Below are 72,089 nucleotides of genomic sequence, written 5' to 3'. Positions count from 1 at the left end.
CCCAATTGCTGAGTAGCCTGACCCCAGTCATTATCTGAGTAGGGTGATACTGGTAAACCTGACCAGTCAATCTGAGTAGCGTGATACTGGTATACCCCAGTCATGAGAGGGTGACACTGGTATCACCCCAGTCATTATCTGAGTAGGGTGATACTGGTAATCCTGACCCCAGTCATTATCTGAGAGGATACTGGTATCCCTGACCCCAGTCATTATCTGAGTAAGGGTGATACTGGGGCATTATCTGAGAATACTGGTATGTCAGTCATTATCTGAGAAGGGTGAGGCCTTGTCCTGGTGTCATTATCTGAGTAACACTGGTATCGTGTTGACCCTGACCCCACATTATCTGAGAGTGAACTGGTATCGTCCTGACCCCAGTGATTGTCTGAGAGTGTGATACTGGTATCTCCTGAAGTGATTGTCTGAGAGGGTGATGACCCCAGTCATTATCTGAGAGAAGGGTATCCCTGACCCCAGTCATTGTCTGAAGTGAACTGGTATCGACCCCAGTGATTGTCTGAGTAGGGGTGATACTGGTAAGAGGTGACCAGTCATTATCTGAGAGGGTGATACATCACCCCAGTCATTATCTGACTAGGAGGGTATCATCCTGACCCCAGAAGGGTGATACTGGTACGTCCTGACCCCCTGAGTAGGGTGATAAGGTATTGTCCTGTCATTATCTGGTAGTGTGATACTGGTATCAAAGTCATTATCTGAGTAGTGTGATACTCACCCCAGTGAGTCTGAGTAGGGTGATACTGGTATTGTCCTGAGGTGTCAGATCTGAAGGTGTGACCCCGTCAATCTGAGGTGTTAGGCTGGTAATCCTGACTCCAGTCATTATCTGAGTAGTGTGATACTGGTATTGTCCTGACCCCAGTGATTGTCTGAGTAGGGTGATACTGGTATGTCCTGACCCCAGTCATTATCTGAGTAGTGTGATACTGGTATCAGACTGACCCCAGTCATTATCTGAGTAGGGTGATACTGGTATCTCCGGTGACCCCAGTGATTGTCTGAGTAGTGTGATACTGGTAACTCCTGACCCCAGTGATTGTCTGGTAGTGTGATACTGGTAAGAGATTGTCTGAGTAGGGTGATACTGGTATCATCCTGACCCCAGTGATTATCTGAGTAGGGTGATACTGGTATCGTCCTGACCCCAGTGATTGTCTGAGTAGTGTGATACTGGTAACGTCCTGACCCCAGTCATTATCTGAGTAGGGTGATACTGGTATCGTCCTGACCCCAGTCATTATCTGAGTAGGGTGATACTGGTATCGTCCTGACCCCAGTGATTGTCTGAGTAGGGTGATACTGGTATCGTCCTGACCCCAGTCATTATCTGAGTAGGGTGATACTGGTATCGTCCTGACCCCAGTGATTGTCTGAGTAGGGTGATACTGGTATTGTCCTGACCCCAGTGATTGTCTGAGTAGGGTGATACTGGTATTGTCCTGACCCCAGTCATTATCTGAGTAGGGTGATACTGGTATTGTCCTGACCCCAGTCATTATCTGAGTAGGGTGATACTGGTATCGTCCTGACCCCAGTCATTATCTGAGTAGGGTGATACTGGTATCGTCCTGACCCCAGTCATTATCTGAGTAGGGTGATACTGGTATCGTCCTGACCCCAGTCATTATCTGAGTAGGGTGATACTGGTATCGTCCTGACCCCAGTCATTATCTGAGTAGGGTGATACTGGTATCGTCCTGACCCCAGTCATTATCTGAGTAGGGTGATACTGGTATCGTCCTGACCCCAGTCATTATCTGAGTAGGGTGATACTGGTATCATCCTGACCCCAGTCATTGTCTGAGTAGGGTGATACTGGTATCGTCCTGACCCCAGTCATTATCTGAGTAGGGTGATACTGGTATCGTCCTGACCCCAGTCATTGTCTGAGTAGTGTGATACTGGTATCGTCCTGACCCCAGTGATTGTCTGAGTAGGGTGATACTGGTATCGTCCTGACCCCAGTCATTATCTGAGTAGGGTGATACTGGTATCGTCCTGACCCCAGTCATTATCTGAGTTATACTGGTATCGGACCCCAGTCATTATCTGAGTAGGGTGATACTGGTATCAACCCCAGTCATATTGTCATTTGTCTGTTTAAACATGATACTGGTATCAAATCCCAGTTTCTGGCCTGACATCCGGAGTCTTATCTACAATATGGTGTCCCAGACCAATTATCTGAGTAGGGTGATACTGGTATCGTCCTGACAGTCATTGGTTTAACTTAACATGAACTAACACTATCTTCCCCATGCAGGAGAAGTCCAATAGTTTCTGGCCTGACATGGAGAGGCTTCCTGGTGTCCCGGACCAATACCATGACAACCACACAGCTAAGCCAATAGGAGTTCTGGACCAATACCATGACAACCACACAGCTAAGCCAATAGGAGTTCTGGACCAATACCATGACAACCACACAGCTAAGCCAATAGGAGTTCTGGACCAATACCATGACAACCACACAGCTAAGCCAATAGGAGTTCTGGACCAATACCATGACAACCACACAGCTAAGCCAATAGGAGTCCTGGACCAATACCATGACAACCACACAGCTAAGCCAATAGGAGTCCTGGACCAATACCATGACAACCGCACAGCTAAGTCAATAGGAGAGGAATGCCAAACTCCATCAACTCTACAGATACACATGAGAACTCACACTGTAGAGAACCAGTCGAAACCACAGTGCCCTCTCTGCGGGGCAGAGTTCTCTCAGAAAGGCCTTCTGGATGATCACCTGATGATCGCCCACTCCCATGAGAAACCAGAGAAGCCTTACCCCTGTCCAGACTGTGGGAAGAGATTCTCCAGCAAGAGTTACATCAAGATCCACCGGAAGATCCACAGTGGGAAGATCTCTTACCACTGCGCCCAGTGTGATAAGACCTTCCTGTCAGCGGAGGGGCTCAAGAAGCACGAGAGCGCTCACCGAGGAGACGTGCCCTGCGTGGGCAAGTGTTTCAAACAACAATCCCAGCTGACCTGTCACTTCAAGATCCACACCGGAGAGAGGAGCCATCTCTGCTTCCTGTGTGGGAAGAGTTTCGCCAGAGAGTTTGACCTCCGGGTGCATCTCAGAGTCCACTCTGGAGAGAAGCCCTACCAGTGCCACGAGTGTGGCAAGAGCTACAGGTACAGAGCAGGCATCCGGTCACACATGCAGCAGATGCACCCTGGGAAGCCTATAGTGGAACCAACCCCACCCATCCCCACAGGCCTCGCTACGGCAGTGGAGGAAGTGGTCCTCCTACATCCCTCATCAGAAAGGTATGTGCTTTGGTTTGCTGTGAGCTGATGCTGTCGCTTTCAGGTTTTGTTTTGGGGGGTTCACTTTAAAATCTAGAAGTTTATGGAATTGGTTTGGGTTAATGGTTAGAATGGATAGGGGTTAGGTTAAAGTTAGGCATAGATTTATAGGGAGTTTTAGGGAGTCCTTTCTAGGGAGTTTTTCCTAGCCACCGTGCTTCTACACCTGCATTGCTTGCTGTTTGGGGTTTTAGGCTGGGTTTCTGTACAGCACTTTGAGATATCAGCTGATGTACGAAGGGCTATATAAATAAATTTGATTTGATTTAGCCAACCGCCACTCAAAATCTCCACTTCCTGTTTGACAAGGAACAGAAAGGCGGCCGAGGTTGGACGTTGCCCTGGGAAACCCCACAACAAACATTCTGTTACTACTGACTGTTAACCAAGAATGACTTGTGTTTTCATTGGAGGATCCTGGTGACCAATCCAGCCCCAAAGCCCAGGGTCCTGATCATGGCAGCAAGGCGTCAGTCAAACACCTCGGTTGAAGGCCAGAGCTGAAGAAGAGGAGTGAACGTTGATGGTTCGGGTAATTCTGAAGAAGACGACGCCAGTTGGAAACCCGCTCTTCGTCTTGGTAAGTGGAGGTAGAATGTCAACAGAACATCAACTATAGACTGTTCATTTGGCTGTGTTTTAAAATGGCTCCCAGTCAACAGAACATCAACTATAGCCTGTTCATTTGGCTGTGTTTTAAAATGGCTCCCAGTCAACAGAACATCAACTATAGCCTGTTCATTTGGCTGTGTTTTAAAATGGCTCCCAGTCAACAGAACATCAACTATAGACTGTTCATTTGGCTGTGTTTTAAAATGGCTCCCAGTCAACAGAACATCAACTATAGCCTGTTCATTTGGCTGTGTTTTAAAATGGCTCCCAGTCAACAGAACATCAACTATAGCCTGTTCATTTGGCTGTGTTTTAAAATGGCTCCCAGTCAACAGAACATCAACTATAGCCTGTTCATTTGGCTGTGTTTTAAAATGGCTCCCAGTCAACAGAACATCAACTATAGCCTGTTCATTTGGCTGTGTTTTAAAATGGCTCCCAGTCAACAGAACATCAACTATAGCCTGTTCATTTGGCTGTGTTTTAAAATGGCTCCCAGTCAACAGAACATCAACTATAGACTGTTCATTTGGCTGTGTTTTAAAATGGCTCCCAGTCAACAGAACATCAACTATAGCCTGTTCATTTGGCTGTGTTTTAAAATGGCTCCCAGTCAACAGAACATCAACTATAGCCTGTTCATTTGGCTGTGTTTTAAAATGGCTCCCAGTCAACAGAACATCAACTATAGACTGTTCATTTGGCTGTGTTTTAAAATGGCTCCCAGTCAACAGAACATCAACTATAGCCTGTTAATTTGGCTGTGTTTTAAAATGGCTCCCAGTCAACAGAACATCAACTATAGCCTGTTCATTTGGCTGTGTTTTAAAATGGCTCCCAGTCAACAGAACATCAACTATAGCCTGTTCATTTGGCTGTGTTTTAAAATGGCTCCCAGTCAACAGAACATCAACTATAGCCTGTTAATTTGGCTGTGTTTTAAAATGGCTCCCAGTCAACAGAACATCAACTATAGCCTGTTCATTTGGCTGTGTTTTAAAATGGCTCCCAGTCAACAGAACATCAACTATAGCCTGTTCATTTGGCTGTGTTTTAAAATGGCTCCCAGTCAACAGAACATCAACTATAGCCTGTTAATTTGGCTGTGTTTTAAAATGGCTCCCAGTCAACAGAACATCAACTATAGCCTGTTCATTTGGCTGTGTTTTAAATGGCTCCCAGTCAACAGAACATCAACTATAGCCTGTTCATTTGGATGTGTTTTAAAATGGCTCCCAGTCAACAGAACATCAACTATAGCCTATTCATTTGGCTGTGTTTTTAAAATGGCTCCCAGTCAACAGAACATCAACTATAGACTGTTCATTTGGCTGTGTTTTAAAATGGCTCCCAGTCAACAGAACATCAACTATAGCCTGTTCATTTGGCTGTGTTTTAAAATGGCTCCCAGTCAACAGAACATCAACTATAGACTGTTACTTTGGCTGCGTTATAAATTGCATCCTGTCCCCTATATAGGGCTCTGTTCAAAAGGTAGTGCCCTAAATAGGGAATATAGCGTGCCATTTGGGGCGACGGACAATGCATTTGACCTTTAAACCCATTCTCTTTGGTCACACAGCCAAGACCGGTGGCGGTGGTCCCTCTGCATCAGGACCACAGAGAAAACACCGGAAGAAACAACCGGTCAAACGGAAGACCAGCGTCCAAGAAGGCAACCAGAAGCGACCGAAAGCCAAGAGGTTTAACAACCGTCGCTGCTTTAAATGTGGAGAGGGATTCCCCCGGGAATACGAGCTGCTGCTACACCTGCAGACACATCTGGATTACAACTGCTACGTGTGCGGAACGCCGTTCGACAACCAAGAGCTGCTGCGGAGACATCAGGAGGAGCACGCCGGTTAACCCAAGAAATCAAACAGATTTTATTTAACCCACTGGGTTAATCAAATGTTATTTGTCACATACACATGGTTAGCAGATGTTAATGGTCACATACACATGGTTAGCAGATGTTAATGGTCACATACACATGGTTAGCAGATGTTAATGCGAGTGTAGCGAAATGCTTGTGCTTCTAGTTCCGACAATGCAGTAATAACCAACAAGTAATCTAACCTAACAATTCCAAAACTACTACCTTATAGACACAAGTGTAAGGGGATATGTACATAAAGATATATGAGTGAGTGATGGTACAGAGCGGCATAGGCAAGATACAGTAGATGGTAAGAGAGCCTGTGATGGAGATGCACAACGGCTTACAACGACTGAAGCACTAGCCTTTCTGACGGGCTACTAGTGAATTCACTGTGAGTAGGTTGTGCCTAGGCACCCTATTCCCTACGTAGTGCACACTAGGGGCCCATAGGCTCTTGTCAAAGGTAGTGCACCCTGGGGCGGCAGGGTAGCCTAGTGGTTAGAGCATTGGACTAGTAACCGAAAGGTTGCAAGTTCAAATCCCCGAGCTGACAAGATACAAATCTGTCGTTCTGCCCCTGAACAGGCAGTTAACCCACTGTTCCTAGACCAGTTAACCCACTGTTCCTAGACCAGTTAACCCACTGTTCCTAGACCAGTTAACCCACTGTTCCTAGACCAGTTAACCCACTGTTCCTAGACCAGTTAACCCACTGTTCCTAGACCAGTTAACCCACTGTTCCTAGACCAGTTAACCCACTGTTCCTAGACCAGTTAACCCACTGTTCCTAGACAAGTTAACCCACTGTTCCTAGACCAGTTAACCCACTGTTCCTAGACCAGTTAACCCACTGTTCCTAGACCAGTTAACCCACTGTTCCTAGACCAGTTAACCCACTGTTCCTAGACCAGTTAACCCACTGTTCCTAGACCAGTTAACCCACCTAGACCAGTGTTCCTAGGCCAGTTAACCCACTGTTCCTAGACCAGTTAACCCACTGTTCCTAGACCAGTTAACCCACTGTTCCTAGACCAGTTAACCCACTGTTCCTAGACCAGTTAACCCACTGTTCCTAGACCAGTTAACCCACTGTTCCTAGACCAGTTAACCCACTGTTCCTAGACCCCACTGTTCCTAACCAGTTAACCCACTGTTCCTAGACCAGTTAACCCACTGTTCCTAGACCAGTTAACCCACTGTTCCTAGACCAGTTAACCCACTGTTCCTAGACCAGTTAACCCACTGTTCCTAGACCAGTTAAAGTTAACCCACTGTTCCTAGACCAGTTAACCCACTGTTCCTAGACCAGTTAACCCACTGTTCCTAGACCAGTTAAAATAAGACTGTTCCTAGACCAGTTAACCCACTGTTCCTAGACCAGTTAACCCACTGTTCCTAGACCAGTTAACCCACTGTTCCTAGACCAGTGTTCCTGTTAACCCAGTTCCTAGGAGAACCCACTGTTCCTAGACCAGTTAACCCACTGTTCCTAGACCAGTTAACCCACTGTTCTAGTTAACCCAGTTCCTAACCCCACTGTTCCTAGGCCAGTTAACCCACTGTTCCTAGACCAGTTAACCCACTGTTCCTAGACCAGTTAACCCACTGTTCCTAGACCAGTTAACCCACTGTTCCTAGACCAGTTAACCCACTGTTCCTAGACCAGTTAACCCACTGTTCCTAGACCAGTTAGGTGTTCCTATACCAGTTAGTTCCTAGACCAGTTAACCCACTGTTCCTAGACCAGTTAACCCACTGTTCCTAGGCCAGTTAACCCATAACCCACTGTTCCTAGGGTTAACCCACTGTTCCTAGACCAGTTAACCCACTGTTCCTAGACCAGTTAACCCACTGTTCCTAGGAGTTAACCCACTGTTCTCACCAGTTAACCCACTGTTCCTAGACCAGTTAACCCACTGTTCCTAGGCCAGTTAACCCACTGTTCCTAGACCAGTTAACCCGTTCCAAGTTAACTGTTCCTAGAGTTAACCCACTGTTCCTAGACCAGTTAACCCAATCCTACACCGTTAACCCACTGTTCTGCTGTTAACCCTGTTCGGAAAGGGTTAACCCAGACCAGTTAACCTGAAAACCCACTGTTCATGAAGACCAGTTAACCCACTGTTCTGATGTTGTGGTCCCACGTTCAGTGTCTTCCTAGAAAGGAAATAAAGGTTTTAAAAAAATAGGGAATAGGGTACCGTTCAGAGGACTGGGTGTGTTCCTGGTGAGGCTTGAAGTTGCACGTGAGAATCTTTTTCCCTGTGCATTTTGTTGTGTTACAATGTTGTGGGATGTCTTCAGAAATTCACACCCCTTGACTTTTTAATTTTGTTGTGTTACAAAGGTGGAATTGAATTTTTTTATTTTTTTATGGTTAATGATCTACACAAAATACTCTAGTCAAAGTGGGAGAACAATTCAAAGTGTATTTCATAACTTCACCCTGCTCAAAGGGATATTCAGTGTCTGCTTTTTGATGTTTACCCATCAACCAATAGGGGCCCTTCTTTGCGAGGCATTGGAAAACCTCCCTGGTCTTTGTGGTTGAATCTGTGTGGTTGAAATTCACAGCTCGACTGAGGGACGTTACAGATAATTGTATGTGTGAGGAACAGAGATGAGGTAGTCCTTCAAAAATCATGATAAACACTATTATTAACACAGAATGAGGCCATGCAAATTCTTTATTATGTGACTTGTTAAGCCCTTGTTTACTCCTGAACTCATTTAGTCGTAACAAAGGGGCTGAACACTTCACTGACTCAAAACATTTCACCTTTTCATTTTTTATAAATTAAAAAAAAAGGCACTGTCCTGAAATAAGAACTTTGAAGGCACTGTAACAACACATGAAAGGCACTTAATCTGTAAGAACGTCATTACTCTGACACTGTCATGGGGTGTTGTGTGTCGGCCAGTCACACAACATCTCACGTGTACTCCATTTTAAATTCAGGCAGTAACACAACAACATGTGGGAAAAGTCGAGGGGGGTGTGAATACTTCCTGAAGGCACTCTACTGAAGGCTCTGTACTGAAATACAGCTAAACGTTGATATTTTCTCAGTATCTTTTGGGAGGTTTATGTATGCTGTTGTAAAAGTAGCTGGGTGCCAGTCTGTTTGTGCTGACATGCCAACTCCCTCATTGTCACATCCAAACAATGACAGCAGTGGAGTACAGATAGATCTGGAACAAAGGCTACGAACAGCTTATTGGTCTGAAGGACTTGACTTAACACTGGCTGCATGTCCCAAATGGCACCCTATTTTAGACCAGGTCCTACCCTATTCCCTACAGTGCACTACATTAGACCAGGTCCTATGGTACCCTGTTCCCTACATAGTGCACTACATTAGACCAGGTCCTATGGTACCCTGTTCCCTACATAGTGCACTACATTAGACCAGGTCCTATGGTACCCTGTTCCCTACATAGTGCACTACATTAGACCAGGTCCTATAGTACCCTGTTCCCTACATAGTGCACTACTGTTTTAGAGCTCTAAGGGCCCTGTTCAAAGGTAGTGCACTATATAGGGCAGGGCTCTCCAACTCTGTTCCGGGAGATACCCTCCTGTAGGTTTTAACTCCTGTTCCCGGAGAGATACCCTCCTGTAGGTTTTAATGCCTGTTTCTGGGTCAAAGAAACTCTCTGGAAAACCCTAAACTCTCCTGTATGTTTTAACTCCAACCCTGGAGCAAAAACCTACAGGAGGGTATCTCTCCAGGAACAGGGTTGGATTTAAAACCTACAGGAGGGTTTCTCTCCAGGAACAGGGTTGGAGTTAAAACCTACAGGAGGGTTTCTCTCCAGGAACAGGGTTGGAGAGCCCTGATATAGGGAATAGGGGTCCGTTTTGGGGCCACAACCTAAATGTCAACCTTTTATCGTCCCTGCAGACGGGAACCCCAGTTTGTTGTCTGCTGGTGGGTTAGGTCCCTCTACATCAAGAGGTCCTGAACACCACCAGGAGAATCACACCGTCGCCGCATCAGCAGCTCAGGAGAACTTCAACTGTCCAGATCTACCGCCAGCGCAGAAACACATGACGTCTCAGGACAGCGGAGAGAAGGCCTCTTTCTTCTGCTCGCTGTGTGGGGAGCAGTTCTCTGAGAAGGCACAGTTGGAAGAACACCGATTGGCTCACAACAACAAGAAGCCTTTCCCCTGCCCCGACTGTGGCAAGAGGTTCCGCAGTAATTACTACGTTAAGATCCACATGCGAATGCACACCGGGGAGAGGCCTTACCAATGCACCGAGTGTGGGAAGGGCTTCATCACAGAAGAAGGGCTGAAGAAGCACGAGAGCGCTCACCGGGGAGAGAGACCTCACCTTTGCCCCGAGTGCGGAAAGAGATTCAAGCAACAGTCCCAACTTACATGTCACTTCCGTATGCACACCGGACAGAAGAGCCACCTCTGCTCCGTCTGTGGGAAGAGTTACTTCAGAGAATTTGACCTCAAGGTTCACCTCAGAGTCCACACGGGAGAGAAGCCCCATCAGTGTGAGGAGTGCGGGAAGAGTTTCTACTATCTACAGGGGCTCCGGCAGCACCAGAGGACCCACGCTCCCAAGCCCATCGGACCGACCCGCCAGCTAGGCAGGCCTAAGCAGTCGTCCAGCGCGGACATACCGAACCAATCACCCAGGACGGGAAGGCCCAGGCCAGCTCCTAGAGTAGAGACCTATGCCTCTACCCAGAGTGGAGAGACCCATGCCTCTAGGCCTACCTAGAGTTGAGAGTGATCTGGAGAGACCCATACCTCTAGGCCTACCTAGAGTTGAGAGTGATCTGGAGAGACCCATAACTCTAGGCCTACCTAGAGTTGAGAGTGATCTGGAGAGACCTCACTGGCAGTACTGGCACCTTTAAATGGGAAATCTTCCATTTTCAACGCCGATACAATTATTGGAGGACCAAAACAAGTCGATACCGATTAATCGGACGATTTTTATATATATGAGTGTGGTAATATTTGTAATAATGACAATTACAACAATGCTGAATGAACACTTATTTTAACTTAATATAATACAGAAATAAAATCAATTTATTCTCAAATAAATAATGAAACATGTTCAATTTGGTTTAAATAATGCAAAACCACAGTGTTGGAGAAGAAAGTAAAAGTGCAATATGTGCCATGTAAGAAAGCGAACGTTTAAGTTCCTTGCTCAGAACATCAGAACATATGAAAGCTGGTGGTTCAACATTCCCAGTTAAGAAGTTTTAGGTTGTAGTTATCCTAGGAATTACGACGCCTCGACTATTTCCCTCTCTACCATTTTGTATTTCATAGACCTTTGACTATTGGATGTTCTAATAGGCACTTTAGTATTGCCAGCCTAATCTCAGGAGTTGATAGGCTTGAAGTCATAAACAGCGCTGTGGTTCAAGCATTGCTAAGAGCTGCTGGTAAACGCAGTAAAGTTTGAATTAATTCCTACGAGCCTGCTGCCTCCTACCACCGCTCAGTCAGACTGCTCTATCAAATATCAAATCATAGACTTAATTATAATATAATAAACACAGAAATACGAGCCTTTGGTCATTAATATGGTCAAAACCGGAAACTATCATTTAGAAAACAAAATGTTTATTCTTTCAGTGAAATACGAAACCGTTTCGTATTTTATCGAACGGGTGGCATCCCTACGTCTAAATATTGCTGTTACATTATTGCACTACCTTCAATGTTATGTCATAATTATGTATAATTCTGACAAATTAGTTGGCAACGAGCCAGGCGACTCAAACTGTTGCATATACCCTGACTCTGTGTGCAATGAATTCAAGAGAAGTGACACAATATCCCAAGTTAATATTGCCTGCTAACATTAATTTATTTTAACTAAATATGAAGGTTTAAAAATATATACTTCTGTGTATTGATTTTATTAAAGGCATTGATGTTTATGGTTGGGTACATTCGTGCAATGATTGTGCTTTTGTTAAATCATCCCATGTTTGGCGAAGTAGGCTGTGATTCGTTGATAAATTAACAGGCACGGCATTGATTATATGCAACGCAGGACAAGCTAGTTAACCTAGTAATATCCTCAACCGTGTGTAGTTAACTAGTGATTACATGAAGATTGATTGTTTTTTATAATATAAGTTTAATGCTAGCTAGCACCTTACCTTGGCTCCTTGCAGCACTCGCGTAACAGGTGGTCAGCCTGCCACTCAGTCTCCTCATGGAATTTAATGTAATCATGGCCATAATCGGCCTCCAAAAATGCTGATTATCGATTTGTTATGAAAACTTGAAATCGGCCCTAATTAACCGGCCGACCTCCAGTTTGAACTGCAGACTGCTCCTTTAACCAGCGCTACGTTGCTGACAACATTTAAGGCCAGTTTGAACTGCAGACTGCTCCTTTAACCAGCGCTACGTTGCTGACAACATTTAAGGCCAGTTTGAACTGCAGACTGCTCCTTTAACCAGCGCTACGTTGCTGACAACATTTAAGGCCAGTTTGAACTGCAGACTGCTCCTTTAACCAGCGCTACGTTGCTGACAACATTTAAGGCCAGTTTGAACTGCAGATTGCTCCTTTAACCAGCGCTACGTTGCTGACAACATTTAAGGCCAGTTTGAACTGCAGACTGCTCCTTTAACCAGCGCTACGTTGCTGACAACATTTAAGGCCAGTTTGAACTGCAGACTGCTCCTTTAACCCCCGCTACGTTGCTGACAACATTTAAGGCCAGTTTGAACTGCAGACTGCTCCTTTAACCAGCGCTACGTTGCTGACAACATTTAAGGCCAGTTTGAACTGCAGACTGCTCCTTTAACCAGCGCTACGTTGCTGACAACATTTAAGGCCAGTTTGAACTGCAGACTGCTCCTTTAACCAGCGCTACGTTGCTGACAACATTTAAGGCCAGTTTCCCGGACACCGATTTAAGACTAGTTCTGCATTTAAATAGCATGTTCAATAGGGAAACCGATTGTTGCTCCATGGGGCTTTGTATCATGTGTCTCAGAGTAGGAGTGCTGATCTAGGATCAGGTCCCCCTGTCCATGTAACTGTATTTATTGGGATCTAAAAAGGGGGAAGTTGACCATCAATCAGCACTCCTACTTTAAGATGCTTCATCCATACAGCCTTTAGACCAGGCTTAATCTATGTCTGCTTCATAGACAGCCTTTAGACCAGGCTTAATCTATGTCTGCTTCATAGACAGCCTTTAGACCAGGCTTAATCTATGTCTGCTTCATAGACAGCCTTTAGACTAGGCTTAATCTATGTCTGCTTCATAGACAGCCTTTAGACTAGGCTTAATCTATGTCTGCTTCATAGACAGCCTTTAGACTAGGGTTAATCTATATCTGCTTCATGGACAGCCTTTAGACTAGGCTTAATCCATATCTGCTTCATACAGACGGCCTTTGGACTAGGCTTAATCTATATCTGCTTCATACAGACAGCCTTTGGACTAGGCTTAATCTATATCTGCTTCATACAGATGGCCTTTAGACTAGGCTTAATGTATATCATCTTCATATAGACGGCCTTTGGACTAGGCTTAATCTATATCCGGGAAACCAGACAGATATATGATCTCTGTGGTTAATCTATACCTGGGAAACCAGACAGATATATGATCTCTGTGGTTAATCTATACCTGGGAAACCAGACAGATATATGATCTCTGTGGTTAATCTATACCTGGGAAACCAGACAGATATATTATCTGTGGTTAATCTATATCTGGGAAACCAGACAGATAGGTTAATCTAAATTGTATTTGGCACACGAAACCAGACAGATATATTATCTCTGTGGTGAATCTATATCTGGGAAACCAGACAGATATATACAACAGATCTCTGTGCTGAATCTGAATACTTTTGATCTCACAGTGAAAAGTAGTGGGAATCTCATGTGCTTGCTAGCATCAAATCAAATTGTGAAATGCTCCGAATACAACAGGATCTCACAGTGAAATGCTGATGGATCTGAATCTCACAGTGAAATGCTGAATACAACAGGATCTCACAGTGAAATGCTGAATACAATACAGGATCTCACAGTGAAATGCTGAATACAACAGGATCTCACAGTGAAATGCTGAATACAACAGCTCACAGTGAAATGCTGAATACAACAGGATCTCACAGTGAAATGCTGAATACAACAGGATCTCACAGTGAAATGCTGAATACAACAGGATCTCACAGTGAAATGCTGAATACAACAGGATCTCACAGTGAAATGCTGAATACAACAGGATCTCACAGTGAAATGCTGAATACAACTGAATAGGATCTCACAGTGAAATGCTGAATACAACAGGATCTCACAGTGAAATGCTGAATACAACAGGATCTCACAGTGAAATGCTGAATACAACAGGATCTCACAGTGAAATGCTGAATACAACAGGATCTCACAGTGAAATGCTGAATACAACAGGATCTCACAGTGAAATGCTGAATACAACAGGATCTCACAGTGAAATGCTGAATACAACAGGATCTCACAGTGAAATGCTGACTGATAAGCCCTTAATCAACAATGAAGTTAAGAAAATACTCTCACAGTGAAAAAAAAAAAGCTGAAATAACAAATAATCTCACAGTGAAATAACAATGAATACAACAGGATCTCACAGTGAAATGCTGAATACAACAGGATCTCACAGTGAAATGCTGAATACAACAGGATCTCACAGTGAAATGCTGAATACAACAGGATCTCACAGTGAAATGCTGAATACAAGGATCTCCAGTGAAATGCTGAATACAACAGATCAAGTGAAGGCTGAATACAAAGGATCTCACAGTGAAATGCTGAAGGCTAAAGGAGGTACCAGTTAAAATAACAGAGTCAATGTGGAGGCTATATACAGGGGCTACCAGTACAGAGTCAATGTGGAGGCTATATACAGGGGCTACCAGTACAGAGTCAATGTGGAGGCTATATACAGGAGGTACCAGGCTACAGAGGTACCTCAATGTGGAGGCTATATACAGGGAGTCAATGCTGGAGGCTATATACAGGATACAGAGTCAATGTGGAGGCTATATACAGGGGGCTACCAGGAGGTACAGTACAGAGTCAATGTGGAGGCTATATACAGTGGGTTACTTAATGTACAGAGGGGGTTACCAGTCAGAGTCAATGTGGAGGCTATGCACAGGGGTTACCAGTACAGAGGGGGAGGCTACCAGGGGGTTACCAGTACAGAGTCAATGTGGAGGCTATATACAGGGGTTACCAGTACAGAGTCAATGTGGAGGGGTATATACAGGGAGGTATACAGGGGTTATTTATGTGTTCCTCTTCTCCAATCCCCACCACAGTTACGACAGAGGGATGCTAACTACACGCTGTTTGCCTTGAGAGTTTCATTTGTAGAGGGTCCGCACATCAAAACCAAAAACATGACCGAAATGATTTGTATGCTCTTCTCTTAATTCTGACTGAGGAGGGCCAAACACCGAGGTTCAGGCTGTGATGTCATCATCAGTGGGAGGCCACATAGAGGAGCACTGGTCCTTTACGTTCAGGTTCTGGGAGCGGGTGATGACATCATCAGTGGGAGGCCACATAGAGGAGCACTGGTCCTTTACGTTCAGGTTCTGGGAGCGGGTGATGTCATCATCAGTGGGAGGCCACATAGAGGAGCACTGGTCCTTTACGTTCAGGTTCTGGGAGGCTGTGATGTCATCATCAGTGGGAGGCCACATAGAGGAGCACTGGTCCTTTACGTTCAGGTTCTGGGAGCTGGTGATGTCATCATCAGTGGGAGGCCACAAAGAGGAGCACTGGTCCTTTACGTTCAGGTTCTGGGAGGCCACATAGAGGAGCACTGGTCCTTTACGTTCAGGTTCCGGGAGGCTGTGATGTCATCATCAGTGGGAGGCCACATAGAGGAGCACTGGTCCTTTACGTTCAGGTTCTGGGAGGCTGTGATGTCATCATCAGTGGGAGGCCACATAGAGGAGCACTGGTCCTTTACGTTCACGTTCTGGGAGGCCACATAGAGGAGCACTGGTCCTTTACGTTCAGGTTCTGGGAGGCCACATAGAGGAGCACTGGTCCTTTACGTTCAGGTTCTGGGAGGCCACATAGAGGAGCACTGGTCCTTTACGTTCAGGTTCTGGGAGGCCACATAGAGGAGCACTGGTCCTTTACGTTCAGGTTCTGGGAGGCTGTGATGTCATCATCAGTGGGAGGCCACATAGAGGAGCACTGGTCCTTTACGTTCAGGTTCTGGGAGGCCACATAGAGGAGCACTGGTCCTTTACGTTCAGGTTCTGGGAGGCCACATAGAGGAGCACTGGTCCTTTACATTCAGGTTCTGGGAGGCCACATAGAGGAGCACTGGTCCTTTACGTTCAGGTTCTGGGAGGCCACATAGAGGAGCAGCCCGCTTCCATGACTAATGCAATCACTTCCCACCTGGCTCATGCCGGGGAGGCAGCCCGCTTCCACGACTAATGCAATCACTTCCCACCTGGCTCATGCCGGGGAGGCAGCCCGCTTCCACGACTAATGCAATCACTTCCCACCTGGCTCATGCCGGGGAGGCAGCCCGCTTCCACGACTAATGCAATCACTTCCCACCTGGTTCAAACTCCTCCCACCGGTGTAACCCGGGCCAGATAAACAAACCCCCTCGGTGACAAGAGGTTGCCATGGGGACCTCCCGTGTTGTGCAGCGGTCTAAAGGCACAGCATCGCAATGCTAGAGGTGTCACTAAATTAATAAAATAAGTTTCCATGTGGGGAATCGTAGGTGGTGGTCATTATATTGATGTCTTGTTTTGACTGATGTCATGTTTATGCTAATATGGCAAAAATTCACGAGCAAGCTAACCAACAACCATAACGATGTATGTGAGACAAGTGCTCATTGTGCAAAAGTATTTGTTTTCAATAAACATTTGGAGATTAAATATATAGTATACATGTTGTCAACAGTCTAATGCTAAGTACAAGTGCTAGTCGAAACTATGAAATGTTCGACTTGCTAACTTGTAGTTATACACCTGTTGTATTCAACGAATCAGCAAGTCGGAAATGTCCTCCTTGTTTCTGACGAGCACGTGAACACAGCATCAGCCAACTCTGTTTCCCCATAGTTGCGCATGCGTCGGTTTTGTTGCTAAACAACCAACCCATCTATGCCTCTTAAGGGGAAGTAATCAGATAACATTACTGAGTTCGGGTAATCCTACTGAGTACCATTTTGGACCGGTAACAGATTACATTTAGAAAGTAACTTACACAACCCTGTTTATATCATAATGTGCTGTATGTACACTACTGTACTGGATGGAGACAAAGTCCCATTCATATTGTTGCTGTTTGAACTCCAGAACAGATGGTGGCGCTAACGCGGATCGTCTGAGGAATCTAACCCGGAAGAAGAAACATACTAACGTTGATATTTAGGTAGCGGGGTTATTTTGCAAGTGTGTGAAAATGTGTCCGATATCATTTGATACGGTTTAATGTAGATTTTGATATTGCCAAACATGGACTATAAACGTGGAACCAACGATGTTACCAACCACAATTCCATATCGTTTTGTTATCGGGTCTAGGAAAGTAAGTTAGCTTGTTAGCTAAAGCCTAGCTTACTGACTCGCTAATTTAGCTAGTTTTCAAATAGTTCTTCATAGAAAGCAATCCGCTATCGAGCTAATGTGAACTCGTGGTTAACGGTCAGTGGAATGAAAACGGCGATGTCAGAATAATCTGCTATAATTCAGTGCGCTAACTACATAATTCATAGGAAGCTATAGAAGAATTCATGATGGATGAGGTGAGACAGATGGAGGACTAGTACCATTGAGGACGTTCACCATTTTGAAGTAATCAACTGGGTGGGACTTCCGGTGGGTTAAGGAAGGATCTCATAATTCCATCCAGGTCATCAGGAGGGATCAGCCAATGAATTATATTTGTGAGAAAACGTTCCAAAACTGCAGGTGATAGTCAATTGCCAACCTTGGCTTTGTGCCTGTTTAAATAACACCCTCCAGGTGGCAGTACGCACCCTTTCAGTTTGTTTACCAACTCATAGAAGGAGTAGAAGAAGAAAATGTACTACTTCAAAATGGAGATAGCCTCAATGGCGCTGCCCATGCGCTCAGAGATGCCATGATAGAACATATACAATGTTGTGTCCTCTATCTCTATGGAATAACTGTAGCTAATGTTAGGTGGGTAATGCTAAACCAGTCTGGATGGCATTGCCTAAAGCCTGTCGCATGCTTTCCAGTCGAAACAGTGCGCACATGTATTATCAAATTAAATCACATGTATTTATATAGCCCTTCGTACATCAGCTGATATCTCAAAGTGCTGTACAGAAAACCAGCCTAAACCCCCAAACAGCAAGCAATGCAGGTGTAGAAGCACGGTGGCTAGGAAAAACTCCCTAGAAAGGCCAAAACCTAGGAAGAGACCTAGAGAGGAACCAGGCTATGTGGGGTGGCCAGTCCTCTTCTGGCTGTCCCAGGTGGAGATTATAACAGAACATGGCCAAGATGTTCAAATGTTCATAAATGACCAGCATGGTCGAATAATAATAAGGCAGAACAGTTGAAACTGGAGCAGCAGCACGGTCAGGTGGACTGGGGACAGCAAGGAGTCATCATGTCAGGTAGTCCTGGGGCACGGTCCTAGGGCTCAGGTCCTCCGAGAGAGAGAATTAGAGAGAGCATATGTGGGGTGGCCAGTCCTCTTCTGGCTGTGCCGGGTGGAGATTATAACAGAGTTGAAATTTCGTATCTGAAGTCTACGCCCCTTCGTTGGTGATTGGTCAACAGTATTACCAAAAACTAACCCAAGATCGACCAGAGCCTGTCGTTTCCGATGGGAGAAAATGTATCATAGTTTGCAGAACAAGCAAGGAAGTGGGCAGAGCCAAACACTAGCTAGTGAGAGCCTAGCATTTATTTGCATATTTTCATTAGGGAACGTCTACTCTAAAGTGTGTGTGTTCTCAATACGCCCTTCTAAACAACAACATTTTTTTTTTTTACTTTGCAAAGGGTAAAGTCTACTAAACGCAGTCCACTCTGTTACAGATTCTAGTTTTGGAAACCGAATACTGAATGGAGATCAAATGTTTAATCGCTGAGAAAATTTGCAGAATTCAGGCCAAAATCCATCTCACTCCATCTTCTCCCACAGCCGACCACTGGGTTTCCTCTCATCACCATATTTGGTAGTGTGGAAACCGGCAACCGGATGCTTCACATTTACAGTGTTGCAAAAAGTAACCAATTGTCATACTTGAGTAAAAGTAAAGATACCTTAATAGAAAATGACTCAAGTGAAAGTGAGTCACCCAGCAAGTATTTGGTTTTAAATATACTTAAGTATCAAAACTAAGTGTAAATTCTAAAATATACTTAAGTAACAAAAGTGAAAGTAAAAATAATTTCACATTGTTTATATTAAGCAAACCAAATGGCATGATGTTTTAATTTAATTTTTAATTTACGGATAGCCAGGGGCACACCAACACTCAGACATCATTTACAAATTAAGCATTTGAATGAAGTGTTTGTTGTCATTCAACGAGAGACAACTAGTTTTCATGCACATGTTTTCACTTTAGAAATACTGCAACAAGTATCTTAGTTAGATATTTACAATTTTGCGACCTCGGTAAAGACGTCTAAATTAATTACAGATTTCTTGATTTATCTTAGATTAATTCTGGCTATTTTGATTACGTGTTTCTGGCTGTGTAGTTGCTACAGTAGCTCAAGAGGGACAAAGTAATATTGCCTTTGCCGTCTGCCTTTTTCAATTAAAGGTCTTTATGGAGTTTGTGAACAGACATTCTCTTCGCTGATTTCTGCTTGGAGCAAACCGAACCTATGTCGGCAGACGCCTTTAAGCGTAAATCATAGTCCACAGACGCTGTGGCGCGACATCCCATTGTGACACAGCTAAGCGGCTCTGAAGCACAGCGGGAAGGGGACACAGCCCGAACGCACAACTTCGCACAATTTCAACACAATGGTACGCAATTCACAAAGTATTAAAGCCAAAGTTCTAGAACACTGCGGTGCGTACGTGTTTTGGAACTCTGATACACGCAAGTGGTAGCTGATGATGAATGTCGCTATTTTATAACAAGTAATTCTTTATTTTAGGATTCGGCCGATCCATCCAACCCCCCTCTCTCCTGCTCCACTGAACCCAACCCTCCGGAGTCACTGGTTCCTGACTCTAACCATAGAGACATCAACAACTGCAGTGAAATACCCAGATTTAACATTGTAGTCAAGGAGGAGGAGGAAGACTGGGATGTGGATAATATTGGTAAGTATTACTATAGTTACTGAATTAATAATATCAATGGGATTATATAGTTCTGTTCCATACAGTGTTTCCCCCAGGATTCAGCAGCGGTGGGGGGGTTGTAGAATGACTGTGAGGAGAAGGCCATTTCTGGGGACTCTTTTTAAAAGGGCATCTATTCCAAAATGCATGATAAATGTAATAATGTTAACTCCATCTGTAATAGAACAGATGCTGCTCCACTGCGCTGAAAGGAGATGTAGAGGAGCAGGCAAGGGCTGTGTAGGGAGATGAAGAGGAGCAGGCAGTGGCTGTGTAGGGAGATGAAGAGGAGCAGGCAGTGGCTGTGTAGGGAGATGAAGAGGAGCAGGCAGTGGCTGTGTAGGGAGATGAAGAGGAGCAGGCAGTGGCTGTGTAGGGAGATGAAGAGGAGCAGGCAGTGGCTGTGCCCTTGTGGCTCTCGTTCCTACCACTGTTCAAATATACATTGTAACGTTTCACTCTGATCTTAAAGGGAAAGTGCCAGATTTTGGGCAATCTACATCCCCAGAGTCAGATGAACTCATGGACACCATTTGTATGTTTCTGCAGTTTGAGGGAAGTTTAATTGCGCTAACGCTAGTTAGCAGCTTCCTTTAAACTGCACGCAGAGACATAAAAATGCTATCCACGACTTCATCTGACCCTGGGGAAGAAGAAAATGGCGTAATTGGCAGAAATATTTGTAAAACATTTTAATTATAATAATTATCATATATTTTAGAGTGGCGGAAACAATTTTGCAGCATCCTAATATTTCTGCCGAGACACTTTTAAATTAATATAGTGAAAACACTGCCATATATAGCAGTTTAATTCACTCGTTTGCAGAATAAAATCAGAGGACAATTAGAAATAATAGAATAGAATCATGTATTTGTCGTAGTGATGCACCGATATGACAGTTCTTAACTGACCTAGCCAAGTTAAATAAAGGTTACACACACACACACACTGACCAAAAAAAAGTATTTTTTGGCATTGACGTGTGTCCCCATTACCAGTGAAACATAATCAAAACCAATTTCTTTCACTTACTTGCTGTGCTGTTTCATCGTTTCATTCTCAACCAGGATTTCTCATGCTATGGAACGCCGTTTGGGTCTTTGTGTGTCAAATAAGCTCGTTGACCAATCAGGAACTGAATATGACTGCACATCACATAATAATTTAATGCATTCATACATTTTTTTACATAGTTATTACACATTGATTACACAATCATTCCTACTTCATATTTCACAACAGTTCATCGATATGCATGCTAATGATGCTGATAAAGTTGTCTCGCGCATCTACAGTGCAGGTCATAAATAAAAGCTAGCTAGCTCATGGATGCTAACAATGTTCTTCCCCAAAAACATAGCAAAACGTCATTCTGTTTCAGTAGCTATAGTTAGCTAGCTAACTATATAGCTAGGTGTCATCATCTAAAATAACCCTAATTTATAAGACAGTTCTTATTTAATTAATGGTCGGACCCATCTATGTGGAGCGTCAATTTAGGATTAGCTACAATAGTGGACTTTGCAGTAAGCCTGTTTATAACGTTAGCTTTGGGCAACAAAGGTAAGTAGCTGGCTAGCTATTTATTTTCATGAACTTAAGTTCAATTTCAATAGGTGAAAAACAAGTGGCCTCCTAGCTAATACTTACTCACAAGAATAATGCTAAGAATAATGAAAATGACTGCAGTTTCAACTGGTCATTGTTTTCAAGATGGTTGTATTGGTGCTAGCTAGATACCAAGCTAAAGCTAGATACCAAACTAAAGCTAGCTAGCTACCCCAGAAGTTGCGGTCGAACAAATAATGCTTTATTACCAACGCAGTCCTGTAAACACATCGCTCGTGGCCGGTGTTTGCTTGTTTGCAGACTTCTTTTGTACAGTTTTGCTACTGATAGTATTGGTGGCGCTTGGCTTCGACGTGCAAATTCAGAACACACAACATTCTATAATAGAACTGTGTTATTTGACGTGTCAAATGACATGCTAATTTAGTGAAAATGGTGTTATTTGACACACAAAGACCCAAACGGCCATAGTATGTCGTGAAGCTAACAGCAGTGACGCTACTACTGTGTAACTCCGGTAGGGCAACGTGTGTCCCGGTGCTCAACCAGTCGGCGAAAGCCAACATCACCCGCGACAGAGAACGGTTGATTGTCAAGGGCAATGAATACCATTATCTTGCCGTTTTAATGGATTTCGCTTTTGAGTTGTCTCGCTGAAATCTCCTTACTCTTTCAAATGACTGCTGGACTTGTTGACTGCTCGATCCACACAGCAGACATTGTGGGCTAGGTTAGGAATGCTGTGTTGCACGTGTAGCGCAAAATTACACCTACATTATAAAGGTATGCATGCCAGCTTTGACATCAGTTTTGCACGTCGGCGCTAAACTAGTTGTCATTTTTAGCTAATATCGGCCGATTCCGATATGTTCATCGATTAAATTGTGCATCCCTAATTTGTCATTGAACTTTTCTTGTCCTATTGTAACAGGAGAGAATCCTAACCCCAGCTCTGGTGAAGAGGCATCAACAGAACAACACCAGGAGAATCCTACGGCTAAGAAGCCTTGGCGATGCCCCCAATGTGAAATAGAAATCGCTCACCCATCCAATATCAACAGACACCTAAGAACACACACAAAACCTGCTAAGGAGTCTTCCGTCTGTCCAGTATGTGGAAAAGACTTTGTTCACCCCTCCAAACTGAAGAGACACCGCCGAACACATACAGGAGAGAAGCCTTACCAGTGCTCTGTGTGCGGGAAGCGATTCACACTGAAGCCCCACCTGGAAAGACATCAGATGACCCACCCTGGAGGGAAGCAGCCAGACGCGACAAAGAAGCACCCGTGCTCTTATTGTGGAAAGGAATGTTTCTCTGCATATGAACTGAAGATGCACATGAGAAAGCACACAGGGGAGAGACCTCACCAGTGCACCTACTGCGAGATGAGCTTTGGCTGCAAGGGAACTCTATCGAGACACGTACGACGCCATACGGGAGCACCCACACCGAAACCTTACCAATGCTCACAGTGTGGGAAGAGATACGAGTCACCGTCGAGGCTCAGGCAGCATCAGACTGTGCACACTGGAGAGAAACCTTACGAGTGCTCTGATTGCGGGAGGGGTTTCGCTTCGACCGAAGGTCTTCGCAAACATCAATGCAGCCATGCCAGTAACCATAGCAACCAGTGTACACTGGGAATTTCAGAAACGGCATCATCAGGCAGTCAAACTATGAATATCAAGATCAAAGACGAGGAACAGGAGCTGGCAATTAATGTCAAAGAGGAGGAGGAAATTGGTGTTTTTGTCAATGCTGATAGAGAAACCTTACCGGAGTACCACCTGTAAAAGAGCTTTGTTCACCCTAGCTCTCTAGCAAGACACTGAACCAATCTCGTGGACAGGGATCACAACAGCAGGTGTCTATTCTAGTACCGGATGTCAGAGTGAAAGAGAAGAAGGAAGATCCTGCTTTTGGTGAGCTAAAGCGTTTATTTTGTACTATTGCTTAGATATCTAATGGGCCCATACTTGCGACCTCTTGCTTAAACTTAGGCTTAGTTTCTTGAGAACTCTTGCTTAAGCTTTTCCCATGAAATAACGTAGCCCGATGCTAACACAACCAGCTGATAGCATGAGATAATGTAGCCCTATGCTAACACGACCAGCTGACAGCATGATAAAACATAGCCCTATGCTAACACGACCAGCTGATAGCATGAGAAAACGTAGCCCTATGCTAATACGACCAGCTGATAGCATGAGATAAAGTAGCCCTATGCTAACACGACCAGCTGACAGCGTGAGAAAACGTAGCCCTATGCTAACCAGACCAGCTGACAGCCTGAGGAAACGTAGCCCTATGCTAACACAACCAGCTGACAGCATGAGAAAACGTAGCCCTATGTTAACACGACCAGCTGACAGCATGAGAAAACGTAGCCCTATGCTAACACAACCAGCTGATAGCATGAGAAAACGTAGCCCTGTGCTAACATGACCAGCTGACAGCATGAGAAAACGTAGCCCTATGCTAACACACTGGATAGAAACCTTATGCCTTCCCCGACTGTGACAAGAGCTTTGCTTTCGCTTCAGCCTTGAAAAGACACCATAAGTTACACACAGGAGAGAAAACCCACTCCTGCTCTGTGTGGGGGAAGAGTTTTACTCAATCATCCACCTTGAAGGATCACTTCAGGACACATTCAGGAGAGGATTAGTTATCCAAGATCCTTTAAGCTCCAATGCCTGAAACTCGAGACGCCGGGTGAGGGACATACAGTACCTCGTGGACTGGGATGGTACGGTCCGGAGGAGAGGTGCTGGGTACCGGTGGGGGACATTTTGGACCCTTCACTTCTGAGGGACTTCCACTCGGCCCCCCGGGTCGCGCACGGGGCCGATGGCCGTGCGTCAGGGGGGTACTGTCACGACTCCCGCAGAAGTTGGCTCCCCTGCCTGTTCGGGCGGGGCTCGGCGGTCGTCGTCACCAGCCTACTAGCTGCCACCGATCCCTTTTTCCTTTTCTGTTAGTTTAGTCTTATTAGTTGCACCTGTTCCTATTTGTGTTTTCTTGATTTTCTAGCCTATTTTAGCTTGTTAGGCTCTAGTTTGTGCAGGATTATTTTGTGTTCACGTTTAGTGTTGGCTGTGGTTTTGTGCTCCGGACCGTGTTTTGGGTTGGTCAGTGTTTTCCTCCCTGTGTTTTGGGTTGGTCAGTGTTTTCCGCCCTGTGTTTGGGCATGACCGTTTGTGCCGGAATAAAGTGCCTATTTTTCTTGAACCCTCTGCTCTCTGCACCTGACTCCTACCTTCCACTCCTATTCATCCGTGACAAAGCATTTTTCTACAGCTGGCCATGCTTTCCACCTGGCTACCCCTACCCCGGTCAAAAGCACTGCACCCCACAGCAACTCGCCCAAGCCTTCCCCATTTCTCCTTCTCCCAAATCCAGTCAGCTGATGTTCTGAAAGAGCTGCAAAATCTGGACACCTACAAATCAGCCGGGCTAGACAATCTGGACCCTTTCTTTCTAAAATGATCTGCCGAAATTGTTGCCCCCTATTACTAGCCTGTTCAAGCTCTCTTTCGTGTCGTCTGAGATTCCCAAAGATTGGAAAGCAGCTGCGGTCATCCCCCTCTTCAAAGGGGGAGACACTTGACCCAAACTGCTACAGACATATATCTATCCTACCCTGCCTTTCTAAGGTCTTCGAAAGCCAAGTGAACAAACAGATTAAATCGGAGGGTATGTTGTCCGGGCCTCTGGCAGTCTCTATAGGGTTGCCACAGGGTTAAATTCTTGGACTGACTCTCTTCTCTGTATACATCAATGATGTCGCTCTTGCTGCTGGTGAGTCTCTGATCCACCTCTACGCAGACGACACTATTCTGTATACTTCTGGCCCTTCTTTGGACACTGTGTTAACAACCCTCCAGGCAAGCTTCAATGCCATACAACTCTCCTTCCGTGGCCTCTAATTGCTCTCCAATACAAGTAAAACTAAATGCATGCTCTTCAACCGATCGCTGCCTGCACCTGCTCGCCTGTCCAACATCACTACTCTGGATGGCTCTGACTTAGAATATGTGGACAGCTACAAATACCTAGGTGTCTGGTTAGACTGTAAACTCTCCTTCCAGACTCACATCAAACATATCCAATCCAAAGTTAAATCTAGAATTGGCTTCCTATTTCACAACAAAGCATCCTTCACTCATGCTGCCAAACATACCCTCGTAAAACTGACCATCCTACCAATCCTCGACTTCGGCGATGTCATTTACAAAATAGCCTCCAACACTCTACTCAATAAATTGGATGCAGTCTATCACCAAAGCCCCATATACTACCCACCACTGCGACCTGTACGCTCTCGTTGGCTGGCCCACGCTTCATACTTGTCGCCAAACCCACTGGCTCCTGGTCATCTACAAGACCCTGCTAGGTAAAGTCCCCCCTTATCTCAGCTCGCTGGTCACCATAGCATCACCCACCTGTAGCACGCCCTCCAGCAGGCATATCTCTCTGGTCACCCCCAAAACCAATTCTTCCTTTGGCCGCCTCTCCTTCCAGTTCCCTGCTGCCAATGACTGGAACAAACTACAAAAATCTCACTTATCTCCCTCACTAGCTTTAAGCACCAGCTGCACCAGAGCAGCTCACAGATGTACTGCACCTGTACAGAGTCCATCTATAATTTATCCCAATCAACTACCTCTTTCCCTACTTTATTTATTTATTTTGCTCCTTTGCACCCCATTATTTCCATCTCTACTTTGCACATTCTTCCACTGCAAATCAACCATTCCAGTGTTTTACTTGCTATATTGTATTTATTTTGCCACCATGACCTTTTTTTGCCTTTACCTCCCTTATCTCATCTCATTTGCTCAAATTGCATATAGACTTGTTTCTACTGTATTATTGACTCTTTGTTTTACTCCATGTGTAACTCTGTGTTGTTGTATGTGTCAAACTGCTTTGCTTTATCTTGGCCAGGTCGCAATTGTAAATGAGAACTTGTTCTCAACTTGCCTACCTGGTTAAGTAAAGGTGAAATAAAATAAAATAAAATAGTTAATTCAGTATAAACATAGTTCACTGTTTTATCTTTTGTTTTATATGTAATGTGGACTAAAGCAGGAAGTACCCGTGACTCGCTCAATACGTAAGTGGTCAGAGGACGAGATGCTACGCTACAGGACTGTTTTGCTAGCACAGACTGTACACAGTGACTGTACATACATGTCCCAACCAGAAGCCATGGATTACTACAGGTAACATCCGCACCGAGCTAAAGGCTAGAGCTGCCACTTTCAAGGAGCAGGGCAACACTGAAGCATGCATGAGAGCACCAGCTGTTCCTGACTACTGTGTGATCACACTTTCTGTAGCCGATGTGAGCAAGACCTATAAACAGGTCCTCACTGTGTCCTCACTGACATTTGACAGGTTGAATAAGTTGGCGTGTCCGAACTTTTGACTGGTACTGTTTATACTAGGCTGTGTCAGAGGAAGGCCCCAAAAAATTGTCAAAGACTCCTGTCACCCAAGTCATAGACTGTTCTCTCTGCTACCGCATGGAAAGTGGTACCGGTGCGCCAAGTCTATGTCCAAGAGGCTCCTGATCAGCTTCTACCACCAAGCCATAAGACTGCTGAACAATGAATCAAATGGCCTCCCGAACTATTTACATTGACCTCCCGAACTATTTACATTGACCTCCCGAACTATTTACATTGACCTCCCGAACTATTTACATTGACCTCCCGAACTATTTACATTGACCTCCCAAACTATTTACATTGACCTCCCGAACTATTTACATTGACCCCCCTCCATTATTTTTTACACTGCTGCTACTCGCTGCTTATTATCTATGCATAGTCACTTTGCCCCTACCTGCATGTACAAATGACCTTGACTAACCTGTAACCCCGCACATTGACTTGGTACCAGTATCCCCTGTAAATACCCTCGTTATTGTTATGTAATTTTCTTACTTTTTGAATAATTTTTTAAACTTTAGTTTATTTAGTAAATATTTTTCTTGAACTACATTGTTGGTTAGGGGCTTGTAAGTCAGCATTTCACGGTAAGGTCAACTACACCTGTTGGTTAGGGGCTTGTAAGTAAGCATTTCACGGTAAGGTCAACTACACCTGTTGGTTAGGGGCTTGTAAGTAAAGCATTTCACGGTAAGGTCAACTACACCTGTTGTATTCGGGAGGATGTGACAAATATAGTGCAGCATTTGGTAGATGCCAGGTAGAGAGAGGCTAGAGAGGCTCAGAGATTATAGAATGAGTCATGATGTATAGTATGCAGAGGCTGTTAAAAAACAGATTGGTGGAACAGCAGTGAAGACTGATAGAACAACTGTACTTAAGGTTGGTTGTGTTTCTGCTGGTTTGGAAGCCTGTTCAGAAATCTTGCTCTCATGAATGTCTGGTGTCAAAGGACACTTTGAATAATGAATAAAGTTGACTTCGTAGCTTTTATTGGTAAGACTATCAATACGACTCGGGTTGTGGAAAGAAGAAATGCCAGATTGAAGGTTACTGTGGAGACGGCAAAGAGATATTGGGGGGGTAACAGATGTTACATTTGAAATGGTTCTGTACCTGCTGAACAATACTAAGGGGGGGGGGGGTTCAGCATGATATAGATACAGTTTAATGGGGTAGGGGGGTTGGGGAGGGTTTTTTTTTCGGGGTAAGAAGTTGGTATTTGGTTGTTATGTTTTTTTCATGGTTGTGCAGAATCAGATCATGATTGATCGTACATTCCAGCACAGTAGGTGGCGGCATGCAAATAAACGTTTGTTTGCGGACCGCCATGATACCATAGAAAAAGATGAACTGGTGGTGGCGGTAATGCAGAATGAGTCGGCAGCAGAGTCTTCGTATGGACCGGAAGTTAGACCGGAAGGAGGAAAACACTAATGTAGCTAGCTGGTAGCTAACCATGAATATATTATTTAGTGTAGAGGTAAATATTGTCAATAATTCCTCAGGTTTCTATCAAACTGTAACGTTAGTAACAAGCTAGTGTCCCGTAGAGCCTTCTGCTGTTTCGGGGTAATGCGGATTGACAGAAGAATCTAACCCGGAAGCTGGCCTGGAAGAAAGAAGATGCTTATGTTGATAGCTAGCTAGCTTAGTTTGGAAGTGTCTGAAATGTGTCTGATATCATTTGATGTCGTTTAAATTAGACTTGGATTTAGCCCAACTCGGACTATATACGTGGAGCTAGCGATATTTTCAACGACCATTTCATATAGTTTTGCTATTTGGTCTAGGAAAGTAAATTATCTAGCTACCGTTGGCCTAGCTAGGTAGCTATCTGAGTTGTATGGAAGCTAATGTGACCTCGTGGTGAACTGTCGGGGATTTGAGAAGAATCTGCTTTAGTTTAATTCAGTGACCCAACTCCTTCATAGGAAAGTATTTCTGAAGAATTCACGATGGATGAGGTGAGAATGACTATTAACTAATGCTAAACCAGTCGGGATGGCTATGCCTAAAGTATTAGCTAGTTAGATCATTCATTCAGCTATGTATTAAAGCTTCAATTAGTAGTGGAAACAATCACAAAGGGTGTTGCCTCCCCTCTTAGAAGCTAATAAAAAGCTGAGAGGTGGCCTGAAGAAATGTAACCACTCTCAGATTCATAAACAGAGCTATTGATGCAAGGAGTGACCATCCATGATATGAAAATGAGAGTTTTAACTATGTTTTTGAGGTTAAATAGTGTTTCTTTACATGTACTTTATTTACAAACATCGGAGTAAAACACGTTTATATTTTGGGTTCTGATGGGTATATATAACTAATTCAATCTTATTCTTTGTTTTAGGATTCTGCTGACCCATCCAACCCCCCTCTCTCCTGCTCCACTGAACCCAACCCTCCGGAGTCACCGGTTCCTGACTCTAACCACAGAGACATGGACACCTGCAGTGAAATACCCAGATTTAACATTGTAGTCAAGGAGGAGGAGGAAGACTGGGACGTGGATAATACTGGTAAATAAACATGCTTCATTAATTACATCTCAGAGATTATACACTTCCATTATATATATAGCAGGTTAATTGGTAGCACTTTATTTGGAAAGTCCACCTGTAGATTATCTACAGACATCAGTAGCATGTCAACTAATACATTTACATTGTAGTCATTTAGCAGACTCTCTGATCCAGAGCCACTACAGTAGTGAGTCATTTAGCAGACTCTCTGATCCAGCCAGAGCCACTACAGTAGTGAGTCATTTAGCAGACTCTCTGATCCAGAGCCACTACAGTAGTGAGTCATTTAGCAGACTCTCTGATCCAGAGCCACTACAGTAGTGAGTCATTTAGCAGACTCTCTGATCCAGAGCCACTACAGTAGTGAGTCATTTAGCAGACTCTCTGATCCAGAGCCACTACAGTAGTGAGTCATTTAGCAGACTCTCTGATCCAGAGTTAATACAGTAGTGAGACATTTAGCAGACTGTCTGATCCAGAGTTAATACAGTAGTGAGTCATTTAACAGACTCTCTGATCCAGAGCCACTACAGTAGTGAGTCATTTAGCAGACTCTCTGATCCAGAGCCACTACAGTAGTGAGTCATTTAGCAGACTCTCTGATCCAGAGCCACTACAGTAGTGAGTCATTTAGCAGACTCTCTGATCCAGAGCCACTACAGTAGTGAGTCATTTAGCAGACTCTCTGATCCAGAGCCACTACAGTAGTGAGTCATTTAGCAGACTCTCTGATCCAGAGCCACTACAGTAGTGAGTCATTTAGCAGACTCTCTAATCCAGAGCGACTACAGTAGTGAGTCATTTAACAGACTCTCTGATCCAGAGCGACTACAGTAGTGAGTCATTTAGCAGACTCTCTGATCCAGAGTTAATACAGTAGTGAGTCATTTAGCAGACTCTCTGATCCAGAGTTAATATAGTAGTGAGTCATTTAGCAGACTCTGATGCAGAGTTAATACAATAGTGAGTCATTTAACAGACTCTCTGATCCAGAGTCACTACTGTAGTGGCATTTGGATCAGATCCAGAGTTAAATACAGTAGTGAGTCATTTAGCCCTAACTCTTGATCCCTTATTCTAAACATAAGCCTAACCTTACCCTTATTCTAAACATAACCCTGGCCCTAACCTTACCCTTATTCTAAACATAAGCCTAACCTTACCCTTATTCTAAACATAACTCTGGCCCAACCTTACCCTTGATTCTTCTAACATAACCCTAACCTTACCCTTATTCTAAACATAACCCTGGCCCTAACCTTACCCTTATTCTAAACATAACCCTAACCTTACCCTTATTCTAAACATAACCCTAACCTTACCCTTATTCTAAACATAACCCTGGCCCTAACCTTACCCTTATTCTAAACATAACCCTAACCTTACCCTTATTCTAAACATAACCCTGGCCCTAACCTTACCCTTATTCTAAACATAACCCCAACCTTACCCTTATTCTAAACATAACCCTAACCTTACCCTTATTCTAAACATAACCCTAACCTTACCCTTATTCTAAACATAACCCTAACCTTACCCTTATTCTAAACATAACCCTAACCTTACCCTTATTCTAAACATAACCTTAACCTTATTCCTTATTCTAAACATAACCTTAACCTTACCCTTATTCTAAACATAACCTTAACCTTACCCTTATTCTAAACATAACCCTGGCCCTAACCTTACCCTTATTCTAAACATAACCCCAACCTTACCCTTATTCTAAACATCACCCTAACCTTACCCTTATTCTAAACATCACCCCAACCTTACCCTTATTCTAAACATCACCCCAACCTTACCCTTATTCTAAACATCACCCCAACCTTACCCTTATTCTAAACATCACCCCAACCTTACCCTTATTCTAAACATCACCCCAACCTTACCCTTATTCTAAACATCACCCCAACCTTACCCTTATTCTAAACATCACCCCAACCTTACCCTTATTCTAAACATCACCCCAACCTTACCCTTATTCTAAACATCACCCCAACCTTACCCTTATTCTAAACATCACCCCAACCTTACCCTTATTCTAAACATCACCCCAACCTTACCCTTATTCTAAACATCACCCCAACCTTACCCTTATTCTAAACATCACCCCAACCTTACCCTTATTCTAAACATAACCCCAACCTTACCCTTATTCTAAACATAACCCCAACCTTACCCTTATTCTAAACATCACCCCAACCTTACCCTTATTCTAAACATCACCCCAACCTTACCCTTATTCTAAACATAACCCCAACCTTACCCTTATTCTAAACATAACCCCAACCTTACCCTTATTCTAAACATCACCCTAACCTTACCCTTATTCTAAACATCACCCCAACCTTACCCTTATTCTAAACATCACCCCAACCTTACCCTTATTCTAAACATCACCCTAACCTTACCCTTATTCTAAACATAACCCCAACCTTACCCTTATTCTAAACATCACCCCAACCTTACCCTTATTCTAAACATCACCCCAACCTTACCCTTATTCTAAACATCACCCCAACCTTACCCTTATTCTAAACATAACCCCAACCTTACCCTTATTCTAAACATCACCCCAACCTTACCCTTATTCTAAACATCACCCCAACCTTACCCTTATTCTAAACATCACCCCAACCTTACCCTTATTCTAAACATCACCCCAACCTTACCCTTATTCTAAACATCACCCCAACCTTACCCTTATTCTAAACATCACCCCAACCTTACCCTTATTCTAAACATAACCCCAACCTTACCCTTATTCTAAACATCACCCCAACCTTACCCTTATTCTAAACATCACCCCAACCTTACCCTTATTCTAAACATCACCCCAACCTTACCCTTATTCTAAACATCACCCCAACCTTACCCTTATTCTAAACATCACCCCAACCTTACCCTTATTCTAAACATAACCCCAACCTTACCCTTATTCTAAACATCACCCCAACCTTACCCTTATTCTAAACATCACCCCAAACATCAAACCCCCTAACCTTACCCTTATTCTAAACATAACCCTAACCTTACCCTTATTCTAAACATCACCCCAACCTTACCCCTAACCTTACCCTTATTCTAAACATCACCCCAACCTTACCCTTATTCTAAACATCACCCTAACCTTACCCTTATTCTAAACATAACCCTAACCTTACCCTTATTCTAAACATAACCCTAACCTTACCCTTATTCTAAACATAACCCTAACCATACCCTTATTCTAAACATAACCCTAACGTAACATTGGCAAGCATTTGCTTATCAACAGATAGTCCATCTCTAGCTGCTGTACAGATGGACACACTATTCGTTTAGATAGTCCATCTACAGATAGTATGACCATCTGTTTAATTAAATAAAAGGTTAATTGTTTATGGAATAAAAACATAGGACAGAGACCGATAATAGCTATAAAATAGTCATACGTTTTGTTTACCCCTTGAATCATTCTATGTCATTTCAGGTAGCCATGACAACCACCATCACAATGATTCTTATGAAATTGCGTCTGTAGTTAGTAACAGATAAGATTCGCTTTCCTGCAACATTATTTTTTTGTTGAAATTATATTTAATCTCTGATAAATGAAGCTAATTGATTGAATCCAAATGGGCCCTTTAGATTTATAGGATTCACATAATAGTCAATAAATACCCACATCTGATCTGGATCAAACTTAGTCCTTCCATTGAGTAAGATACACTATGTGGACAAAAGTATGTGGACATACGTCATTTAGTGGATTTTGGCTATTTCAGCCACACCCATTGCTGACAGGTGTATAAAATCAAGCACACAGCCATGCAATCTCCATAAACAAACATTGGTAATAGAATGGCCCGTACTGAAGAGCTCATCTGCCCCGATCAACTGTAAGTGCTGTTATTGTGAAGTGCAAACATCTAGGAGCAACAACGGCTCAGCAGCGAAGTGGTAGGCCACACAAGCTCACGGGAACGGGACTGCCGAGTGCTGTAGCACCTAAAATCGTCTTGTCCTCGGTTGCAACACACACTACCGAGTTCCAAAATTGCCTCTGGAAGTAACTTCAGCGCAAGAACTGTTTGTCGGGAGCTTCATGAAATGGGTTTCCATGAGCCTAAGATCACAATGTCAAGCGTCGGTTGGAGTGGTGTAAGGCTCGCTGCCATTGGACTGTGGAGCAGTGCTAACACGTTTTCTGGATTGATGAATCACGCCCGAATGCATAGTGCCAACTGTAAAGTTTGGTGGAGGAGGAATAACGGTCTGGGGCTGTTTTTCATGGTTCGGGCTCCTTAGTTCCAGTGAAGGGAAATACAGAGATACAGCATACAATAACATTCTAGACGATTCTGTGCTTCTAACTTTGTGGCAACAGTTTGGTGAAGGCCCTTTCCTGTTTCAGCATGACATTTCCTCCGTTCACTGTCCCTCACCCCCAAGAGCCAATTCCTCCTTTGGCCGCCTATCCTTCCAGTTCTCTGCTGCCAATGGCTGGAACGAATTGCAGAAATCACTGGAGCTGGAGACTCATATCTCCCTCACTAACTTCAAGCATCAGCTGTCAGAGCATCTTACAGATCATTGCACCTGTACATAGCCCATCTGTAAATAGCCCATCCAACTACCTCATCCCCATATATATATATATTTTTTTTGCTCCTTTGCACCCAAGTATCTCTACTTGCACATTCATCTTCTGTACATCTCAGTGTTTTAATTGCTAAATTGTAATTACTTCCCCACTACGGCCTATTTATTGCCTTGCCTCCCTAATCTTACCTCATTTGCACTCACTGTATGTAGACTTTTCTATTGTGTTATTGACTGTATGTTTGTTTATCTCATGTGTAACTCTGTGTTGTTGTTTGTGTCGCACTGCGTTGCTTTATCTTGGCCAGGTCGCAGTTGTAAATGAGAACTTGTTCTCAACTGGCCTATCTGGTTAAATAAAGGTGAAATAAAAAAATAATAATTTAAAAAGTGAGGTAGGCCATAGAGGTCGAAATAATTACAACTTAGCATTAATACTGGAGTGATGTGCAGATGATGTGCAATTATGTTTATATACTGTTTTACCGAGTTCATATGTATATACCTATTTAACAACTGCTGTACACACCTATTCTATTCATATACTGACCTTACTGTCTACAGTGTAGACTCTACACCATCATATATATATATATATGGGGCGGCAGCGTAGCCTAGTGGTTAGAGCGTTGGACTAGTAACCGGAAGGTTGCAAGTTCAAACCCCTGAGCTGACAAGGTACAAATCTGTCGTTCTGACCCTGAACAGGCAGTTAACCCACTGTTCCTAGGCCGTCATTGAAAATAAGAATTTGTTCTGAACTGACTTGCCTAAATAAAGGTATAAAAAAATAAATAAAAATAAAAATATATTCCGGACTGTTCTGATACATACATACAAATCCCACCAAAATGTGTTGTTAGGTAACACTGCACTGTTGGAGCTTGAAACATCAGCATTTAGCTTCACCTGCTATATAACAAGGTGATTTTAAGTGGAACAACCTTGATTTGGCGGTTCAAAATATCCCTCTGGGGGTTAGCTTAGGGCTAACTGTGCCAGGTATCTCACGGGAAAAGCTAACATGTAGCATTTTCGAGAAAAGTATGGACCCTATAAATTTACAATATTTATTTTCTGTTTCGTCAGGAACAAACATTTTGACTTAGTCAGGGTGTTGACTAATTTGAATTAATCAATATTTATGTTGTTACCACAGAAGAGAGACCTGACCACTGTTCTGAGAGTGAAGGGAGTCCCTCTACAACAGGACTACCTGAACAACACCAGGGGAATCACACAGCTAAGAAGATGCACTGCTGTTCAGTGTGTGGAAAAAACTGTCACAAGTTATCAAAACTACAAATACACATGAGAACTCACACAGGAGAAAAACCTTACTCCTGCTCTGTCTGCGGGAAGCAATTCAGTGAGAAAGGAAACCTGAAAAAACACCAGACGTTGCACACAGGAGAGAAGCTGTACAGTTGCTCCGTGTGTGGTGAGAGTTTCTCTTCATCGTCAATTCTTACCAATCACCAGAGAACACACACAGGAGAGAGTCAAGTGTCTGTAGAAGAGTGTGGTTTTACACCACCACTTGTTATCAAAGTGAAAGAGGAGGACGAGGATCCTGCTTTTGGTGAGTTAAAGGGACTTATTCTGGAAGGGCTTGAATTGCAAAACATTTGTTTTGATCAAACTTTGTAATACTTTGTTATTCAAAGGGGAAAAATATATAGTTAGTTCCACATTTTCGCATAGTTTATCCATCCCATCTTATCCCACAGCAGAGAGACCTGACCACTGTTCTGAGACTGAAGGGAGTCCCTCTACATCAGGACTACCTGAACAACACCAGGGGAATCACACAGCTAAGAAGATTCACTGCTGTTCAGTGTGTGGAAAAAACTGTCACAAGTTATCAAAACTACAAATACATATGAGAACTCACACGGGAGAAAAACCTTACTCCTGCTCTGTCTGCGGGAAGCAATTCAGTGACAAAGGAAACCTGAAAAAACACCAGATGGTGCACACAGGAGAGAAGCTGTACAGTTGCACCGTGTGCGGGGAGAGTTTCTCTTCATCGTCAATTCTTACCAATCACCAGAGAACGCACACAGGAGAGAGTCATGGTTTTACACCACCACTCGTTATCATAGTGAAAGAGGAGGAAGAGGATCCTGCTTTTGGTAAGTTAAAGGGACTTATTCTCTCAGGGCATGAATTTCCCAAACTTTAAAAAAAATTTAAACCAATAATTGCGTTACTTTCAGTTATTCAAAGGGGAAAAAAAATATATAGTTCCACATTACACATGGTTTATCCATCCCATCTTATCCCACAGCAGAGAGACCTGACCACTGCTCTGAGACTGAAGGGAGTCCCTCTACATCAGGATTACCTGAACAACACCAGGGGAATCACACAGTTAAGAAGATTCACTGCTGTTTAGTGTGTGGAAAAAACTGTCAGAAGTTATCAAAACTACAAATACATATGAGAACTCACACAGGAGAAAAACCTTACTCCTGCTCTGTCTGCGGGAAGCAATTCAGTGACAAAGGAAACCTGAAAAAACACCAGACGGTGCACACAGGAGAGAAGCTGTACAGTTGCTCCGTGTGTGGGGAGAGTTTCTCTTCATCGTCAAATCTTACCAAACACCAGAGAACACACACAGGAGAGAGTCATGGTTTTACAACACCACTCGTTATCAAAGTGAAAGAGGAGGACGAGGATCCTGATTTTGGTAAGTTAAAGGTACTTATTCTGTAAGGGCTTGAATTGCAAATATGTTTTATTAATAATTATTTATATTACTTTCAGTTATTTAATGGGAAAAAAACTATGGTGACAATTCCACATTTTCACGAAGTTTATCCATCCCATCTTATCCCACAGCAGAGAAACATGACCACTGCACTGACAGTGAAGTGGGTCACTCTACATCAGGAGAACCTAAAAGAAAACAGGAGAATCACACAGCAAAGAGCTCTCACTGCTGTTCAGTGTGCGGAAGAGATTGCCAAAAGCTATCATCACTGCTAATACATATGAGAATACACACAGGAGAAAAGCCATACCCTTGCTCTGTGTGTGGAAAGCAGTTCCGTGTAAAAAGACATCTTCAAGACCACCAGAAAGTGCACACTGGAGAGAAACCTTACGTCTGCTCCAAATGTGACAAGAGGTTTGGTTTCGCCTCAGCCTTGAAAAGGCACCAGTGGTTACACGCAGAAGAGAAACCTTACTCCTGCTCTGTGTGTGGGAAGGGTTTTGGCCGTCCAGATCAGTTAAAGGACCACTCTCTGCAACACGCAGGGAAACCCCACTGCTGTTCTGTGTGTGGGAAGGGTTTCAGCCGTCCAGATCAGCTAAAGGACCACTCTCTGCAACACGCAGGGAAACCTCACTACTGTTCTGTGTGTGGGAAGTGTTTCAGTGAGAAGAGGTATCTTGAAGACCACCAGTCAGTGCACACTGGAGAGAAACGACACCCTTGCCCTGTCTGCAAGAAGAGTTTTGTAAGATTAGCTGGCCTTAAAGTCCACCTCAGATATCATACAGGAGAGAAACCTTACAGCTGTCCTAAATGTGGCCAGAGCTTCATTAGTTCTCAAAAACTTCAGAGACATCAGAAAACTCATGCTGCTTTACCACCTGTTGAGTTTCAAAACCCTGTTACAATTGAAGGAGAGCGGGAGGGAGAAGATGAGGAAGTTGGTGGTCTGATTAATTCAGATGGAGAAGAGGTTGGTTGGGATCTTCATCGTCTCGGTAAGTGGAAGCAGAACAGCCATGAATTACATTAATACAATATTGACTTTGAATGAACATCGCTCTTTTATTTAAAAATCCCAATGCAGACATTTAACTCCATTTGAAATCATTTCTGGGTAAAAATGAAGTACCTTGCTTTGATTGTTTTCAATTAAAATGGTCAAAGATAAACAGGCAACATCTCAAGCAAGAATTTTGCTAAGACTGTCTGGGAGTTGTCTGAGTAGGGAGGGGGGAAACTGAAAATGAGCTGTTATTAGCAGAGCGGTTTGGAACTCTCTTTCTTATTGGTCTGTTAACTACTTTACCGCCTGGTGATGTCACCAGACAGGCCAAAACTCCATCTCACCAGATTGAAATGTCTAAATTCAAACAGCACTTCCGCTAAAAGGGTATTATCATAATTTAAAATAAACAGTATTTTTTTTCCAACCTCATAGTGTGGAAATGTGTATAAAAGACAGGAAATCACATGTTTGACTGCACTGGACCTTCTAACCTGTGTTTTCTCATTCAAACAGACGAGAGTTCGGAGGGAGAACCTCTACATCAGGAGAACCTAAAGAAACCTAGGGAATCTCAAAGCTCAGAGATACAGTTGCTCTGTGTGTGGGGAAGACTGGCAACGGTTATTTGATCTGAAAAAGACAAAATGACAGTGCACACAGGAGAGAAATCGTACAGCTGTCCTGTGTGTGGGAAGAGTTTTAGACGAACAGACCTCATGAAACAACACCTCTGGACACACAAAGGAGACACATGGGGAGAAACCTTACCCATGTTCTGTCTGTGGAAGACTTTTAAGCAAGATCATCAGACCTTTAAAATGCACAATAGAGTTCATACAGGAGAGAAACCTTACAGCTGTGCTGAATGTGGCCAGAGCTTTTTGCCATAGTTTGTACATCTGCGTTGTTATATTGCTTATATAGGTCTATCTCGTAGCTTATTAATAATTTTAGGTAATGTAAGAATGAAGCATTTAATTGTTTTTGTTTACTTTGTGTGTTATAATTATCTCTTGTGATTTTCTCCATGAGGGTGGTGAGATAGAGACCCAACATGTTATATTATAGTATCTCTTCCTCATAACCATGTTTGCCAGTGACAGTCTCTTCTCCATGAGGGTGGTAAGATAGAGACCCAACAACATATTAGTCTCCTCCCATTCAAATATTTTTGTTCGTCAAAAGTCCAGTTAATAGATGCATGTAATTCCAGCTCGTATTGCGAGGGTTGTTTTCCCAATGCTTTTTCAGTGCGTCTGTCTGTCTATAAAAGTGAATCCTCGTGATCGTATTGTCCTGTTCTCTTTTCATAACCCAGAGTGAAGATGATTCATTCTGTTCTCTTTTCATAACCCAGAGTGAAGATGATTCATTCTGTTCTCTTTTCATAACCCAGAGTGAAGATGATTAATTCTGTTCTCTTTTCATAACCCAGAGTGAAGATGATTCATTCTGTTCTCTTTTCATAACCCAGAGTGAAGATGATTCATTCTGTTCTCTTTTCATAACCCAGAGTGAAGATGATTCATTCTGTTCTCTTTTCGTAACCCAGAGTGAAGATGATTCATTCTGTTCTCTTTTCATAACCCAGAGTGAAGATGATTCATTCTGTTCTCTTTTCATAACCCAGAGTGAATATGATTCATTCTGTTCTCTTTCGTAACCCAGAGTGAAGATGCTTCATTCTGTTCTCTTTTCATAACCCAGAGTGAAGATGCTTCATTCTGTTCTCTTTTCATAACCCAGAGTGAAGATGATTAATTCTGTTCTCTTTTCATAACCCAGAGTGAATATGATTCATTCTGTTCTCTTTCGTAACCCAGAGTGAAGATGATTCATTCTGTTCTCTTTTCATAACCCAGAGTGAAGATGATTCATTCTGTTCTCTTTTCATAACCCAGAGTGAAGATGATTCATTCTGTTCTCTTTTCATAACCCAGAGTGAAGATGATTCATTCTGTTCTCTTTTCATAACCCAGAGTGAAGATGATTCATTCTGTTCTCTTTTCATAACCCAGAGTGAAGATCATTCATTCTGTTCTCTTTTCATAACCCAGAGTGAAGATGATTCTGTTCTCTTTTCGTAACCCAGAGTGAAATGATTAATTCTGTTCTCTTTTCGTACTTGATTCTGTTCTCTTTTCGTAAATAGTGATTAATTCTGGCAAACCCTGATTCAGTGAGTCTGTTCTCTTTTCGGAGTTTTCATTCCTTTTAGCCTTAAAACACTTTAAATAGTTGGCAAAACGCTGAGTCTGTTTCTGTCTTTCTCTGTGAGTCCTCAACATCATCTGAATTTCTGTCGCTGTGTCCATTTCTTTTTCGAATTGCTGAACGAATAGGCCTCGTCGCAGGTCGTTTTCTTGTAGTTGCCTTAATAGTTTAGTGTTAATTATAAAAGAACAATCATTTGTGAATGTAATAACGTGTGTGTGTTTTGGCTTCAAAAGTTAAAACTCATGTCGACATTCATTATTTTTATTGAAGGAGAATGTGGTTCTTATCCAGTTACACAAGTCCACAAGGAGTCAGAAAGACACCTTATTGAAGCTCGTCGGCCATCAGCTCCACTCTCTGTGACAGATTCATGTGTCGACTCTAAAAGTTTGTGGGCAACATTTGTCACCGTTTTATAGTTCATATTTAATGTTTTGTTTACAGTTATAGTGTCGTGGCTTTGCTGGCATTCATCTAAACGATGGTGTTTCCCCCAACGAGGCATTCATCTAAACAATGGTGTTTCCCCCAACGAGGCATTCATCTAAACAATGGTGTTTCCCCCCAACGAGGCATTCATCTAAACGATGGTGTTTCCCCCAACGAGGCATTCCTCTAAACAATGGTGTTTCCCCCAACGAGGCATTCATCTAAACGATGGTGTTTCCCCCCAACGAGGCATTCATCTAAACGATGGTGTTTCCCCCAACGAGGCATTCATCTAAACGATGGCGTTTCCCCCAACGAGGCATTCATCTAAACGATGGCGTTTCCCCCAACGAGGCATTCATCTAAACGATGGTGTTTCCCCCAACGAGGCATTCATCTAAACGATTGTGTTTCCCCCCAACGAGGCATTCATCTAAACGATGGTGTTTCCCCCAACGAGGCATTCATCTAAAAACGATGGTGTTTCCCCCAACGAGGCATTCATCTAAACGATGGTGTTTCCCCCAACGAGGCATTCATCTAAACGATGGTGTTTCCCCCAACGAGGCATTCATCTAAACGATGGTGTTTCCCCCAACGAGGCATTCATCTAAACGATGGTGTTTCCCCCCAACGAGGCATTCATCTAAACGATGGTGTTTCCCCCAACGAGGTTGACATGCTGAAATCATTGAGACCTGTAGCTACACGTTGCATGTTGTCCATGATGAACATGTGTATATATCCAATGGATCTTTCAAATCTCCACGGTAACAGAGAGCAGGAGTTGCCATTTGACAGAGAAGCCTTGAGCGAAATAATGCAGTCTTTCTCGTGAATGTCCAAACCCCATTAATATCTCAACCAATCATGGCTGCTTCTTCTTTGATTAGGTTTGACGGTTGGCATCCAGTAAATGCTGCATTACCGCCACCTACTGGACTGGAGTATAACTCCCTAATACTTTGCTTGGATAAAATATACAAATAACCTATCCCATCTAACACTCAGTAAAAAGAAAAGGAAACATCCCCCTACTGAGCCCTGAATTCTGATTGGCTCAAAGCCATGGTATATCAGACCGTATACCACGGGTATGACAAACCATTTAGTTTTACTGCTCTAATTACGTTGGTAACCAGTTTATAATCGCACCTCAGGGGTTTGTGATATATGGCCAATATACCACGGCTAAGGTCTGCTTCCAGGCACTCCGTGTTGCGTCGTGCTTAAGAACAGCCCTTAACCGTGGTATATTGGCCATATATCACACCTCCTCGGGTCTAATTGCTTAATTTCACAATATAATGTGCATCCCGCCGCCTACTGTACGGGATGGAAACAGGAAGTACCTAAAAGAAACGGAATCAAACAGCAGATAAGATCAGACCCAAGGGATCCTGGGAGGGCGGGCCGTGTCAAACAGCAGATAAGATCAGGCCCAAGGGATCCTGGGAGGGGTTGGCCGTGTCAAACAGCAGATAAGATCGGGCCCAAGGGATCCTGGGAGGGCGGGCCGTGTCAAACAGCAGATAAGATCAGGCCCAAGGGATCCTGGGAGGGCGGGCCGTGTCAAACAGCAGATAAGATCGGGCCCAAGGGATCCTGGGAGGGGTTGGCCGTGTCAAACAGCAGATAAGATCAGGCCCAAAGGATCCTGGGAGGGGTTGGCCGTGAAACAGCAGATAAGATCAGGCCCAAGGGATCCTGGGAGGGCGGGCCGCGTCAAACAGCAGATAAGATCAGGCCCAAGGGATCCTGGGAGGGCGGGCCGCGTCAAACAGCAGATAAGATCAGGCCCAAGGGATCCTGGGAGGGCGGGCCGTGTCAAACAGCAGATAAGATCGGGCCCAAGGGATCCTGGGAGGGCGGGCCGTGTCAAACAGCAGATAAGATCGGGCCCAAGGGATCCTGGGAGGGCGGGCGGGCAAACAGTAAGATCAAGGGATCCTGGGAGGGCGGGCCGTGTCAAACAGCAGATAAGATCGGGCCCAAGGGATCCTGGGAGGGCGGGCCGTGTCAAACAGCAGATAAGATCAGGCCCAAGGGATCCTGGGAGGGCGGGCCGTGTCAAACAGCAGATAAGATCGGGCCCAAGGGATCCTGGGAGGGGTTGGCCGTGTCAAACAGCAGATAAGATCAGGCCCAAGGGATCCTGGGAGGGCGGGCCGTGTCAAACAGCAGATAAGATCGGGCCCAAGGGATCCTGGGAGGGGTTGGCCGTGTCAAACAGCAGATAAGATCAGGCCCAAGGGATCCTGGGAGGGCGGGCCGTGTCAAACAGCAGATAAGATCAGGCCCAAGGGATCCTGGGAGGGCGGGCCGTGTCAAACAGCAGATAAGATCGGGCCCAAGGGATCCTGGGAGGGCGGGCCGTGTCAAACAGCAGATAAGATCGGGCCCAAGGGATCCTGGGAGGGCGGGCCGTGTCAAACAGCAGATAAGATCGGGCCCAAGGGATCCTGGGAGGGTTGGCCGTGTCAAACAGCAGATAAGATCAGGCCCAAGGGATCCTGGGAGGGCGGGCCGTGTCAAACAGCAGATAAGATCAGGCCCAAGGGATCCTGGGAGGGCGGGCCGTGTCAAACAGCAGATAAGATCAGGCCCAAGGGATCCTGGGAGGGCGGGCCGTGTCAAACAGCAGATAAGATCGGGCCCAAGGGATCCTGGGAGGGCGGGCCGTGTCAAACAGCAGATAAGATCGGGCCCAAGGGATCCTGGGAGGGGTTGGCCGTGTCAAACAGCAGATAAGATCAGGCCCAAGGGATCCTGGGAGGGCGGGCCGTGTCAAACAGCAGATAAGATCAGGCCCAAGGGATCCTGGGAGGGGCGGGCCGTGTCAAACAGCAGATAAGATCAGGCCCAAGGGATCCTGGGAGGGCGGGCCGTGTCAAACAGCAGATAAGATCGGGCCCAAGGGATCCTGGGAGGGCGGGCGTGTCAAACAGCAGATAAGATCAAGGGATCCTGGGAGGGCGGGCCGTGTCAAACAGCAGATAAGATCGGGCCCAAGGGATCCTGGGAGGGCGGGCCGTGTCAAACAGCAGATAAGATCGGGCCCAAGGGATCCTGGGAGGGGGGCCGTGTCAAACAGTAAGATCAGGCCCAAGGGATCCTTAAACAGTCCCTGAAACTGTTTCTGCCGCAGCCACAATAATGTCCAGTTTCTTAGAGATTTGGGAGCCGTACAGTTTATAACTGTCCCTGAAATTATTCTAACATACAATAATGTCCAGTTTCTTTGAGATTTGAGCCGTACAGTTTATAACTGTGGAAATGAACGCCACAATAATGTCCAGTTTCTTTGAGATTTGAGCCGTACAGTTTATAACTGTGGCAATGAAAGCCACAAAATCCACCTTTTAACACACTGGGTATCTTTTGACTGGCAGTAAACATTTACTACAGGCTGTGATGAGTCACCACCACACCTTCACAAGCATCACTTGTTTTATATATTATTTTAATTTGCGTCAGCATAGGAGATTCGATTGGCTGCTCTATATTTTGACACCTTAATCTTCTTCACCCTTACAGGACACTCCGGGAACTCAGGATCGTGATCCCACCACAATTACCACACTGTCGTCCTTCTACACACCGTTGTTCATTATCCTCCTTCAGTCTGCACACACTTGAACCGTGATCCTTTACAGCTCCTCCTCTGCAGTGGTTTGGGAATGAAAGCTCCTACAGTGTATCTGACATAACCAAGCTTCACATGTGTAGGTAGACGCTCTTCATCGTAAAGCAACAGGACCGACAGACTTCTGTTTCTCCATTCACCCAGCGGGTCAGACGCCGGGAACCAACCACACCAGGAATTGTCTTCATGTATTCAACCTGAACATCGGTCTTCACCCCCAGATGACTCCTCTGACGGGAGTTCTACTCCCGAGTTCAAAGCACGATACTTCTGTTGTCCGGATTCTCTTGAAGCCCACTGCAAACTTCCTCTGTTCTTCACAAATACAACGAATCAAAATAAAACCACTCCTGGTCACTCTGACAGACTCTACTATCCTGGTCACTCTGACAGACTCCACTGTCCTGGTCACTCTGACAGACTCCACTGTCCTGGTCACTCTGACAGACTCCACTGTCCTGGTCACTCTGACAGACTCCACTGTCCTGGTCACTCTGACAGACTCCACTGTCCTGGTCACTCTGACAGACTCCACTGTCCTGGTCACTGACAGACTCCACTGTCCTGGTCACTCTGACAGACTCCACTCCTGGTCACTCTGACAGACTCTACTATCCTGGTCACTCTGACAGACTCCACTGTCCTGGTCACTCTGACAGACTCCACTTTTCTGGTCACTCTGACAGACTCCACTGTCCTGGTCACTGACAGACTCCACTGTCCTGGTCACTCTGACAGACTCCACTGTCCTGGTCACTCTGACAGACTCTACTGTCCTGGTCACTCTGACAGACTCCACTGTCCTGGTCACTCTGACAGACTCCACTGTCCTGGTCACTCTGACAGACTCCACTGTCCTGGTCACTCTGACAGACTCCACTGTCCTGGTCACTCTGACAGACTCCACTGTCCTGGTCACTCTGACAGACTCCACTGTCCTGGTCACTGACAGACTCCACTGTCCTGGTCACTCTGACAGACTCCACTGTCCTGGTCACTCTGACAGACACCACTGTCCTGGTCACTCTGACAGACTCCACTGTCCTGGTCACTGACAGACTCCACTGTCCTGGTCACTCTGACAGACTCCACTTTTCCCAGTGCGTACTTCACTATTTTCAACTCCTCAAACGGGTCTCCTACATATGCATCCTCACCAAGAACCCAATGGTCACTCTGATAGACGACTAGAGTTCCTCTGTGGAGATGGGAGAACCTAACAAGGCCTTTATGGTAGAGTGGCCAGATGGAAGCCACTCCTCTGTAAAATACACATGAAAGCCTGCTTGGAGTTTTCCATAAGGCTCCTAAAAACTAAAAACAAGATTCTCTGGTCTGATGAAACCAAGATTGAACTCTTTGGCCTGAATACCAAGTGTCACATCTGGAGGAAACCTGGCACCATCCCTATGGTGAAGCATGGTGGTGGCAGCATCATGCTGTGGGGATGTTTTTCAGTGGCAGGTACTGGGAGACTAGTCAGGATGGAGGGAAAGATGAACGGAGCATAGTACAGAGAGATCCTTGATGAAAACCTGCTCCAGAGCGCTCAGGACCTCAGGCTCGGGTGAAGGTTCACCTTTCGACAGGACAATGACCCTAAGCACACAGCCAAGACAACACAGGAATTGCTTCGGGACAAGTCAATGTCCTTGAGTGGCTTGAACCCGATCAAACATCTCTGGAGAGACCTGAAAATAGCTGTGCAGCGACGCTCTCCATCCAACCTGACAGAGCTTGAGAGGATCTCCAGAGAGGAATGGGAGAAACTCCATAAATACAAGTGTGCCAAGCTTGTAGCGTCATACCCAAGAAGACTTGATGCTGTAATCGCTGCCAAAGGTGCTTCAACAAAGTATTGAGTAAAGGGTCTGAATACTTATTTAAATGTAATATTTCAGTTGTTTTTTTATAGACATTTCACAAAATTTTCTAAAAATCTGTTTTTGCTTCGACATTATGGGGTATTGTGGTGTAGATTGATGAGTGAAAAAAAATGTAATAAATGTTAAAATAAGCCTGTAACGTAACAAAATGTGTAAAATGTCAAGGGGTCTGAATACTTTCCCAATGCCCTGTAGATACAGTTTAATAGGGTAGGAGGGTCGGGGAGGGGGGGCAGTGCCCTGTAGATACAGTTTAATAGGGTAGGAGGGTCGGGGAGGGGGGGCAGTGCCCTGTAGATACAGTTTAATAGGGTAGGAGGGTCGGGGAGGGGGGGCAGTGCCCTGTAGATACAGTTTAATAGGGTAGGAGGGTCGGGGAGGGGGGGCAGTGCCCTGTAGATACAGTTTAATAGGGTAGGAGGGTCGGGGGGGGGGGGCAGTGCCCTGTAGATACAGTTTAATAGGGTAGGAGGGTCGGGGGGGGGGGGCAGTGCCCTGTAGATACAGGAGGGTCGGGGAGGGGGGGCAGTGCCCTGTAGATACAGTTTAATAGGGTAGGAGGGTCGGGGAGGGGGGGCAGTGCCCTGTAGATACAGTTTAATAGGGTAGGAGGGTCGGGGGGGGGGGGCAGTGCCCTGTAGATACAGTTTAATAGGGTAGGAGGGTCGGGGAGGGGGGGCAGTGCCCTGTAGATACAGTTTAATAGGGTAGGAGGGTCGGGGAGGGGGGGCAGTGCCCTGTAGATACAGTTTAATAGGGTAGGAGGGTCGGGGAGGGGGCAGTGCCCTGTAGATACAGTGCCCCCTGTAGATACAGTTTAATAGGGTAGGAGGGTCGGGAGGGGGGCAGTGCCCTGTAGATACAGTTTAATAGGGTAGGAGGGTCGGGGGAGGGGGGGCAGTTAATAGTTTAATAGGTAGGAGGGTCGGGGAGGGGGCAGTGCCCTGGGTAGGAGGGTAGATACAGTTTAATAGGGGGTAGGAGGGCAATGCCCTGTAGGGAGGGTAGGAGGGTCAGTGCCCTGTAGATACAGTTTAATAGGGTAGAGGGTCGGGGAGGGGGGCAGTGCCCTGTACAGTTTAATAGGGTAGGAGGGTCGGGGAGGGGGGGGCCCCCCTTGTAGCCAGTGCCCTGTAGGTACAGTTTAATAGGGGGAGGGTCGGGGAGGGGGGCAGTTTGAAATCATTTTGACATAACACATTTTTGATATGACAACAATAACGAAATGTAACTGGCCCCTCTAACAGTACAACTGGCCCTGCTTGGTACAGTTTAAATGGTCTAGAACCGAGGGTGGGGAGGGGGTATTGGTTGTTATATTATTTTAATAGGGTAGTACAGAATTTGGCAGATCATGATTGATCGTACAGTTCCAATAGTAGATGGCGGGATGGGGGGGCAAACGTTTGACAACAATTTTGGACCGCCATGATACCATAGAAGACGGTTTGAAATCATTTTGCTGGTGGCGATAATGCAGAATGGGTCGGCAGCAGAGTCTAGGACGGACCGGAAGTTGGCCCGGTTGAAATGGAAGAACCGCCACTGGGTAGCTGGTAGCTGGTTGCATATATTATTTTTAATTGTACCGGTAAAATATTTCAATATTTTCAAACTTTGTAACGTTAGTAACAAGCAGTGTCCCGGAAGTAGAGCCTTCTAAAATATTTCAATATTTTCAAACTGTAACTGTTTCGGTTTCGGGGTAAATGCGGATTGACAGAAGAATCTAACCCGGAAGCTGGCCTGGAAGAAAGAAGATGCTTATGTTGATAGCTAGCTAGCTTAGTTTGGAAGTGTCTGAAATGTGTCTGATATCATTTGATGTCGTTTAAATTAGACTTGGATTTAGCCCAACTCGGACTATATACGTGGAGCTAGCGATATTTTCAACGACCATTTCATATAGTTTTGCTATCTGGTCGAGGAAAGTAAATGATCTAGCTACCGTTGGCCTAGCTAGGTAGCTATCTGAGTTGTATGGAAGCTAATGTGACCTCGTGGTGAACTGTCGGGGATTTGAGAAGAATCTGCTTTAGTTTAATTCAGTGACCCAACTCTTCATAGGAAAGTATTTCTGAAGAATTCACGATGGATGAGGTGAGAATGACTATTAACTAATGCTAAACCAGTCGGGATGGCTATGCCTAAAGTATTAGCTAGTTAGATCATTCATTTAGCGCTGTATTAAAGCTTCAATTAGTAGTGGAAACAATCACAAAGGGTGTCGCCTCCCCTCTTAGCTAATAAAAAAAAGCTGAGATGTGGCCTGAAGAAATGTAACCACTCTCAGATTCATAAACAGAGCTATTGATGCAAGGAGTGACCATCCATGATATGAAAATGAGAGTTTTAACTATGTTTTTGAGGTTAAATAGTGTTTGTTTACATGTACTTTATTTACAAACATCGGAGTAAAACAAGTTTATATTTTGGGTTCTGATGGGGAACCACAGAATGGGTCAATGGGTACATAGAAGTAATTCATTAGTCATGAAATGAATGTAGCAACTGCAGATTGCCCCTTTAACATCTCATTCTTTGTTTTAGGATTCTGCTGACCCATCCAACCCCCCTCTCTCCTGCTCCACTGAACCCAACCCTCCAGAGTCACTGGTTCCTGACTCTAACCACAGAGACATCAACAACTGCAGTGAAATACCCAGATTTAACATTGTAGTCAAGGAGGAGGAGGAGGAAGACTGGGACGTGGATAATACTGGTAAATAAACATGCTTCATTAATTACATCTCAGAGATTATACACTTCCATTATATATATAGTAGGTTAATTGGTAACACTTTATTTGATAGTCCACCTGTAGATTCTCTACAGACATCAGTAGCATGTCAACTAATACATTTACATTGTAGTCATTTAGCAGACTCTCTGATCCAGAGGCACTACAGTAGTGAGTCATTTAGCATGTCAACTAGCTATCTACCAGCCCTAACCCTTATTCTAAACATAACCCTAACCTTACCCTTATTCTAAACATAACCCTAACCTTACCCTTATTCTAAACATAACCCTAACCTTACCCTTATTCTAAACATAACCCTAACCTTACCCTTATTCTAAACATAACCCTAACCTTACCCTTATTCTAAACATAACCCTAACCTTACCCTTATTCTAAACATAACCCTAACCTTACCCTTATTCTAAACATAACCCTAACCTTACCCTTATTCTAAACATAACCCTAACCTTACCCTTATTCTAAACATAACCCTAACCTTACCCTTATTCTAAACATAACCCTAACCTTACCCTTATTCTAAACATAACCCTAACCTTACCCTTATTCTAAACATAACCCCAACCTTACCCTTATTCTAAACATAACCCCAACCTTACCCTTATTCTAAACATAACCCCAACCTTACCCTTATTCTAAACATAACCCCAACCTTACCCTTATTCTAAACATCACCCCAACCTTACCCTTATTCTAAACATCACCCCAACCTTACCCTTATTCTAAACATAACCTTACCCTTATTCTAAACATAACCCTTATTCTAAACTAACATTACCCTTATTCTAAACATAACCCTAACCTTACCCTTATTCTAAACATAACCCTAACCTTACCCTTATTCTAAACATAACCTTACCCTTATTCTAAACATAACCTTACCCTTATTCTAAACATAACCTTACCCTTATTCTAAACATAACCCTAACCTTATTCTAAACATAACCCTAACCTTATTCTAAACATAACCCTAACCTTATTCTAAACATAACCCTAACCTTATTCTAAACATAACCCTAACCTTATTCTAAACATAACCCTAACCTTATTCTAAACATAACCCTAACCTTATTCTAAACATAACCCTAACCTTAACCTTATTCTAAACATAACCCTAACCTTATTCTAAACATAACCCTAACCTACCCTTATTCTAAACATAACCCCAACCTTATTCTAAACATAACCCCAACCTTATTCTAAACATAACCCCAACCTTATTCTAAACATAACCCTGGCCCTAACATTACCCTAACCTTACCTTATTCTAAACATAACCCTAACCCTTATTCTAAACATAACCCTAACCTTATTCTAAACATAACCCCAACCTATAAACATAACCCCAACCTTACCCTTATTCTAAACATAACCCCAACCTTACCCTTATTCTAAACATAACCCCAACCTTATTCCATTATTTTATTTTTTTAACCCCAACCTTACCCTTTATTCTAAACATAACCCCAACAAGTTCTCATTTAAACTAACCCCAACCTACCATAGCAGTCTAAACAGAACCCCAACCTTACAATATTCTAAACATAACCCCAACCTTATTAGAAAAACATATCCCTGGCCCTAATTACCCTTATTCAAACATAACCCTAGGTAGCCCCTTATTCTAAACAACCCTGGCAGATTAACACTGGAGTGATAAACATAATCCCTAACCTGACCCTTATTCTAAATATAACCCTAACCTCACCCTTAAATTCTAAAACATAACCCTAACCTTGGGACCCTTATTCTAAAATAACCCTGGCCCTATTTACCTTAGATAAACATAACCCTAACCTTACCCTTATTCTAAACATAACCCTTTAACCTCACCCTGGAGATTCTAAACATAACCCTAACCTTCCCACATATTCTAAACATAACCCTAACCTTTATTCTAAACATGATCAGTGAGATACACCTGCTATTCTAAACAAACCCTGCCCTCGTACCAGTGAACTAAACATAACCCTAAGATGACCTGGAGCCCTTATTCTAAACATAACCAGGCCCTAACCTCACAGGTAGTGGTCTAAACATAACCCTTTACCCTTATTCTAAACATAACACTGTGGTAACTGCCCTTATTGCTAAACATAACCCTAACCTTATTCTAAACATAACCCTAACCTTATTCTAAACATAACCCTAACCTTATTCTAAACATAACCCTAACCTTATTCTAAACATAACCCTAACCGTACCCTTATTCTAAACATAACCCTAACCTTACCCTTATTCTAAACATAACCCTGGCCCTAACCTTACCCTTATTCTAAACATAACCCTAACGTAACATTGGCAAGCAGTTGCTTAGCAACAGACAGTTAGTTCATCTACAGATGGTCACACTATCAACAATCAACAATTAATTCAATAAAAGGTTAATTGTTTATGGAATAAAAACACAGGACAGTGACCGATAATAGCTATAAAATAGTCATACGTTTTGTTTACCCCTTGAATCATTCCATGTCATTTCAGGTAGCCATGACAACCACCATCACAATGATTCTTATGAAATTGCGTCTGTAGTTAGTAACAGATAAAATTTGCTTTCCTGCAACTTTATTTTTTTATTGAAATTACATTTAATCTCTGATAAATGAAGCTAATTGATTGAATCCAAATGGTCCCTTTTGATTTATAGGATTCACATAATAGTCAATAAATACCCACATCTGATCTGGATCAAACTTAGTCCTTCCATTGAGTAAGATACACGACGTGGCCAAAAGCTCTCGAATTTCGTCTCTCCGAGTCCGTATGAGTGTTGCAGCGATGGGACAAGAATAGAACAACCAATTAGATATCACGAAAAAAGGGTTAAAAAAAACAACAACATGTAAAAATGTATTGAAAACATTTATAAAATAAAATCAATCACACAGCCATGCAATCTCCATAAACAAACATTGGTAGTGGAATGGCCTTACTGAAGATCTCGGTGACTTTAAACGTGGCATCATCATTGGACTGAAGGGCTCAACTGCCCCGGTCGGTTGTAAGTGCTGTTATTGTGAAGTGGAGACGTCTAGGAGCAACAACGGCTCAGCCGCATGGTGGTAGGCCACACAAGCTCACAGAACAGGACCACAGAGTGCTGTAGCGTGTACAAATCATATGTCCTCTGTTACAACACTCACTACCGAGTTCCAAACTGTCCTCTGTTACAACACTCACTACCGAGTTCCAAACTGTCCTCTGTTACAACACTCACTACCGAGTTCCAAACTGTCCTCTGTTACAACACTCACTACCGAGTTCCAAACTGTCCTCTGTTACAACACTCACTACCGAGTTCCAAACTGTCCTCTGTTACAACACTCACTACCGAGTTCCAAACTGTCCTCTGTTACAACACTCACTACCGAGTTCCAAACTGTCCTCTGTTACAACACTCACTACCGAGTTCCAAACTGCCCTCTGTTACAACACTCACTACCGAGTTCCAAACTGTCCCTCTGTTACAACACTCACTACCGAGTTCCAAACTGTCCTCTGTTACAACACTCACTACCGAGTTCCAAACTGTCCTCTGTTACAACACTCACTACCGAGTTCCAAACTGTCCTCTGTTACAACACTCACTACCGAGTTCCAAACTGTCCTCTGTTACAACACTCACTACCGAGTTCCAAACTGTCCTCTGTTACAACACTCACTACCGAGTTCCAAACTGTCCTCTGTTACAACACTCACTACCGAGTTCCAAACTGTCCTCTGTTACAACACTCACTACCGAGTTCCAAACTGTCCTCTGTTACAACACTCACTACCGAGTTCCAAACTGTCCTCTGTTACAACACTCACTACCGAGTTCCAAACTGTCCTCTGTTACAACACTCACTACCGAGTTCCAAACTGTCCTCTGTTACAACACTCACTACCGAGTTCCAAACTGCCCTCTGTTACAACACTCACTACCGAGTTCCAAACTGTCCTCTGTTACAACACTCACTACCGAGTTCCAAACTGTCCTCTGTTACAACACTCACTACCGAGTTCCAAACTGTCCTCTGTTACAACACTCACTACCGAGTTCCAAACTGTCCTCTGTTACAACACTCACTACCGAGTTCCAAACTGTCCTCTGTTACAACACTCACTACCGAAGTTCCAAACTGTCCTCTGTTACAACACTCACTACCGAGTTCCAAACTGTCCTCTGTTACAACACTCACTACCGAGTTCCAAACTGTCCTCTGTTACAACACTCACTACCGAGTTCCAAACTGTCCTCTGTTACAACACTCACTACCGAGTTCCAAACTGTCCTCTGTTACAACACTCACTACCGAGTTCCAAACTGTCCTCTGTTACAACACTCACTACCGAGTTCCAAACTGTCCTCTGTTACAACACTCACTACCGAGTTCCAAACTGTCCTCTGTTGCAACACTCACTACCGACAAACTGTCCTCTGTTGCAACACTCACTACCGAGTTCCAAACTGTCCTCTGTTACAACACTCACTACCGAGTTCCAAACTGTCCTCTGTTACAACACTCACTACCGATTTCAAACTGTCCTCTGTTGCAACACTCACTACCGTGTTCCAAACTGTCCTCTGTTACAACACTGTGTTATTCTAAACTGTCTATAAAATGTCTTCTGGAATTTGAATCAAACGAACCATCTAGCAGTGTTACTAAGCTCTGGGTCTTAAACTGTTTTTACCTGTCCGAATGGTGCCAACTATAAAGTCTGTTGGAAGTGAGTCCATTAAATTGAGGCCATAAAACTGCCCATGATTATGGAATGAGATGTTTGCCGACAGTGACCACATACTTTTAGCCATGTAGTGTATAAAATCCAATACAATTCTCAAAGGCACCAACCGAGCCCACACCCCAATGCCAATCTCACAACAACCAGTGTATCAGTTCCTATGTTTGACAAGTAGACCAGGAGAATTGCTTCTCCATACTATGATAATGCTTTCCTGCGCTGGTGTTTTTTGAAATCTGTTCCAGAATGTTAAATAAAGAGATTATTTACCAACATTTGTGTGCAAGTACCGTCTAATTTCAACAGACATTCCTGAGAACACACAATTTTACCTTGTGTAAAATGGAGTCAAACTTCCGTCTGTCCATATGTGGGAAAGATTTTTTCACCCCTAATGAAAACTGAAGAGACATTTCCTCCCATGAAAGCACATATCAGGAGATGCTTTAACCAAACTTAGTGGGCAAAACCTGGTCCAATAATTAATGGCAAATAATGCAAGCATCTTCAATGCTCTGTCTGAACGGGATTTAAAATAAAAGCACCAGATTCACAGGGAATGCATTACAAAGAAGCAATCCCACCTGGCAAAGACATCAGATGACAACCTGAATTAAAATATATTTTTGGGGGTGGTTGTCACTGCAGAGAAAACAGCCTACAACTTTGAAGATGCAAATATTTTATACTGTGAAACAAAGAAATAAGCACCCGTGTTCGTCATTTGTGGAAAGGCAGAAATGTTGTCTCTGGGGTATATAACTCAAATGAATAGCCATTTCAAGATGCATAGTGGAGGGTTCCAAACTGGTCTGTTAAACACTCATACTTTCACAGCTTCTCAATTGGATTGAGTTCTGGGCTGACTAGGCCATTACAAGACATTTGCTCTGTTACTTAAACCACTTGAGTGTTGCTTTACAGAATGCTTAGGGTCATTGTCCTGCTGGACCTCCGTCCCAGTCTCAAATCTCTGGAGCACCCAGGTTTCACCGAAACCTTCCAATGCCTTGTTACACATTCTGACCAGTTTCCCAAGATACGAGTCACCTGTCCTCTGAGGCTTCAGTCCCTGCAGCACCAGACTGTCGTTCACACTGGAGGCCAAAAACTCTTTTAGTCGACCAGAGCACCGTCTTCCAAACTGTTCTGTTACAGGGTCCTCTTTTGGCAAATACCAAACATGTTTGTTTTACGCAAATGTCAATGGTTCCAGGGTAGCCTATGCCTAGTAACAAGGTTGCAAGTTCAAACCCCCGAGCCGAACCGAAGTGTTACAACACTCCTGAACAAATGTCAGTTACCCACTGTTCATAGGCCAGTCATTGAGTTTGTTCAAACTGACTTGCCTAATTAAACCAAATATAATAAAAAATATTACTTATTATTATACACGGGAACAGAACTGATACTGTAACACTGGTTGTCTGGAGTGAGATGGGTGTGACTTTTACCATTTTAATTGGATGTCTGGTAAATTATGTATTACTTTATGTATTACTGATTACATATACGAAGATCATACTGAAATTGAATTGTTTTGTCAATCACTAGCTGTATTCCTCAGAGAGATTCTGGAACGCCTCTGTTATCTAACTACTAGAAACGATTTCAAACGCGGGTGTTAAAAGCCTCTTGTGTTATCTGTCTATAGAAACACTCAGAACGCTGGTGTTAAAACAGTCCTCTGTGTTATCTAACTATAGAAACGATTTCAGAACGCAGGTGTTCAAACTGTCCTCTTGTGTTATCTAACTATAGAAACAATTTCAGAACGCGGGTGTTATCTGTTATACAGCTGCTCAGAACGCTGGTGTTAAAAGCCTCTTGTGTTAAGGAATTTCAGTTAAAACTGCCCTTGTGTTATCAAACTCGGGTTACTCTTTATCTAACTATACACAAACTGCCCTCTGTTAAACAGCACACAGAAACGATTTCAGAACGCAGGTGTTAAAAGCCTCTTGTGTTATCTAACTATAGAAACGATTTCAGAACGCAGGTGTTAAAAGCCTCTTGTGTTTTTTGAGGTTGAATGACCCCCCTTTATTTTCCAGTCGAACGAGGAGCGAGTTCTAACTCCAGCTCTAGTGATGGGGCACCAGCAGAACCTGAACAGCACCAGGAGAATCCTAGACCTAAGAAGTTTTGGCGCTGCCCAGAATGTGGAATAGAGATCGCTCACCCATCTAATTTCAACAGACACCTGAGAACACACACAAACCTTGCTAAGGAGTCTTCCGTCTGTCCAATATGTGGGAAAGATTTTGTTCACCCCTCCAAACTGAAGAGACATTTCCGAACACATACAGGAGAGAAGCCTTACCAGTGCTCTGTGTGCGGGAAGCAATTCACACTAAAGCCCCACCTGGAAAGACATCAGATGACCCACCCTGCAGAGAAACAGCCAGACGCGACAAAGAAGCACCCGTGCTCCGATTGTGGAAAGGAATGTTTCTCTGCATATGAACTGAAGATGCACATGAGAAAGCACACAGGGGAGAGACCTCACCAGTGCTCCTACTGCGAGATGAGCTTTGGCTGTAAGGGAACTCTATCGAGACACGTACGACGCCATACAGGAGCACCCACACCGAAACCTTTGCTCACAGTGTGGGAAGAGATTCACCGTCGAGGCTCAGGCAGCATCAGACTGCGCACACTGGAGAGAAACCTCCGAGTGCTCTGATTGCGGGAGGGGTTTCGCTTCGACCTCTTGCAAATGTCAATGCAGCCATGCCAGTAACCATAGCAACCAGTGTACACTGGGAATTGCAGATACGGCATTATCAGGCAGTCAAACTATGAATATCAAGATCAAAGACGAGGAACAGGAGCTGGCAATTAATGTCAAAGAGGAGGAGGAAATTGTTGTTTTTGTCAATGCTGATAGAGAAACCTTACCGGTGTACCTCCTGTAAAAATACGTTTGTTCACCGTAGCTCTCTAGCAAGACACAAACAATCCCACACGAGTGTCGCACAATACAGCTGCTCAGAATGTGGGAAGGAATTCAGCCAATCGTGGACTTTAAAGATACACATGCAACAGCACACCGGAGAGAAACCACACTACAGCTGTCGGTGTGATAAGAGTTTCTCAGCTTCACCACTCCACAAAAGACACCAGCGAGTTCACACTAAGGTGAAACCTTACCCCTGCTCTCTCTGCAGAAATAAATTATCCTCGTCAGCAAATCAGTCCTGTCTCCATGCTGGAGAAGTGGCTAGCCTGAGCCAAGCTCCTGGACAGGGATCACAGCAGCAGGTGTCTGCAGCGGTAGAGGAGTCTGTTGTACTGGATGCCAAAGTGAAAGAGGAGGAGGAGGATCATGCTTTCGGTGAGTAAAAGTGTTTGTTTTGTACTATACATTTGATATTTAATGGGTCCATACTTGCGACCTCTTGCTTAAGCTTTAACCATGAGAAAACGTAGCCCTTTGCTAACACAACCAGCTGACAGCATGAGAAAACGTAGCCCTATGCTAACACAACCAGCTGACAGCATGAGAAAACGTAGCCCTATGCTAACACAACCAGCTGACAGCATGAGAAAACCAGCTGAGCATGAGAAAACGTAGCCCTATGCTAACACAACCAGCTGACAGCATGAGAAAACGTAGCCCTATGCTAACACAACCAGCTGACAGCATGAGAAAACGTAGCCCTGTGCTAACACAACCAGCTGACAGCATGAGAAAACGTAGCCCTATGCTAACACAACCAGCTGACAGCATGAGAAAACGTAGCCCTATGCTAACACAACCAGCTGACAGCATGAGAAAATGTAGCCCTATGCTAACACAACCAGCTGACAGCATGAGAAAACGTAGCCCCATGAGAAAACGTAGCCCTATGCTAACACAACCAGCTGACAGCATGAGAAAACGTAGCCCTATGCTAACACAACCAGCTGACAGCATGAGAAAACGTAGCCCTATGCTAACACAACCAGCTGACAGCATGAGAAAACGTAGCCCTATGCTAACACAACCAGCTGACAGCATGAGAAAACGTAGCCCTGCTAACACAACCAGCTGACAGCATGAGAAAACGTAGCCCTGTGCTAACACAACCAGCAGCTGAACAGCCAGCTGAGCATGAGAAAACGTAGCCCTGTGCTAACACAACCAGCTGACAGCATGAGAAAACGTAGCCCTGTGCTAACACAACCAGCTGACAGCATGAGAAAACGTAGCCCTGTGCTAACACAACCAGCTGACAGCATGATTATTTCCTGTAACAAATTCCACATCAGCCAATATATATATATTTTTTACATATTGTGTTTTATATATACAGTACCAGTTTAAAGTTTGGACACACCTACTCATTCAAGGGGTTTTCTTTATTTGTACTATTTTCTACATTATAGAATAATAGTGAAGACATCAAAACTATGAAATACAGTGCCTTGCGAAAGTATTCGGCCCCCTTGAACTTTGCAACCTTTTGCCACATTTCAGGCTTCAAACATAAAGATATAAAACTGTATTTTTTTGTGAAGAATAAACAAGTGGGACACAATCATAAAGTGGAACGACATTTATTGGATATTTCAAACTTTTTTAACAAATCAAAAACTGAAAAATTGGGCGTGCAAAATTATTCAGCCCCTTTACTTTCAGTGCAGCAAACTCTCTCCAGAAGTTCAGTGAGGATCTCTGAATGATCCAATGTTGACCTAAATGACTAATGATGAGAAATACAATCCACCTGTGTGTAATCAAGTCTCCGTATAAATGCACCTGCACTGTGATAGTCTCAGAGGTCCGTTAAAAGCGCAGAGCGCATCATGAAGAACAAGGAACACACTAGGCAGGTCTGAGATACTGTTGTGAAGAAGTTTAAAGCCGGATTTGGATACAAAAAGATTTCCCAAGCTTTAAACATCCCAAGGAGCACTGTGCAAGCGATAATATTGAAATGGAAGGAGTATCAGACCACTGCAAATCTACCAAGACCTGGCCGTCCCTCTAAACTTTCAGCTCATACAAGGAGAAGACTGATCAGAGATGCAGCCAAGAGGCCCATGATCACTCTGGATGAACTGCAGAGATCTACAGCTGAGGTGGGAGACTCTGTCCATAGGACAACAATCAGTCGTATATTGCACAAATCTGGCCTTTATGGAAGAGTGGCAAGAAGAAAGCCATTTCTTAAAGATATCCATAAAAAGTGTTGTTTAAAGTTTGCCACAAGCCACCTGGGAGACACACCAAACATGTGGAAGAAGGTGCTCTGGTCAGATGAAACCAAAAGTGAACTTTTGGCAACAATGCAAAACGTTATGTTTGGCGTAAAAGCAACACAGCTCATCACCCTGAACACACCATCCCCACTGTCAAACATGGTGGTGGCAGCATCATGGTTTGGGCCTGCTTTTCTTCAGCAGGGACAGGGAAGATGGTTAAAATTGATGGGAAGATGGATGGAGCCAAATACAGGACCATTCTGGAAGAAAACCTGATGGAGTCTACAAAAGACCTGAGACTGGGACGGAGATTTGTCTTCCAACAAGACAATGATCCAAAACATAAAGCAAAATCTACAATGGAATGGTTCAAAAATAAACATATCCAGGTGTTAGAATGGCCAAGTCAAAGTCCAGACCTGAATCCAATCGAGAATCTGTGGACAGAACTGAAAACTGCTGTTCACAAATGCTCTCCATCCAACCTCACTGAGCTCGAGCTGTTTTGCAAGGAGGAATGGGAAAACATTTCAGTCTCTCGATGTGCAAAACTGATAGAGACATACCCCAAGCGACTTACAGCTGTAATCACAGCAAAAGGTGGCGCTACAAAGTATTAACTTAAGGGGCTGAATAATCTTGCAGTTTTTGATTTGTTAAAAAGTTTGAAATATCCAATAAATGTCGTTCCACTTCATGATTGTGTCCCACTTGTTGTTGAATCTTCACAAAAAAATACAGTTTTATATCTTTATGTTTGAAGCCTGAAATGTGGCAAAAGGTCGCAAAGTTCAAGGGGGCCGAATACTTTCGCAAGGCACTAACACATATGGAATCATGTAGGATCCAAAACAATTTATTTTATATTTGAGATTCTTCAAAGTAGCCATCCTTTGCCTTGATGACAGCCTTGAACACTCTTGGCGTGCTCTCAACCAACTTCACCTGGAATGCTTTTCCAACCGTCTTGAAGGAGTTCACACATGTTGAGCCCTGGTCCTGTATAAAATTGGTAAAATAGCCCTTACACAGCCTGGAGGTGTGTTGGGTCATTGTCCTGTTGAAAAACAAATGATAGTCCCTCTAAGCACAAACCAGATGGGAAGGTGTATCACTGCAGAATGCTGTGGTAGCCATGCTGGTTAGGTGTGCCTTGAATATTATAAATAAATCCCTGACAGTGTCACCAGCAAAGCACCATCACACCACCTCCTCCATGCTTCACACAGTGGGAACCACACATGCGGAGATCATCCGTTCACCTACTCTGCGCCTCACAAAGACACGGCGGTTGGAACCAAAAATCTCAAATTTGGACTCATCAGACCAAAGGACTGATTTCCACCTGTCTAATGTCCATTGCTCGTTTTTCTTGACCAAAGCAAGTCTTTTCTTCTTATATGTGTCCGTCAGTAGTAGTTTCTTTGCAGCAATTCGACCATGAAGGTCTGATTACAGTCTCCTCTGAACAGTTGATGTTGAGTTGTGTCTGTTACTTGAACTCTGAGGCATTTATCTGGGCTGCATTCTGAGGCTGGTGACTCTAATCAACGTATCCTCTTCCACAGAGGTAACTTTGGGTCTTCTTTCCTTTGACGGTCCTCATGAAAACCAGTTTCATCATAGCGCTTGATGGTTTTTGCTACTGCACTTGAAGAAACTTTCAAAGTTCTTGAAATTTTCTGAATTGACTAACCTTCATGTCTTAAAATAATGATGGATTGTCATTTCTCTTTGCTTATTTGAGCTTTTCTTTCCATAATATGGACTTGTTTTTACCAAATAGGGCTATCTTCTGAATACCAACCTTGTCACAACACAACTGATTGGCTCAAACGCATTAAGAAGGAAAGAAATTCCACAAATTCACTTTTAACAAGGCACACCTGTTAATTGAAATGCCTTCAGGTGACTGCATGAAGCTGGTTGAGAGAATGCAAAGAGTGCAAAGCTGTCATCAAGGCAAAGGGTGGCTACTTTGAAGAATCTAAAATAGAAAATACAGGTTACTACATGATTCCATGGTCACTGTTTTTCTACAATACTGAGTAAAAATAAAGAAAAACCCTTGAATGAGTAGGACTGGTCCTGTATGTCCACGCTGAGGATGGAATCCCACTGTGTAAATGTACAAATGATGATAAAACCCTTTTTGTGTTGAGCTCTGCCGCCTGAAATTTTAGCCTGTCATCGTTTGATTACAAAAACATGAAGGAGGTCGGAGGTCAGGGCCCTGGTGGAGTGGAGCCAGGGAAATAACCTCTCCGTCAACGTCAACAAACTGAAGGAGCAGATCCTGGAGACATCACTGACAGGTGGAAAAGGGCCATGTGGTGAGGGCCATCATAACCTCCCGTCAACAAACTGAAATGATCCAGACGGCCTACAGGCCATGAGGTCAGGGCCCTGGGAGTGGAGCCAGGATAATAACCTCTCCGTCAACAAACTGAAGATGCACCATGGAGATGCATCCCGTCGGGCTGTATCACTGCCTGCTACGGAAATGCACCGTCCGCAACAAGACTGGAAGGAGCTTCCTGGAGATGGCCTACAGGTCGGAGCACGCTGCCTGCCCTCCAGGACATCTACAGCCCTCAACGTCACAAACCAAGAAGAGATCATAATGGACTTCAGCCACCCTGGTGAGCCAGGATAATAACCTCTCCGTTCAACGTGCAACAACATCTAGGAAGATCCTGGAGACGGAAGAGAGAGAGAGACACAGGTGGTGAAAAAGCTCTAAAGCTTAAGGGCCATCACTGACAACCTGAAATGATCCATTCACACAGGCCATGAAGGCATCTAACAGCGCTCATCAACCTGGAGACCCTCAAAACTTCCAGATGCACCATTGAGAGCATCCCGTCGGGCTGTATCACCGCCTGCTACCATGCATAGAACCACAGATCATGACTTCACCACCTTAGACTGCCCCTCCACATAGTCACTGTTACACCCTGACTACCATCTAGACTGATCCCTATGGACATAGTCACTTCTAGCCTACCACCTTAGACTGCCCCTACATAGTCACTGTTACTAGGTGGCTACCACCTTAGCCTGCTGCATCTAGGAAGATCACTGTTACTATGGCTACCACCTTAGCCTGCTGCACATCAGAGACACTGTTACTAGGTGGCTACCACCTTAGCCATCTGCAATGGACATAGTCACTGTTACTAGGTGGCTACCACCTTAGCCTGCTGCACTCTGGACATAGTCACTGTTACTAGCTGGCTACCACCTTAGCCTGCTGCACTCTGGACAGAGACACTGTTACTAGGTGGCTACCACCTTAGCCTGCTGCACTATGGACAGAGACACTGTTACTAGCTGGCTACCACCTGCTGCCACTCTGGACAGAGACACTGTTACTAGGTGGCTACCACCTTAGCCTGCTGCACTATGGACATAGACACTGTTACTAGGTGGCTACCACCTTAGCCTGCTGCCTCTGGACAGAGACACTGTTACTAGGTGGCTACCACCTTAGCCTGCTGCCCTATGGACATAGACACTGTTACTAGGTGGCTACCACCTTAGCCTGCTGCCCTATGGACATAGACACTGTTACTAGGTGGCTACCACCTTAGCCTGCTGCCCTATGGACATAGACACTGTTACTAGGTGGTTACCACCTTAGCCTGCTGCACTCTGGACATAGACACTGTTACTAGGTGGCTACCACCTTAGCCTGCTGCCCTATGGACATAGACACTGTTACTAGGTGACTACCACCTTAGCCTGCTGCCCTATGGACATAGACACTGTTACTAGGTGACTACCACCTTAACCTGCTGCACTATGGACAGAGACACTGTTACTAGGTGACTACCACCTTAGCCTGCTGCACTATGGACATAGACACTGTTACTAGGTGACTACCACCTTAGCCTGCTGCACTCTGGACAGAGACACTGTTACTAGGTGACTACCACCTTAGCCTGCTGCACTATGGACATAGTCACTGTTACTAGGTGGCTACCACCTTAGACTGCTGCCCTATGGACATAGTCACTGTTACTAGGTGACTACCACCTTAGCCTGCTGCACTATGGACATAGACACTGTTACTAGGTGACTACCACCTTAGACTGCTGCACTATGGACATAGACACTGTTACTAGGTGACTACCACCTTAGACTGCTGCCCTATGGACAGAGACACTGTTACTAGGTGACTACCACCTTAGACTGCTGCCCTATGGACATAGACACTGTTACTAGGTGACTACCACCTTAGACTGCTGCCCTATGGACATAGACACTGTTACTAGGTGGCTACCACCTTAACCTGCTGCACTATGGACAGAGACACTGTTACTAGCTGGCTACCACCTTAGCCTGCTGCCCTATGGACATAGACACTGTTACTAGGTGGCTACCACCTTAACCTGCTGCACTATGGACAGAGACACTGTTACTAGCTGGCTACCACCTTAGCCTGCTGCCCTATGGACATAGACACTGTTACTAGGTGACTACCACCTTAACCTGCTGCACTCTGGACATAGACACTGTTACTAGGTGACTACCACCTTAACCTGCTGCACTCTGGACATAGACACTGTTACTAGGTGGCTACCACCTTAGCCTGCTGCACTATGGACAGAGACACTGTTACTAGGTGACTACCACCTTAACCTGCTGCCCTATGGACAGAGACACTGTTACTAGGTGACTACCACCTTAGCCTGCTGCACTATGGACAGAGACACTGTTACTAGGTGACTACCACCTTAGCCTGCTGCACTCTGGACAGAGACACTGTTACTAGGTGACTACCACCTTAGCCTGCTGCACTATGGACATAGTCACTGTTACTAGGTGGCTACCACCTTAGACTGCTGCCCTATGGACATAGTCACTGTTACTAGGTGACTACCACCTTAGCCTGCTGCACTGGACATAGACACTGTTACTAGGTGACTACCACCTTAGACTGCTGCACTATGGACATAGACACTGTTACTAGGTGACTACCACCTTAGACTGCTGCCCTATGGACAGAGACACTGTTACTAGGTGACTACCACCTTAGACTGCTGCCCTATGTACATAGACACTGTTACTAGCCGGCTACCACCTTAGACTGCTGCCCTATGGACATAGACACTGTTACTAGCCGGCTACCACCTTAGCCTGCTGCCCTATGGACATAGACACTGTTACTAGCTGGCTACCACCTTAGCCTGCTGCCCTATGGACATAGACACTGTTACTAGGTGGCTACCACCTTAGCCTGCTGCCCTATGGACATAGACACTGTTACTAGCTGGCTACCACCTTAGCCTGCTGCCCTATGGACATAGACACTGTTACTAGGTGACTACCACCTTAACCTGCTGCACTCTGGACATAGACACTGTTACTAGGTGACTACCACCTTAACCTGCTGCACTCTGGACATAGACACTGTTACTAGGTGGCTACCACCTTAGCCTGCTGCACTCTGGACAGAGACACTGTTACTAGGTGACTACCACCTTAACCTGCTGCCCTATGGACAGAGACACTGTTACTAGGTGACTACCACCTTAGCCTGCTGCACTATGGACAGAGACACTGTTACTAGGTGACTACCACCTTAGCCTGCTGCACTCTGGACAGAGACACTGTTACTAGGTGACTACCACCTTAGCCTGCTGCACTATGGACATAGTCACTGTTACTAGGTGGCTACCACCTTAGACTGCTGCCCTATGGACATAGTCACTGTTACTAGGTGACTACCACCTTAGCCTGCTGCACTATGTACATAGACACTGTTACTAGGTGACTACCACCTTAGACTGCTGCACTATGGACATAGACACTGTTACTAGGTGACTACCACCTTAGACTGCTGCCCTATGGACAGAGACACTGTTACTAGGTGACTACCACCTTAGACTGCTGCCCTATGGACATAGACACTGTTACTAGGTGGTTACCACCTTAGACTGCTGCCCTATGGACATAGACACTGTTACTAGGTGGCTACCACCTTAGCCTGCTGCCCTATGGACATAGACACTGTTACTAGGTGGCTACCACCTTAGCCTGCTGCCCTATGGACATAGACACTGTTACTAGGTGGTTACCACCTTAGACTGCTGCACTATGGACATAGACACTGTTACTAGCTGGCTACCACCTTAGCCTGCTGCCCTATGGACATAGACACTGTTACTAGCTGGCTACCACCTTAGACTGCTGCCCTATGGACATAGACACTGTTACTAGCTGGCTACCACCTTAGACTGCTGCCCTATGGACATAGACACTGTTACTAGCTGGCTACCACCTTAGCCTGCTGCCCTATGGACATAGTCACTGTTACTAGCCGGCTACCACCTTAGACTGCTGCCCTATGGACATAGACACTGTTACTAGCCGGCTACCACCTTAGACTGCTGCCCTATGGACATAGTCACTGTTACTAGCCGGCTACCACCTTAGACTGCTGCCCTATGGACATAGACACTGTTACTAGCCGGCTACCACCTTAGACTGCTGCCCTATGGACATAGACACTGTTACTAGCTGGCTACCACCTTAGACTGCTGCCCTATGGACATAGTCACTGTTACTAGGTGGCTACCACCTTAGCCTGCTGCCCTATGGACATAGACACTGTTACTAGCTGGCTACCACCTTAGACTGCTGCCCTATGGACATAGTCACTGTTACTAGGTGACTACCACCTTAACCTGCTGCCCTATGGACATAGTCACTGTTACTAGGTGACTACCACCTTAGCCTGCTGCCCTATGGACATAGACACTGTTACTAGGTGGCTACCACCTTAGCCTGCTGCCCTATGGACATAGACACTGTTACTAGGTGACTACCACCTTAACCTGCTGCCCTATGGACATAGTCACTGTTACTAGGTGGCTACCACCTTAGCCTGCTGCCCTATGGACATAGTCACTGTTACTAGGTGACTACCACCTTAACCTGCTGCCCTATGGACATAGACACTGTTACTAGGTGGCTACCACCTTAGCCTGCTGCCCTATGGACATAGACACTGTTACTAGGTGGTTACCACCTTAGCCTGCTGCACTCTGGACATAGACACTGTTACTAGGTGGCTACCACCTTAGCCTGCTGCCCTATGGACATAGACACTGTTACTAGGTGACTACCACCTTAGCCTGCTGCCCTATGGACATAGACACTGTTACTAGGTGACTACCACCTTAACCTGCTGCCCTATGGACAGAGACATTGAACGCTGGTCACTTTAATAATGTTTACATCCTGATTTACACACCTCATATGTATATACTGTATTCTAGTCTATGTTTGTCCTATATAACTACTGTTGTACACACCGTTCCTATTCATATACTGTCTATACATTGTATATATATTCCGGACTGTTCTGATACAAATCCCACCAAAATGTATGTTTTGTTTTGTATTGTTAGGTAACACTGCACTGTTGGAACTAGACACATAAGCATTTCGCTGCACCTGCTATAAAAGCGGCAGGATACTGTGTACACGACTAATAACATTTTATTTGATTGTAAGTGGAACAACCTTGATTTGGAGGTTCAAAATATCCTCTGGGGGTTAGCTTAGGGCTAACTGTGCCAGGTTATCTCACGGGAAAAGCTAACATGTAGCATTTTTGAGAAAAGTATGGACCCTATAAATTTACAATATTTATTTTCTGTTTCGTCAGGAACATACATTTTGACTTAGTCAGGGTGTTGACTAATTTGAGTTAATCCATATTTATGTCGTTACCACAGAAGAGAGACCTGACCACTGCTCTGAGACTGAAGGGAGTCCCTCTGCATCAGGACTACCTGAACAACACCAGGGGAATCACACAGCTAAGAAGATTCACTGCTGTTCAGTTTGTGGAAAAAACTGTCATAAGTTATCAAAACTACAAATACACATGAGAACTCACACAGGAGAAAAACCTTACTCCTGCTCTGTCTGCGGGAAGCAATTCAGTGACAAAGGAAACCTGAAAAAACACCAGACGGTGCACACAGGAGAGAAGCTGTACAGTTGCGCCGTGTGCGGGGAGAGTTTCTCTTCATCGTCAAATCTTACCAAACACCAGAGAACGCACACAGGAGAGAGTCATGGTTTTACACCAGCACTGGTTATCATAGTGAAAGAGGAGGAAGAGGATCCTGCTTTTGGTAAGTTAAAGGTACTTATTCTGTAAGGGCTTAAATTGCAAAACATTTTTTTATACATCTTTGTATAACTTTCAGTTATTCAAAGGACAAAAAAATATTTTTCGTTACAGTTCCAAATTTTCGCATAGTTTATCCATCCCATCTTATCCCGCAGCAGAGAGACCTGACCACTGTTCTGGCAGTGAAGGGAGTCCCTCTACATCAGGATTACCTGAACAACACCAGGGGAATCACACGGCTAAGAAAATTCACTGCTGTTCAGTGTGCGGACAAGACTGCAAAAAGTTATCAAAACTGCTAATACATATGAGAATACACACAGGAGAAAAGCCATACCCTTGCTCTGTGTGTGGAAAGCAGTTCCGTGTAAAAAGACATCTTCAAGACCACCAGATAGTGCACACTGGAGAGAAACCTTACGTCTGCTCCAAATGTGACAAGAGGTTTGGTTTCGCCTCAGCCTTGAAAAGGCACCAGTGGTTACACGCAGAAGAGAAACCTTATTCCTGCTCTGTGTGTGGGAAGGGTTTTAGCTTACAATCACGCATGAAGGAACACTTCCTGATGCACTCAGGAGAGAAACCCCACTCCTGCTCTGTCTGTGGAAAGAGTTTCAGCCGTCCAGATCAGTTAAAGGACCACTCTCTGCAACACACAGGGAAACCCCACCACTGTTCTATGTGTGAGCAAAGCTTTGCCTTGTCTAAACAACTCCTGAAGCATGAGAAGACTCACACAGGAAAGAGACCTTATAGTTGCTCTGTGTGTGGGAAGAGTTTCAGCGAGAAGGCGTATCTTGAAGACCACCGGTCAGTGCACACTGGAGAGAAACGACACCCTTGCCCTGATTGTGACAAGAGGTTTGGATGTGCTTCGTCCCTGCGTAAACACAGACTGTTGCACATAGAAGGGAAATCCCACTCCTGCTCTGTGTGTGGGAAGAATTTTTCTGAAGCACGTTACTTGAAGGAGCATTTCCGGACACACACTGGAGAGAAACCTTTCTCCTGCTCTGTCTGCGATAAGAGTTTTGCAAGATCAGCAGGCCTTAAAGTCCACCACAGATATCATACAGGAGAGAAACCTTACAGATGTCCTAAATGTGGCCAGAGCTTTGTTAGTTCTCAAAAACTTCAGAGACATCAGAAAACTCATGCTGGTTTAACACCTGTTGAGTTTCAAAACCCTGTTAAAACTGAAGGAGAGCGGGAGGGAGAAGATGAGGAAGTTGGTGGTCTGATTCATTCAGCTTGAGAAGAGGTTGGTTGGGATCTTCATCGTCTCGGTAAGTGGAAGCAGAACAGCCATGAATTACATGAATACAATATTGACTTTGAATGAACATCGCTCTTTTATTTAAAAATCCAATGCCAATATATTTTTTTAACTCCATATGAATTTTTATTTTATTAAGTACCCTGCTGTGATTGTTTTCAATTAAAATAAACAAATATCTTCGTAGATAAGAGCAAATTCTCAAGCAAGAATTTTATTATTTTCATATTTTCACAGTATTTTTTTTTTTTCCCAACCTCATAGTGAAATCACATCACTGCAATGGACCTTTTAACCTGTGTTGTCTCATTCACACAGATGAGAGTTCGGAGGGGAGAACCTCTACATCAGGAGAACCTAAAGAAACCTAGGGGAATCTCAAAGCTCAGAGATACAGTTGCTCTGTGTGCGGGAAAGACTGGCAACGATTATTTGATCTGAAAAAGACTAAATGACAGTGCACACAGGAGAGAAATCGTACAGCTGTCCTGTGTGTGGGAAGAGTTTTAGACGAACAGACCTAATGAAGCAACACTTTTGGACACACAAAGGAGACACATGGGGAGAAACCTTACCCTGTTTTGTCTGTGGGAAGACTTTAACAAGATCATCAGACCTTAACATACACAGTAGAGTTCATACAGGAGAGAAACCTTACAGCTGTGACGAATGTGGCCAGAGACTCAACACTCCTCAGAGTCTTGGGAGACACAAGAAGAGACGCCACATCTCACTTCCTGAGGAGGACCAGGCTTGCGGGGTCAAGACTGAAGAGCCCAAGACTGAAGAGCCAATAGTGTCATAGATGAAGAGGAGGCAACCTCTTATGTCAACGGTAGCATGGGGGGGCATAACAAGAACTAGCCCTGAACATCTTGACCTAAAATATATACAGTGCATTCGACAAAGAAAGTATTCAGACCCTTGACTTTTTACACATTTTTTTTTTTAACGTTACAGCCTTATTTTAAAATGGATTAAATTGTTGTTTTTTTCCCCTCATCAACATTCACACCAATGACAAAGCAAAAACAGGTATTTTATTCCCCTCATCAACATTCACACCAATGACAAAGCAAAAACAGGTATTTTATTCCCCTCATCAACATTCACACCAATGACAAAGCAAAAACAGGTATTTTTTTCCCCTCATCAACATTCACACCAATGACAAAGCAAAAACAGGTATTTTTTCCCCCTCATCAACATTCACACCAATGACAAAGCAAAAACAGGTATTTTTTTCCCCTCATCAACATTCACACCAATGACAAAGCAAAACAGGTATTTTTTTCCAACATTCACACCAATGACAAAGAAATTTCACATTTACATACAGATGAAGTCGGAGGTTTACATATTCCTTAGCCAAATACATTTCAAATACGTTTTTCACAATTCCTGACATTTAATCCTAGTAAAAATTCCCAGTTAGGATCACCACTATATTTTAAGAATGTGAAATGTCAGAATAATAGTTGAGAGAATTATTTATTTCAGCTTCTATTTCTTTCATCACATCCTCAGTGGGTCAGAAGTTTACAAACACTCAATTAGTATTTGGTAGCATTGCCTTTAAATTGTTTAACTTGGGTCAAATGTTTTGAGAAGCCTTCCACAAGCTTCATTTTCTTCATTCACATAATTTTCCTCCCTCATGATGCCATCTATTTTGTGAAGTGCACCAGTCCCTCCTGCAGCAAAGCACCCCCACAACATGATGTTGCCACCCCTGTGCTTCACAGTCGGGATGGTTTTCTTTGGCTTGAAAGCCTCCCTCTTTTTCCTCCAAACATAACGATGGTCATTATGACCAAACAGTACTATTTTTGTTTCATCAGACCAGAGGACATTTCTCCAAAAAGTACGATCTTGGTTCCCATGTGCAGCTGCAAACTGTAGTCTGGCTTTTTTATGGCGGTTTTGGAGCAGTGGCTTCTTCCTTGCTGAGCGGCCTTTCAGGTTATGTCGATATAGGACTTGTTTTACTGTGGATACTTTTGTACCCGTTTCCTCCAGAATCATCACCAGGTCTTTTGCTGTTGTTCTGGGATTGATTTGTTATTTTTCGCAACAAAGTACGTTCATCTCTAGGAGACAGAATGCGGCTCCTTCCTGAGCGGTATGATGGCTGCATGGTCCCATGGTGTCTATACTTGCGTACTATTGTTTGTACAGATGAACGTGGTACCTTCAGGCATTGGGAAATTCTTGGCTGATTTCTTTTGATTTTCCCATGATGTCAAGCAAAGAGGCACTGAGTTTGAAGGTAGGCCTTGAAATACATCCACAGATACACCTCCAATTGACTCAAATAGCCTATCAGAAGCTTCTAAAGCCATGACATAATTGTCTGGAATTTTCCAAGCTGTTTAAAGGCAGAGTCAACTTAATGTATGCAAACTTCTGACCCACTGGAATTGTGATACAGTGAAATAATCTGTAAACAATGTTTGGAAAAATTACTTGTGTTATGCACAAAGTAGATGTCCTAACCAACTTGCCAAAACTATAGTTTGTTAACAAGAAATTTGTGGAGTGGTTGAAAAATGAGTTTTAATGACTCCAACCAAAGTGTATGTAAATTAGTTTTAATGACTCCAACCAAAGTGTATGTAAACTTCTGACTTCAGCTGTAAGTATTCAGACCCTTTACTCAGTTCTTTGTTGAAGCGCCTTTGGCAGCGATTACAGCATAGTCTTCTTGGGTTTGACGCTACAAGCTTGGCACACCTGTATTTGGTGAGTTTCTCCCATTCTTCTCTACAGATCCTCTTAAACTCTGTCAGGTTGGATAGGGAGCGTTGCTGCACAGCTATTTTCAGGTCTCTCCAGAGATGATTGATCGGGTTCAATTCCGAGCTCTGGCTGGGCTGCTCAAGGACATTGAGACTTGTCCCGAAGTCACTTCTGCGTTGTCTTGGCTGTGTGCTTTAGGGTCGTTGTCCTGTTGGAAGGTGAACCCTCGCCCAGTCTGAGATCTCTGGAGCAGGTTTTCATCAAGGATCTCTCTGTCCTTTGCTCTGTTCTTCTTTCCCTCCTGACTAGACTTTCAGTCCCTTCTGCTGAAAAACAGGTGTGTGCCTTGACAAATCATGTCCAGTCAGTTGAATTTACACCAGGTGGACTCCTATCAAGTTGTAGATACATCTCAAGGTTGAGCAATGGAAACAGGATGCACCTAAGCTCAATTTAGAGTCTCAGCAAAGGGTCTGAATACTTATTTAAATAATATATTTTTGTTTTGTTTTTTTCCAGCTTTGTCGCTGTGGGGGATAGTGTCGCTGTGGGGTATAGTGTCACTGTGGGGGATAATGTCGCTGTGGGGGATAGTGTCGCTGTGGGGGATAGTGTCGCTGTGGGGGATAGTGTCGCTGTGGGGGATAGTGTCGCTGTGGGGGATAGGGGGGGGGATAGTGTCGCTGTGGGGGATAGTGTCGCTGTGGGGGATAGTGTGGTATTGAGTCGTATAAGGGTTTTTATGGGGTATTGTTGCATTATGGAGTATTAAGTCGTTGTGGGGTATTGGGTTTTATGGGGCATTGTGGGGTATTGAATCATGGTGGTGTATTGGGGCATTGTGGGGTATTGAGTCGTTGTGGGGTATTGGGTTTTTATGGGGGTATTGTGGCATTATGGGGTATTAAGTCGTTGTGGGGTATTGGGTTTTATGGGGCTTTGTGGGGTATTGAATCATGGTGGTGTATTGGGGCATTGTGGGGTATTGTGGCATTGTGGGGTATTGTGGCATTGTG

The 72,089-nt window shown here is 44.2% G+C and overlaps 5 protein-coding genes across 22 annotated transcripts; all 5 read left to right on the top strand.

The window, feature by feature from the left end:
• The first annotated feature begins 9,887 nt into the window (after window positions 1-9,887).
• LOC127923684 (gastrula zinc finger protein XlCGF7.1-like) lies at window positions 9,888-10,577 on the top strand. Its single transcript, XM_052507733.1, has one exon. The coding sequence runs from the start codon at window positions 9,888-9,890 to the stop codon at window positions 10,575-10,577; it is 690 nt and encodes a 229-aa protein (XP_052363693.1).
• Window positions 10,578-15,127: 4,550 nt separating this feature from the next.
• LOC118382267 (zinc finger protein 239-like) lies at window positions 15,128-24,608 on the top strand. Of its 18 annotated transcripts, XM_052507748.1 has the most exons (6): window positions 15,128-15,364; window positions 15,434-15,502; window positions 15,641-16,111; window positions 16,156-17,628; window positions 19,979-20,147; window positions 22,672-24,608. In XM_052507748.1, the coding sequence occupies exons 4-6, from the start codon at window positions 17,617-17,619 to the stop codon at window positions 23,535-23,537; spliced, it is 1,047 nt and encodes a 348-aa protein (XP_052363708.1). In that variant the 5' UTR covers window positions 15,128-15,364; window positions 15,434-15,502; window positions 15,641-16,111; window positions 16,156-17,616; the 3' UTR covers window positions 23,538-24,608. The 18 variants fall into 18 exon arrangements, 17 of the variants coding, with proteins under 17 accessions (XP_052363708.1, XP_052363698.1, XP_052363703.1 ...); XM_052507738.1 differs by having other exon boundaries at window positions 15,434-16,111; XM_052507743.1 differs by lacking the exon at window positions 15,128-15,364 and having other exon boundaries at window positions 15,391-15,571; window positions 15,999-16,111.
• A 3,992-nt stretch (window positions 24,609-28,600) lies between these two features.
• Window positions 28,601-43,443, top strand: LOC127923683 (zinc finger protein 271-like). Its single transcript, XM_052507732.1, has 8 exons — window positions 28,601-29,170; window positions 29,554-29,722; window positions 35,472-35,894; window positions 36,603-37,007; window positions 37,160-38,035; window positions 38,560-38,643; window positions 42,378-42,804; window positions 42,906-43,443. Exons 1-8 carry the CDS (start codon window positions 29,162-29,164, stop codon window positions 43,441-43,443), a joined length of 2,931 nt encoding a protein of 976 aa, XP_052363692.1. The 5' UTR covers window positions 28,601-29,161.
• Window positions 43,444-47,927: 4,484 nt separating this feature from the next.
• On the top strand, window positions 47,928-56,402 carry LOC127923687 (zinc finger protein 263-like). Its single transcript, XM_052507735.1, has 3 exons — window positions 47,928-48,324; window positions 48,775-48,946; window positions 55,771-56,402. The coding sequence occupies exons 1-3, from the start codon at window positions 48,316-48,318 to the stop codon at window positions 56,400-56,402; spliced, it is 813 nt and encodes a 270-aa protein (XP_052363695.1). The 5' UTR covers window positions 47,928-48,315.
• A 208-nt stretch (window positions 56,403-56,610) lies between these two features.
• Window positions 56,611-69,162, top strand: LOC118382351 (zinc finger protein 345-like). The gene is made up of 4 exons (XM_052507736.1): window positions 56,611-57,053; window positions 66,655-67,059; window positions 67,214-68,344; window positions 68,653-69,162. The coding sequence occupies exons 1-3, from the start codon at window positions 56,756-56,758 to the stop codon at window positions 68,311-68,313; spliced, it is 1,803 nt and encodes a 600-aa protein (XP_052363696.1). The 5' UTR covers window positions 56,611-56,755; the 3' UTR covers window positions 68,314-68,344; window positions 68,653-69,162.
• The last annotated feature ends 2,927 nt before the right edge of the window (window positions 69,163-72,089 follow it).

The sequence above is a fragment of the Oncorhynchus keta genome, unplaced genomic scaffold (genome assembly GCF_023373465.1).
Source record: "Oncorhynchus keta strain PuntledgeMale-10-30-2019 unplaced genomic scaffold, Oket_V2 Un_contig_3062_pilon_pilon, whole genome shotgun sequence".
In the NCBI taxonomy this organism is placed as follows: domain Eukaryota; kingdom Metazoa; phylum Chordata; class Actinopteri; order Salmoniformes; family Salmonidae; genus Oncorhynchus; species Oncorhynchus keta.
The sequence above is the reverse complement of the archived record's forward strand: the minus strand, read 5'-3'. Positions and strand labels throughout refer to the sequence as shown.

Bases quoted from the DNA above. Each gene is read 5' to 3' on its own strand.
- LOC127923683 (XM_052507732.1), top strand. The intron at 29,723-35,471 runs GTAAATAAACAT...TTGTTACCACAG, and splicing joins CTGGGACGTGGATAATACTG to AAGAGAGACCTGACCACTGT. The intron at 37,008-37,159 runs GTAAGTTAAAGG...CTTATCCCACAG, and splicing joins GGACGAGGATCCTGATTTTG to CAGAGAAACATGACCACTGC.
- LOC127923687 (XM_052507735.1), top strand. The intron at 48,947-55,770 runs GTAAATAAACAT...TTTATTTTCCAG, and splicing joins CTGGGACGTGGATAATACTG to TCGAACGAGGAGCGAGTTCT.
- LOC118382267 (XM_052507748.1), top strand. The intron at 20,148-22,671 runs GTAAGTATTACT...CTATTGTAACAG, and splicing joins CTGGGATGTGGATAATATTG to GAGAGAATCCTAACCCCAGC.
- LOC118382351 (XM_052507736.1), top strand. From the start codon at position 56,756: ATGCAACAGCACACCGGAGAGAAACCACACTACAGCTGTCGGTGTGAT. The intron at 57,054-66,654 runs GTGAGTAAAAGT...TCGTTACCACAG, and splicing joins GGAGGAGGATCATGCTTTCG to AAGAGAGACCTGACCACTGC. The intron at 67,060-67,213 runs GTAAGTTAAAGG...CTTATCCCGCAG, and splicing joins GGAAGAGGATCCTGCTTTTG to CAGAGAGACCTGACCACTGT.
- LOC127923684 (XM_052507733.1), top strand. From the start codon at position 9,888: ATGACGTCTCAGGACAGCGGAGAGAAGGCCTCTTTCTTCTGCTCGCTG.